The sequence below is a fragment of the Schistocerca americana genome, chromosome 1 (assembly GCF_021461395.2).
Source record: "Schistocerca americana isolate TAMUIC-IGC-003095 chromosome 1, iqSchAmer2.1, whole genome shotgun sequence".
Classification (NCBI taxonomy): Eukaryota; Metazoa; Arthropoda; class Insecta; order Orthoptera; family Acrididae; genus Schistocerca; species Schistocerca americana.
This window is the reverse complement of record NC_060119.1, coordinates 1,218,624,730-1,218,696,818: the sequence shown is the minus strand read 5'-3', so window position 1 is coordinate 1,218,696,818 and position 72,089 is coordinate 1,218,624,730.

The window sequence follows — 72,089 nt, the reverse complement described above, 5'->3', positions numbered from 1 at the left end:
TGTAAAAGAGTTTTGGACGGTGCAGACGTATCTTTTAACCAAGCAGTATGTTATTATATTTCTTATTTACAAAAACCAATGCATATTTTAAAATTCTTTCATGTGAACTTAGCTCTGGCGTCGGTCGTCGTTCGGAAACGTGTAAAAGATGTCATTCGTGAAGTATTTTGTTTGCTGCCTTAATGGAGGAAACTACTACACGTAATTTCCTCCGCTAATTATTCAGGCGTTTCAGGCCACGTGCGTACACCGCGTGGATCCCTGACGGAAATGAACTCATACGTGATCAATTTAGGTACCGTATGCTATCCATTTTTTACCAAGCAACGATTCCTTCACAAGTTCGGATTATTTCTGTGAGACTATTCATCTCTACTACGTGATCATAAATGGACATGATCACAAACTTTTGTAGTGGAATGTTCACAAGAGAAAGCAGCTCACTTTTTTATTGAAAAAATAGTTCAAAATCAATCAAGCTGGTTACGTTCCCCATAGATGACATAAATGATAAACGTTGCGGTATGGAAGGTGTAGGAGCTAAGTTAAATCGTACTTGCATTAGTAAAAAGGATATATTTCATTGAGTACAACTCGGGATCTAAAAGCTTTTGATTAACTAGTTATCCCTCTATAAAAATTACTGTGTGATGTGAAAGAAGTTGTTATGGAGAATGTGGCGTACATTAAAAAACTATAGCAATCTGACATTGTATTTCTGTACGTGTACTGTTAAACAGTTTTGCAGTTACGGATTTGCTTCTTTATACGCTAAAGTCATATTCGCTAGAGGGTAAGACAGACTTTTTTACCTTCTAGTAACATATTACGGAATATCTCTGTTATACTCTAATCGAAACAATCGTAAATAACAGTGAATAAATGTAATGCTATACTGAAATTTTTATTCCCAATTGCTTAAACGACACAAAAATAAGCTAAATAAATAATTATAATTTCTTGCTACACTATAAGACATTTCATGTGGCGTGGTATCCGCAAGTATTGTCTGGTGTGAATTCAGCTAACGAAAAGATGCAAGATATGTTACCATCCTGATTTTTATGTTACTATAATTGAAAACTAGTACCTCATAAATTTGATAATATTCTCATTTGCACTTCACGTTTTCCTCCCCATCATTCTAGTCCACGTTTTCCTCCCGATAATCACCTGAATCCATCTGACTTTTACCATCATATTATTTAATGTTCCTGAGTATTTACAGAAATTGAGACACCTTCACATGATTTTTAGACCTAGAGAAAGCGCTCAACAAATAAAGGACGCAAGACGTTCGAATTTCTCAGAAAAATAACTGCAAGCTGTAGGTATAGACGGGTAATATACTTGTGTGAAGACCAAGAAGAAACAATAAGAATGAAAGACCAAGAACGAAGTACTAGGTTTACAAAGGGTATAAGACAAGGATGCGTCTTTCCATTATCTTTCTGAAGGATAACGTCACGGAGAAATCGTGGTAGAGCCGGCCGCTGTGGCTGAGCGGTTCTAGCCACTTCAGTTCGGAACCGCGCTACCGCTACGGTTGCGGGTTCGAATCCTGCCTCGGGCATGGATGTGTGTGATGTCCTTCGGTTAGTTAGGTTTAAGTACTTGTAAGTTCTAGGGGACTGATTACCTCAGATGTTAAGTCGCATAGTGCTCGGAGCCCTTTGAACCATTTAACATCGTGATAGAGCATAGCCACAGGCGTTAACACGTCATATATTTCGAGGCTCCGTTCCATTATAACAATTATCCGATTCGTATGTTGTTAGCTGCCCAGCTGAAAGAGTATATGGAAAGGTCTCTGCTACTTCTATTAAACTTACGGAGAAAAGGAAACACCAAAAACTAATTAATGTAGAGCAATAGAATTTTCGGAATACATTTTTCAATGAACATGTTTAAGTGATTAATAGTGCAAGATCACAGGTTAACGTAAGCGCGAGATAAGCCACTGCAAGTGAGAAATGCTGATACATCAATAACCAATGTGACCGCCAGAATACTCAATGTAGAGATGCACACGTGCATGCTCTATGTTGTACAGGTGGCAGATAGCTGCTCAAATTGCTGGCGCCAAACCCATGTACCGAACACGATCGTCTTTCCTCTCCGTAGAGCCACGTGGCCGTGTGGAGCCCGCTTTTCTCGTGACCACTGCTGTCAGTTATCACGTACAGTGGCTATTTTCTTGCAAAGTCTATCTGCAATGTCGCAGAAGGAACATTCAATTTTTCATAGCCCTATTACACAAATTCGTACAGACTCGGTGCCGGCCGCGGTGGTCTAGCGGTTCTGGGCGCTCAGTCCGGAACCGCGCGACCGCTACGGTCGCAGGTTCGAATCCTGCTTCGGGCATGGATGTGTGTGATGTCCTTAGGTTAGTTAGGTTTAAGTAGTTCTAAGTTCTAGGGGACTGATGACCACAGATGTTAAGTCCCATAGTGCTCAGAGCCATTTGAACCATTTGAACAGACTCGGTGAGGTGTTGATAATGTGGTCTTTGCCGACACATTCTTGACTAACATTAACTCACAACAACTAATATGAAAGGTAAGCTCAAGTATGTACTGAAAGCAAACCTGATTTGCATCCTCTTGTGCGACTGGCGCGAAATTTGGACAGACACCGTCTTTCAGGTGTAGGAATCCGTCTACCAACATTATTTTATGTCACACAACGCATTCTTGGTGTTGCGATTTTTTTCCCGTCTGTATATTTCAACCACTTGCAAGTTCCACTAGCTCTCGGCAGAGCTCACGTAGGGGACAGGAAATTTTACCAGTCTTTTTGTAATATGGATCAACAGCTTCTACAAAGTTTTGCTAATGATGCCATCTTGCTTCGGCTGTTATTATTTAATTATTTCACCATAGCAGTTTCGACATCGTAACACTTGCAAGCAACCCAAACGTAATAAAACGTAAAAAAAATAAACAGCACTTACAACAAATTTTGTAGTTTCTTGACATTCAAATAGTCACAAGATTTTGACATATTACACGTTTACGTTAGGCAGAGTTAACAACGTAATATGCACAGCAAAGAACAACTAGATGGTGTTGCAATGTGTAGCTACTGACACACTGATCGATGTTTTCGTAAATAATATAGCAAACCAATTCTTTGAAAAATTCACTCACACGAGTACTAAGATTATGTACTTCAATGCCATAACTGCTGAAATCAAAAGAATAATTTCGCGGTTTAACAAAGTACATCCAATTTTTTTTGCTGTAGGCCTACAAAATTAGCAGTCTATTATCTTTTTTTTTTTAGATTTTATGATAAAGAGTTATAATGGTACCCACAACGAATTCTGAATATTTCGGAAATCAATCCATACTGATAGAATAATCCACAACAGTTCGTGCCACACAGAAGTACATTGGTAAGCTAGAACAAAATTACCGAAGAGTTTTGTATATTAAAACATAAAAAAGAAAAAAAAAAAAACGGCTACACTGCTGATATGGTGGACAAAATGCATGATACAAAATTGTGTGTCAAAAGTTGAAACATACATAAAGAAACAACACTAACAAGACAAGTAGAACGAGGAAGATCGAAATACATCCCTATACCTAATTTTGGTACCATATCAGATAGAATGGCCGATAAATTTCTTAAATCTAATATGCGAATCGTGTTCCGCGCATACAACAAGATAGGAACATTATTGAGACACGCCGATCACAAAACAAACCTTTTACACATTTAGGGATTTATAAAAATCAAATATGGTGATTTTGAGAGTTTCCATTTAGGGCGAACAGATGGATGTTTCTCCATCAGAGAGTACACAAATATAAGCAAGAACTGTAAATGTTCATTTATTGTACATCTATGAAATTACAACCATAATACCAGAAACATCGAGGAATCTCTAAATGTTCTGCGTGGGGTACAGAGAAGCAGACTAATGGACACGTTTCTCGGTCGACCCAAACTCCCAACTTGTCATACGTCCATACACTGCATGTATCCATGTACCGCCCCTCGCAAGGTACCTGGCAAGGTGAAACGAAACCTGGGATGTATCCACAGTGAAGGAATGACGTTTGGCCTTCAAGCCTAGAGAAATGCTACATAAATGTGTCTGTGTTCTGTCGGACATGTTCAGAATCACATACACGTAAAGAATGAATACTTCTCACAGCCATATGCACTGATAAGCCAAAAAGTTATGACCACTATCCACCGCAACACTGGATGACGCCTAGTGGCTTTGCAGGCACTTGATGCGGTAGAAAAAGTATGTAACGGACGGGGAATCAGCCTAGCAAAGATGTGGGCTGCTAATGGGTAAATCCATTGAGATAAGCGACTTTGACAAAGGGCAGATTATTATTCTTACACAGACACTGTGAACAAGTACGGCGAAGCTGGACGAATGTCCACATTCTACTGTCTTGAGGTAGAAGGACAGTGAAATTACCATCAGGAGCTAAATGATTTTACGATCACGGCTCTTCACAGAAAGTGCTTTTCGGAGGCTTGTCGGCTCTATTAAGAACGATGGATGATGATCAGTGGCATCTCTCCTGAAGGAGCACAATGCTAGTGCACGAACAAGTGTTTCGTAGCTCACCGGTTATGGTCGGGTGGTGAACATGGAGCTCCGTAGCAGACAGCCCCTAGGTGTTGACCCAACGACATCGTCAATTATGACTACAGTGCGCACACGACCGTTGCATTCGACCTTTGGTCAATGAAAACATGTCAACTCCTCGGGCGAATCACATTTTTGCTACACTAGGTCGATAGTCGTCTCCACAGACGCCGTCATCGAGGTGAAAGGCGCCACGGACGCAGGCTGGTGGGAGCAGAATTATGCTGTGGGAGACATTCCCTGTACATGTATGGGACCTGTGGTAGTAATCGAAGACAGCTGCGTACCACCTGCATACCTTCATGCTTGATGACTCCCCAACGGCTATGTCATCTTGTAGCAGTTAGTAGCCAGAACCGTGTTACAGTGGTTTGAGGAGAATTACAGTGGGAATCACGATATTACCTTGGCGAACAAATTCGCCTGATTTAAATCCTATGGAACCCATTTGGGTAGCTATTGGACGCCATCACCATGTACGCAAATTAGTGGCCCATTATTTAAGCGAATTACATGACCTATGCGTAGACATCTCCTGTCACATAACTCGATAAATCTACCAACAACGAACAAACTAGCAGGTGCCCAACACGCGGAATCAGTGATGTATTTGCTTCCAAAACGGACAAACGAGCTCTTAAGCAGGTGGTCGTAAACTTTTTCCTCGTCGCTCTATATGTAAAGAACGAATACTTCTCCAGTGTATTTTCACGTTAGTCTGCATTGTGTCTACAACGTTTTGGAAGCCACGTTCTCTCCTTTCGTCTTGTGTTGGAGTTCCGGAGTTTCACAGCGAGGTTCCCCTTATAGACAGCCTGAAAATGAAGTGGAGCACTTGGAAGTGGAGGAGAAAATGATACTTTACAGGTTGAGTGGTATGTGATGTTATCACAAATTAGAGTCAACTTTACAAAAAAAAACTTGGCAGTACAAACCCTCTTAGCAGTGTGAATTAGCACGCCGCTCTAAACTGGATTTATACACCAGTTCAGTTGGGAAAGGTCTCACAAAACCGTTGTATTCTCTCCCGAGGAAAGCTTGCACACGACTTCAGCAACTGTTCCTTGATATCTTGGAAATTGGCTCTGGGCCTGAGTTGACATCCTAGCTGGTCCAACAGTTGTTCTGTTTGGGACAGATCTGAGCACCTTGCTGGCCATAGGGGTACTTCACTAACAGTTCACAGAGATACCTGAATTATGAGGAAGACCATTTCCCTGTTGAGAAAGAGCCCCCCGATACCGTTCCATGGAGGGTAACACACAGATTTTATCAAAACTGTGCAAGGAATAATATTTTAAAAGTAATTTACAGGAACGGCAGTCTTGCTGAAATGCGAGATTACTACAATTGTGCGGAAACCAACATACTGGGTTAACAAATTAAGTTATGAACATAAACAATAAACAGAATTAGCAAAGCTGGTGAAATACCAAGTTAAATGCCTTCACATAAATAAGGGAAAATAGCAAAATTAATTTTATTTCACCTTCTGGAATTATTTGACTCACAGCCAGTATTAGGCTTCCACGATGTTATCCACTCTAGAAACATCATATTAACTATAGCTGAATGGTCGACCAACAAAGCCCTCAAAACAACTGCAATTACCCGCCAGACAACACAGAACAGTACAACACATGCTTGAAATAAACACTACACAATCATACTCTACAGAATTAGGATGCAAAACCCGGGGAAGCACACACATTTAGTTGGTACTCGTGATAAGTCTTAATAACTCGACCCCAAGGAAAAAGGTACTACCACAATAGCCGAAATACAGCAATTATTCCGGTGACGCAAGTACAAATGTCTGAGATGCCCAACACCATCAGGTGAACAGCCTCCTCCACCACCTTCGACAACAACATAGAAGGTATAAGGTTCGCAAATTGCTCACTATGCAGTCTTTTCTCAGTGCTACAGAAGTTGACCAACATTCATAAATCCAGTCGGCTCTCCTTTCTGAGAGACAATTCCGTACAACCAGTGCCGCTTGAAAATCAACACCAATGTAGATCCGACTTCGCTTCGCGACCTCACTCTTAATAACCAACCAAGTCAGCTCCCGGTGTTATGTTGTGACCAGCCAACAAAACACGACGAAAACTGCCCGCAGACACCGATGCAGGAAACTTTCCTCTCCTCGCCGGCGAAGCCGCTTAAATCGTCTAACCCGACCATGCTTTCTCTCATCGGGACAGTGAAGTCTGACTTCCATGGGCAAAGATAGGCGAGCGTAATAACTATCGATATGCGCTAACACGGATCGGGATGTATACACGGTCTCCCAGGACAGGTGTGTGTATTCACATATATGGTAGGAACGATCATTCGAAGCAAAAAGGTCTAGTGAACAAGGGCTCTAAAATGCGTTCTTTAAAAGCTATCGCCGGCCGCTGTGGCTGATTGGTTCAGGCGCTGCTGCTACGGTCGCAGGTTCGAATGCTGTCTTGTGCATGGATGTGTGTGATGTCCTTAGGTTAGTTAGGTTTAAGTAGTTGTAAGTCTAGGGGACTGATGACCTCAGATGTTAAGTCCCATAGTGCTTAGAGCCATTTGAATTTAAAAAAAATTAAGAGCTATCAGCACTTCTTCGTCTTCGATACTGTGAAACAAGTATCCTATAATGCAACTTCTTTTCCTTCCATATATTGACAGGTGGCAGTATGGGCCTAAATAATTTTTAAAAATGTCCAGTAAACGTCGCCACTAAAGTGCATACCTTCGAAGACGCAAGTGTGAAACACATCTCTTCTACTCAACAATTTCTCATGGTCACTAGATAGTCTTGCTTCGAATGATACTACCATATCCAGGAATATTGGCCGCTCCTCCTGGGACAACTTGTGTTTCTTAATTTTTTGTAATTTTTTAAGGCAATCTGCAATTCTTCATGTCATGTCATGCCATCTGTGCCTCTAATTACTCACTGTTTACGATCTCATGTAGGTTGTTATGATTCCTTATGTTTTATTATATCAGTTTCTATTGACATGTGATAATTCACTTTTGTTTAAATGTACCTCTCGGTTTCATCATTCAAAACACTTTGAAAAAATTAGTGATGACAAATTAATTTACGGTTAGACCTTTTGCTCATTTATTTAAATGCTGAAAATAATAATAACTGTAAAATTGTCATACATTTATTTTTTTGATTTTACGTTACTGTCGTCTGAAATACAATTTTAAGCCAGCGGTACACTGATGCTAAAGCCAGTCTGACTCACGCAGCATCGTGAATTCGTATTACTTCAGTCACGCATATTTGGATCGAAAACTCATTTGCAAGTAAATTATATAAGATAACCGTGTCCTTCCTGACATCACCTCAAATATTTATAGAAATGAGACGCTCGGAAGCCTTCCTCGCCGCGTTTGCAATTCCGCCTTTTCATCTGCCACATAGCTCATGCATAGGGCTGTTCCCATTCAGCGAGGACGTTGGACCCGGGGCTCCTTTCCGCGTGTGGACGCTGGGAGACCTTTATTCAGTTTTCTGTCTTCTCGTCGCCGCGCGACGCTCCCCGTCCTGTCCCGTCGGGTGGCGCCCTACTTCCAAATTCAATTTAGCAGTTTCATTGTTCACGGGTGACTCGTTACCATAGCAGCACGCCATGCAAGCAACAGACGCGCGCCTACCTGTGGGGTGGGCGTGTCTCACAGGTCCCAGGGGACGACCACGTAAGGAAGTCCCAGGAGCGATCTCGGGGCGCTGTAGTGTAATATAATGCCGCGTGTATCATCTGACATCAGCAACCATACCTGTACAGGGTTTATAAAGGACATGTGTCAGAAAATTTCACAGTCTATTCTTGACACCAAAACGTTCCAAAAATTACAGATCAACATAGGTTTGAAAAGAGTTCATTATGGAGGTATGCAAGGCGTTTCCAGTAGTGACTTCTGGTTGTTAAAATTACCTCAAATGGACATTTTTACTCACTTTCTTGTTTCCGGTTGGTCATCGCATTTGTTTTGCCTTGTCTGATAATCATTTGTTCTTTTTTAGAGTAACTTTCATCACAGCACAACGGCGAATTCACTGTGTGAAATGATGGACATGCACTATAAGCACGGCCTAGCAGATGGGAATGCCGATGCATCACGCGTACTTAATGCTGAACATTATCCTGTTAGGCAGTTACCTTGTGCAATAACGTTTTTGTGACTCCAGCAACGCTTGTGGGGGACAGATTCCCTTGAGAACAAAGTTGCGGAGGCTGGGGGACCATACGAAGTGATAATGCCTGAATGTAATGTATGAAGTTCTATCACCTACATCTACACCCACATACATACTCCTAAAGCTTGGCAGCAGTTACCTCGTACCACTACAGTTACTTCCTTTCCTGTTTGACTAACAAATAGAGTGAGCGCTAATTTCTATTACGTTCGTGGTCCTTAGGTGAAACGTACATTGGCAGCAGTAGAATTGCTCTGCATTCATCTTCAAAAACCGGTTCTCTACATGTTTTCAACAGTGTTATGCGAAAACAACGTTGTTCTCTCTCCAGGGAATCCCACTTTAGTTCACGAAGCATCCTCGTAATATTCGCGAGTTGATTTAAGCTTTGCTAACAAATATAGTAGATCGCCTGTGAATTGCTTCGATGTCTTCCTTTAATCCGACCTGGTGGACATCCCAAACTCACGAGCAATACTAAGAACAGATCTCATTAGTGTTCTATATTCGTCTCGTTTACAGATGAACGACATTTTCCTAAGTTTTTCCTAATAAAGCGAAGTCGACACTTCGCTTTCCCTACTATTATCCTTTTACGCTCGCAGTATTTCATATCGTTTCCAACGTTACCCTCAGATATTTAATCAGCGTCACAGTGTCAACCAGTACATTAGTGATGCAATATTCGAACTTAAACAGATTGTGTTCCCTTTTCATCTGCATTAATTGCATTTTTACACATTTAGAGCTACCTGCCATGTCCACACCATCTATAAGTTTTTCAAGTCATAGTTACTCAAGGACGATACTTGCCATACACCACGGCATCATCAGCAAACAGCTACAGATTGCTGCTTAACCACGTACGTCAGACCATTTTTGTATTTAGAGAATAACTGGTATAAGGAGAAATGAGAGAATGGAAGGAGTTAATAACTATCTGGAACGTTTTGCATTGAAAGCTTCGGTATTGTATCACCTTCAACGGGTGCAAGGGTTAAATGAGGCAGACATTCAGCCCAGAATAACTTCCTGTTGGGTCAGTGTGCTGTGTTTCTGATGTTCTTAACATGTACCTCATTCTCTGATGAGGCTGGCTTTTCTCGTGATGACTTCTTCATGATCGAGGGTTGAATGAAAAGTAATACCTCCAACTTCGATAATTGGGTTGATTTTAATAACCCCAACGCAGAAACAATCTTTGGAATGTGATCTTTATTTACCAATATTCGCTTTCCCACATAATCGCCAGGCAATTGGATTCATTTCCGCCAACAGTGAACAAGCTTTATGAGGCCGTCGCGGAAGAAGTCGACACTCTGTTTGCGCAACCACAGTCTCACAATTCTCACAACGTCTTTATCAGAAGCATAATGATGTCCCCGCAGATCGTCTTTCCTTATCGGGAAAAGATGGAAGTCAGACGGTGCTAAATCTGGACTGTATGGAGGGTGCCGTGCGGTGGAGAGATTCAGTTCCTGAAGTTCTGCCGTGGTGGCACGTGAAGTATGTGGTTTGCCAAGCAAAGCAATAATGTGACCCACACGTTCTTGTAAATGCCAATTGTGCTTGCAGTTTCTCTCTGAGTGATACGACGACCGTCCTCAATCTGTCAACATTTTGCCTGTGAAGCTCGGTGGTTGCCGTCACAGGACGTCCAACTCTTTGTTTGTCACGCAGGTTAGATGTTCCCACCTCAACATCTTTAAACTTACTCGCTCAACGACGCACAGTATTCACATCAACACAACCACCTTAAACGTCTTTCATTATCCGATGAATCTCCTTTGGGGTGACACCTTCTGCTATCAAGAATTCAATGACTGCACTTTGCTTAATTGTATTGAACGAAGTCTGCTCAGATTACATACTTTACACTGTGACAACTCAACCGTTCAATGCTAAGGCTTCGCGCCAACTGGAGCTGTAGAGAAGAGCCTACGAAACAAGCCAGTACCTGCTGCATACCAATGCTGCCAACTGTTGAAGAATTACGAAGGTGGTGGCATTACTTTTCAGTCAATCCTCATAGCAGTCCCATCTAGGTCTATGAAAACCCTCTTAAGGTATGAATAGACTAACATCAACGGAGGCTCAACTTCAACCTATGGTGTGGAATTGTTTATGCTCATAAGACTTTCTGAGACCTGATTTGCTTCATTTACTTTTGACGTACCTCTACACGTCATCCAACGAATGTGGTTTATGCACTATGGTGCTCCATTTCACTTTACAAGGATCGCTCGTCAGTATCTCGATATCCATTTTCCTTACAGATGGATTGGTCGACGGATCCATTGCGTTAACTACACGAATGACAAATGTGAATCAAACTTTTTTTCCTTTGGGGACATATAAAATCCTTAGTGTATTCAGGTCCCACACAAAGTGTGTATGTTCTGAGGGAGTTTATTCAAAAACGTGTTCGACCAAATACGGAACACCTGAACAGTTTTCGCAAAATGCATGGCAAAGTAGGGAATGCAAGATAAGGGGATTTATGGAGGCAGGAGCTGACCTCTTGGAGCCATTGGTGTTCCATCATTTTCGTGCCATGGATGAATAAACCCTTTCACACCTGCCTATCAAACGATTTTCGCACACATGTTCATAGCAAACTTTTGTAATGTTTCCGTGACAAGAATAAATCCCTCTAGTTTCTGACACATGATATATACACTTCGTACGTGCCTTTTACTAAAATTTAATTTTTAATTGCGTTAATGTCATCTTCCATTTTTTCTTCATTACATTAATATTTTTATCTCTATATGTCTCTATGCAACCGAATCGTAAAAGTTGTTGTTGAGTGCTGTTGTGGTCTTCTTTCCGAGGACTGGTTTGATGCAGCTCTGTACGTTTGTCTATCCTTTGCAAGACTCCTCATCTCGGCATAAGTATTACACGCTACACCCATTTGAATCTGTTTACTGTAATCGAGCTTTGGTCTCCCTGTATAATTTTAAAGCCCTCACACTTCCCTAAATCACTAAATTGGCGATTCAATTATGCTTGTGTGTGTTTTGCCACAGTTCGTTTCAGTACCTTCTCCGCAATCTTTAAAAAATAATTCTTTGCATCTGCAAACCTATGTCTGGCGCTGTGTTATTTCTCTCTCTTCAGTTGGTCTCAGATGCAAAGTAATTGTACCAATTTCTCGCAGTAAGAGTCCCACTAAAGAATGTGCTCTTAAAAATTTTATCCGATTGAACAAGACAAAATCTTGTACATTTTTACATCTTAATACATGTACGTGCCATTACCTCTTTTGTTATGACTTAACTGCCGGCCGGAGTGGCCGTGCGGTTCTAGGCGCTACAGGCTGGAGCCCAGCGACCGCTACGGTCGCAGGTTCCAGTCCTGCCTCGGGCATGCATGTGTGTGATGTCCTTAGGTTAGTTAGGTTTAAGTACTTCTAAATTCTAGGGGACTGATGACCTCAGCAGTGAAGTCCCATAGTGCTCAGAGCCATTTATGAAGATGTAAGCTGAACACATGGACTTAACTTGTGTATAGAGACTAAGAGTTTGTGTTGGTGCCAGTTGCAAGTTGTCTTTGGGGAGGGGGGGGGGGGGGTCTGCCTAGTGGGGCTATCTCGTTCATTAGCTCGATGGCTTCGTTATAGTCATCAAGTAAGTGGTATGGTGGACAACTGGCTTTTCATACAGTTACTGAAAAAAAATTATATTTCAGCAGGACGGAGCACCATTGGACAGGCACCCGCATGTGAGAGCATTTATTGATAATGAGCTACCTCAATAATTGATCGGCTGGAAGGGGTCCAAGGATTTCGCACTGAACTACGTGCCTCCAAGATCGCCTCATACAAAAAAAGATGTGTGATTTTTTGTCATGGTTTACAAAACAATATATCTATGCGTTACCCTTTCCAGCAACTTTGGCTGAATTGTAAAGCTGCATAGCAACAACGTGAATGCAGTAACATCAGACGTGGTATCGGAGGTATGAGTCTGACTATCGTCTGGAAGTTTGGTCGTGCGTCCAATTGACGGTACAATGAATATTTGCTAAACATTTTAAAAATTACCGGAGAATTTATTGTGAATATACACGAAAGCTACATCCTTGTGAAGGCTGGTGGTTCTTTTGAAAATGTAAACTTTGAATTTGTACGTGCATGTCGAAATTTATTCCAAGCTTGTCTTAATTCTTGTACAGGAGGAAACCGATAAATATTTTTGAAACGTCCTATACATTCTTTCTTCTCATCAGGATCCTTTGTAACTTTATTTGCTCTCCGATTCATTCAAGGAGCTCTTCAATTTGTCTGTTTATTTACCTACAGGAACTCTAAAATCGATTTTAACTGAAACTATCCGCCAGTATTATTGTAGTGGCGTTCAGTCTCGCAGGTAACAACGTTACATTTTGCCGGTCGAAGACGTTGTCAAGAAGCCCAGTTGGAAAGTCATGGCAAAAATATGGCACAAACATCCGTATCGTTTTCAATTATGGCGTTCCGATGTGTGTAACTGAGCTCTGTGTTGCCCGGTGGGATACTGAAAGAGACGTGAAGCTCGTAAGAGTAGAGCGAGGGTTTTCATACTTTTTAACTAAATTTCCTCTTATGTGTGTGGCTTAAGATACTGTCTTGTGGATAATCTTAGGTACCTGTATTACAGAAGTGTCTTCGGTTACAGTCTGGAGCCGCACTTTTTTTACCGGTTACTCGCTTTTATTATGCGCTGATCGTACTCAGATATGTTACAAATAAACAACTAAAAGCTTGAGATGCGTGAGGATAGTTACTACTGTCGTCACTACTCGTAGTAAGATGATAACATAGCGTTCGTAAGATACTTGTAAATCCTGTAACCGGTTAGAATGAGTCACTTAGGTGACGGATTTTATAGAAGAAGGGAAGAATACACATTATAAAGAAATTTGTCAATATAAAGAAATTTGTGTCATCCTCCACGTGTCTTACATCAAGTCTTCAATATGTATTATTTTACCGTGAATGACCGAAATTGGAGAATGTCGACTTTCACCGGTGAATGTCAACAGATACTAAATATGTCGGTGAAAGATCGAACATTTCATTACATTGTTGTACATTCGGAGCCTCTCTGGTGTGTGTCGACAATGACAGATATGCTCTGGTGGAGGTCCAAAACAGAAGAGTCAAAAAACAAGCGACAGGCTTTCTCCTGCCAAATCATTTGTTCTGATCGGAGTCAATCAGCTTTGTCAGTCTTATGCAAGCTATGATAACGCGAGAAAGGTTTTCTTAATTTTTTTCCGATACCCTACTTCATACTAAATTGCTACTGCAGTGAATCGTGATATTTTTCATGAAAAGTTAATTGCATTAATTGCGGGTAAACGAGAAGACAATTGTTTTTATTTTTCTCAAGAAAAGTATTCTAAAATACTTTCTGAAGTGATTGCTGCTAAAATTAAATGCAACACGCCTTTGCATTACAGACGATTAAAATGTTTTGATTTTTTAAAAATTAATGATGAAGAGAAGTTAATTGTACCATTAAAACAGGGGAAGATAACATACAGTATTATGTTACCAATGTACAGTATACTATATGAAACTCACATCAGAATAGGCCACGGAGGAAGAACACGTATGTTTAAAGAGTTACAAGTTAAATACAAAAATATTACATGTGAAGTTGTAATGTTGTATTTAAATTTATGCAAACAGCGTCAAATGCACACAGTGCACCTAAGAAAGGTATTGTTGTGAAGCCAATGGTTAGTTCTGAATTAAACTCAAGATGTCAGGTTGATCTGATAGATCTGCAGTCAAACAGAGATGGCGAATATAAGTTCATAATGGTGTATCAGGATCATTTAACTATATTTGTCCAGCTACGACCTTTTAAAACTTAAAGAGCTGAAGAAGTAGAGCACCACGTTATTTCAATATTTTTAACATTTGGTTCACCAGCAATATTGCAATCAGATAATGGTAGAGAATTTAGTAATCAAGTCATATCCGAAGTATGCGCTATGTGGAAAGATGTTAAAAAGGTTCATGGAAAGCCTCGTCACAGTCAAACACAAGGCTCAGTTGAAAGGGCCAGTCAGGATATACAGAATATGCGAACTGCATGGATGAACGATAACGATACAAATAAAAGGTCAGATGGTTTATCCTTTGTTCAATTTGCCAAGAACACTACATACCACGAAGGAATACGCCAAAGTCCCTACGAAGCCATGTTTGCCGTTAAAGCAAATAGAGGCATATCATCGTCTTTTTTGCCTGGCGAACAAATCGCAAATATTGAAACTGAAGAACAACTCGAAGGAACCGCCAATACTTCTGAAACCGAAGAACAGCTTCAAGAATCTGTTAATGCTTATAAAAGCAATTTGAGAGGTGGTCATACCGAAAACCTTATTCCAAAGAAAAGTATTGAAGAGGACCTACAGCCTACAACGTCTTCACATCAAATTCTGTCTGCAAAACACGAGTTGACTTCTACAAAAAGAGCGGCCGCGAAAGATAATCTTATATTGTAAGCAACAAAGATGTTACGAACCTCACAAAAACAATTTCCTCCTGCTCAAATTGGTGCTAATGTAGGAATACAAGTCCCTGATGTCGACCGTGATCGTACAGATAGAAGAAATGTGTTAGCGGTTGTTGTTGGAATAGAAGACTCCAACTTCTAAAAAATGGCAAATAAAAATGGTACACTCAAGCAGCCTTACATACGTAATCAGTTCGTAATTTGGAAAGAAAAGTTACTTTCCATAGATGAGATTTCTTTTCAAGAAATGTCGCTGAGAGAAGCAGCTGCAACTAATTCGAGAAGCGGGGCAAAAGGCAAAACACGCTGTCATCGCAAAAGGAAGTGTTCCACAAATGAATGAAGTTGTAAAAGCTAGTGACTCTTGTGCAATTCAAAGTGTCATAATAGTTTAAGTTGTTGGAATGATTAAGATTTGAATCAAATAACTAAGTAATTTTTATAACTATTATTTTCTTTTCTCATGTAGAATGTATTGTGTATTTTAAATTCTTGGTCATTTCTTTCAGAATGAGAGGCGATAAAGTAACGTTACCCTTGCGACGTTTTATAGCAACTGAATTACGGAGAAGAAAATGTAAATCTCCAACATGGCTACGAAGCCTTTCGCGACGTATCTCTTGAATAAGAGAGATTTTTATTCAATCTCCAACATGTTCAACGTTCACTATTAGTGCATAGTGAATGTCAACATTTACCGGTGCAAGTCAGAAGTAAGGGTATTTGGCAAATACACTCCTGGAAATTGAAATAAGAACACCGTGAATTCATTGTCCCAGGAAGGGGAAACTTTATTGACACATTCCTGGGGTCAGATACATCACATGATCACACTGACAGAACCACAGGCACATAGACACAGGCAACAGAGCATGCACAATGTCGGCACTAGTACAGTGTATATCCACCTTCCGCAGCAATGCAGGCTGCTATTCTCCCATGGAGACGATCGTAGAGATGCTGGATGTAGTCCTGTGGAACGGCTTGCCGTGCCATTTCCACCTGGCGCCTCAGTTGGACCAGCGTTCGTGCTGGACGTGCAGACCGCGTGAGACGACGCTTCATCCTGTCCCAAACATGCTCAATGGTGGACAGATCCGGAGATCTTGCTGGCCAGGGTAGTTGACTTACACCTTCTAGAGCACGTTGGGTGGCACGGGATACATGCTGACGTGCATTGTCCTGTTGGAACAGCAAGTTCCCTTGCCGGTCTAGGAATGGTAGAACGATGGGTTCGATGACGGTTTGGATGTACCGTGCACTATTCAGTGTCCCCTCGACGATCACCAGTGGTGTACGGCCAGTGTAGGAGATCGCTCCCCACACCATGATGCCGGGTGTTGGCCCTGTGTGCCTCGGTCGTATGCAGTCCTGATTGTGGCGCTCACCTGCACGGCGCCAAACACGCATACGACCATCATTGGCACCAAGGCAGAAGCGACTCTCATCGCTGAAGACGACACGTCTCCATTCGTCCCTCCATTCACGCCTGTCGCGACACCACTGGAGGCGGGCTGCACGATGTTGGGGCGTGAGCGGAAGACGGCCTAACGGTGTGCGGGACCGTAGCCCAGCTTCATGGAGACGGTTGCGAATGGTCCTCGCCGATACCCCAGGAGCAACAGTGTCCCTAATTTGCTGGGAAGTGGCGGTGCGGTCCCCTACGGCACTGCGTAGGATCCTACGGTCGTGGCGTGCATCCGTGCGTCGCTGCGGTCCGGTCCCAGGTCGACGGGCACGTGCACCTTCCGCCGACCCCTGCGACAACATCGATGTACTGTGGAGACCTCACGCCCCACGTGTTGAGCAATTCGGCGGTACGTCCACCCGGCCTCCCGCATGCCCACTATACGCCCTCGCTCCAAGTCCGTCAACTGCACATACGGTTCACGTCCACGCTGTCGCGGCATGCTACCAGTGTTAATGACTGCGATGGAGCTCCGTATGCCACGGCAAACTGGCTGACACTGACGGCGGCGGTGCACAAATGCTGCGCAGCTAGCGCCATTCGACGGCCAACACCGCGGTTCCTGGTGTGTCCGCTGTGCCGTGCGCGTGATCATTGCTTGTACAGCCCTCTCGCAGTGTCCGGAGCAAGTATGGTGCGTCTGACACATCGGTGTCAATGTGTTCTTTTTTCCATTTCCAGGAGTGTATTTCGGACATACACTAAGCTACTATGTGAATGTTGACATTCACCGGTGAAAGTCGACATTCTCCAGATTTCGGTGTTTCACTGTAACATATATAACGAAACGTAGTAGTTATGAAGATGAAATTTCTAACAGCGTACTAATCTGTACAGCCTGTGAGGGGAAGCTTCCATTTCACGTACTGATAATAGTTCACACTTCATTTCTCCATATAAAATGCGCTCCTTAATACCAGTAGTCTATCAGAGTTTTCGTCTTCCATAGATCGCGGGGCGAGTCACGGCGACCATGTCCTGTCGTAAGGCTGGCGTAATCCTCGCAGCGGCATTACACACCTACTGCCGATCCCTTGGTGTATGTTGCGGTATGATGAACAGATTGTGCATTTCAGTGCCTCACAGCGTATTGCATCCATGGTTTAGGGATAGCGTCTTTGATTAGTAATCAGAACGTCCTCCAACCAGGGTTCGAAACCCGCACTGCTTAAATTCTGATAACAGATAGCATTGGCGGCCGAACACTTTTGGCATTAGGGGCCACCCTCATTCTACCAACGGCCTTGTCAAAGAGAGTGGAGGAACGGACAGAGGTTCTGGCCATTTTCTTGTCCTTGGGGTGGGAAACCAAAGGCGGTAGATCATTAATGATCAACGCCACGAAGATACAGAAGGCAATGGAAACCACTGCATTAAAGACACACAACGTGTATCCGCAGGACATGTGGCAGGTAATTAAAAGGTGTCATGATGACCTCTCCATGGTAAAAGATTCCGGAGTAGTCCCCCATTCGGTCTGCGGGAGAGGACTGCAAAAGGGGAGGTGACCATGAGGAAAAGATTGAATAACCAGCAACAGGATAACGTTCTACGAATCGTGGCGTGGAGTGTGAGAAGCTTGAGCATTGTGGGTAAGCTAGAAAATCTGAAAAGGGTTAATAGAAGGCTCAATATGATGTAATAGGGGCCAGTGAAGTAAAATGGGAAGAAAACAAGTGTTTCTGGTCAAATGCGTATAGGGTAATATCAGCAGCAGCAGAAGACGATATAACGGGAGTAGGATTCATTATGAATAGGAAGTTAGGGCAGAGAGTATGTTACTGTGAGTAGTTCAGTGATGGAGTTGTTGTTATCAAAATCGACAGAAAACCAACACCGACAACGGTAGTTCAGGTGCACATGTCGACGTCACACGCTGAAATGAAGAGATGGAGAAAGTACATGCAGATAGTGGAAGGGTAATACAGTACATAAAGGCAGATGAAAATCTCATAGCCGTGGAATCTAGGTGTAGAGGAAGGAGTAAAAGAAAAGGCTGCTGGAGAATATGGGTTTGCGACAAGGAATGAGAGAAGAAGAAGACTAAAAATTTTAATTCTGTAATCAATTTTCAGCTAATAATAGCGAATATTCTCTTCAAGAGCCATAAGAGGAGATGTAATACTAGGAAAAAGTCGGCTGACACGGGACGATATCCGTTAGGTTACGTCATGGTCAGACATACATTCCCAAGTCAAATGGTTCAAATGGCTCTGAGCACTATGGAACTTAACTTCTGAAGTCATCAGTCCCCTAGAACGTAGAACTACTTAAACATAACTAACCTAAGGACATCACACACATCCATGCCCGAGGAGGATTCGAACCTGCGACCACAGCGGTCGCGCGTTTCCAGACTGTAGCACCTAGAACCGCTCGGCCACTTCGGCCGGCCATTCTGAAGTCAGATATTGGACTGTAAGGCTTACCCAGGAGCAGACTTATATCATTATATAGTAGTGATGAAGAGCAGGCTGAAGTTTAAGGGACTATTCAGGAAGAATCAATATGCAAAGAAGTGGGAAACAGAAGTACTAAGGAATGACGAGATATGCTTGAAGTTCTCTAAGTCTATAGACAGAACAATAAGGAGTAGCTCTGTAGGCAGTAGATTTGAAGAGGAATTGACAGTCTAGAAAGGGCAGTCTCAGAACTTAAAAAGAAAAACATAGGTACAAAAAAGATAACTGCAAAGAAGCATAGGGAATATAAGAAATACTTCATCGATGAGAGATGAAAGTACAAAAGTGTTCAGGGAAAATCTGCATAAAGAAATACAAGTCACTGAGGAATGAAATAAATGTGAAGTTTAACTAAGCTAAGACGAATGGCTCATGAAATGTGTGAAGAAATCAGTAAAGAAAAGTTCGTCGGAAGGGCTGACTCTGCTCATGGGAAAATCAAAACAACCTTCGGTGAAATTAAAAGAAAACGTGGTTACATTAAGAGTGCAATGGGAATTCCACTGTTAAATGCAGAGCAGAGAGCGGATAGGTGGAGAGAGTACGTTTAAGACCTCTATGATGTGATAAAAGAAGAAACAGAGTCGATTCAGAAGAGAGGTGGGCTCCAATATTAGAATCGGGACCTAAGAGAGCTTTGCAGTCCTTAAGATCAAATAAGGCAGAAGGAATAGATAACATTCCATCACAAATTCTAAAATCATTGGGGGAAGTGGCAACAAAATGATTATTCACATTAGTATTTAGTGCATGACTCTGGCGACGTACCATTTGACTTTCGAAAAAATATCATCCATACAATGCCGAGGAGTGTAAGAGCTGACAAATGAGAGAATTATCGCACAATCACCTGAACAGCTTTTGCATCAATGTTGCTTACAAGAATAATACCCCGAAGAATGGAACAAATAATCGAAGAGTTGTCAGATGTCGATCACCTTGGCTTTAGGATTGGTAAAAGCACCACAGGCGTTGCTGTGGATAATGGAAGCAAGACTTATGAAGAACCAAGACACATTCATAAGAACTGTCGACCTAGAAAACGAGTTCGATGATACAAAACGGTGCAAGATGTTCGAAATTCTGAGAAAAGTAGGGGTAAGCTATAGGGAAGACGGATAATATACAGTATGGACAAGAGCAAGAGTGGTCTACCAAGAAGAAAAGGGTGTGAGAAAGGGATGTAGTCTTTCGCTTCTACTCTAAAATCTGTCCATCCGTGAAGCAATGATGGAAATAAAAGAAAGGCTCAGAAGGGGGATTAAAATTCAGGGTGAAAGGGTGTCAATGATAAGATTCGCTGGTGACATTGCTATCGCGAGTGAAAGTGAAGGAGAATCACATGATCAGCTAAATGGAATGAATAGTGTAATGAGTACAGAATACGGATTGAGAGTAAACCGAAGAACGACGGAGGTAATGAGAAGTGGCAGAAACGAGAACAGTTAGAAACTTAACGTCACGAAGTTATGGAATTCTGTTTCTTAGGCAGAAAAATAACAAGTGACGGATGGAGCAAGGAAGACGTCAAAAGCAGACTAGCATTAGAAGAAAGGGCACTGCTGGCCATTAGCAGTCTACTAGTACCAAGCATAGGCCTTAATTTGAGGAAGAAATTTCTGAGAATGTACGTTTGGAGCACAGCGTTGTATGGTAGTGAAACATGGACTGTGGGAAAACTAAAATTGAAGAGAATCGAAGCATTTGAAATGGGGTGCTACAGGCGAATGTTGAAAATGTGGTCTGATAGGGTAAGGAACGAGGTGGTTCTGCGCAGAATTGGAGAGGAAAGAAGTGTGTGGAAAACACTGATGAGACGGGACAGGATGACAGGACATCTGTTAAGACATGAAGGAATGACCTCCAGGGTACTAGAGGGAGCTGTTGAGGACAAAAACTGTAGAAGAAGACCGAGATTGGAATACATCCAGCAAAGAATTAAGGACGTAGCTTGCAAGTGCTACTCTGAGATGAAGAGTTTGGCACAGAAGGGGAATTCGTGGCGGGCCGCATCAAACCAGTTAGAACACTGATGACTCAAAAAAGGAAGGAAGTTCATTGGTCCACCCTCGGAACGAAATACAACACCGACTCTCAGTGACATGGATTCGACAAGTCTCTGGTATATTTTCGGAGGTACGCAGCACCAGACGCCTAGGCACAGCACACGCAAATACCGAATCTTAAAGGCAAGAGGTTTCTGGTCGCTGAGCTGGCTACCATGTAGCGTCTCTGATAGGAGCCATCGGGTTCAATTCACGTGATTTCGGGAACGAAGACCTCAACGTGAGTTCACCGTCATGCTTCTGAAACCACTGCAGCACGATTCGGGCCTTCTGACATGGACAACTATCCTGCAGAAGGATATAATCGCTGTCTGAATAGACACAAGCATCAAGAGGTGCAGGTAATTTGCAATAATTTTCAGGTATTCCAAAGGCTGTCTTCAGTTACGATTCCAGTTCTCATGGAACTTCAATGTTCCCATTGAATAATAGTGATTCTTCAGGCGTCAGTGGTCTGGAGCATGTTTAAAGCAGCTGCTCGTCTGGATGACAGCATATCCGGACACGTAAGAAGAGGCGTGATTTGTTCGACCTGTGACACCTTTGATTCATAGTCCGATTGCAATGATCGCGTGCCCTCTGCAATGATAACTGACGTCGCTTCGTCGACATGTGTATACGTAGGTGTCGCCTTCTACTGCTCAGGACAGTATCCGACCAGCTACGCCGTTTCTGACATGCTCCTTGCCAGGCGCTGGGCCATAACAAACTGCCCTTTGCCAGAGTCACTTGTGTTCCAGGACCTCTCCCACTGCGGTCCGCTCGTTGACTGCAATGATTCCCCATTCGTTTCTCCAGACATTCTTTCCTTATTGCGTCACGAGCCATAAAAGCAAGAAGACAGCTTTCAGTCTCGCCGGTAGCTCACCAGTGTATGTGTCTACACTGCTGGCCTTTAACTTTGAAACTTCGGGGAGGAAAGCAGACAACGAAATTTTGAACAGTATAGCACTAAAAGGACATGATTAAATTTATAGGTGGTATGGGGGTTGTACAGGGAGCGGAATTTAGAACGCAAATCTAAAACTTCCTCTACACTACTGGCCATTAAAATTGCTACACCAAGAAGAAATGCAGATGATTAACGGGTAGTCATTGGACACATATATTATACTAGAACTGACATGTCATTACATTTTCACGCAGTTTGGGGGATAGATTCTAGGAAATCAGTACCCAGAACAACTACCTCTGGCCGTAATAACGGCCTTGATACGCCTGGGCAATGGGTCAAATACAGTTTGTATGGCGTATACAGGTACAGCTGCCCATGCAACTTCAACACGATACCACAGTTCATCGAGAGTAGTGACTGGCGTATTGTGACGAGCCAGTTGCTCGGCCACCATTGACCAGACGTTTTCAATTGGTGAGAGATCTGGAGAATGTGCTGACCAGGGCAGCAGTCGATCATTTTCTGTATCCAGAAAGTCCCGTACAGGACCTCCAACATGCGGTCGTGCATTATCCTGCTGAAATGTAGGGTTTTGCAGGGATCGAATGAAGGGTAAAGCCACGGGTCGAAACACATCTGAAATGAAACGTCCACTGTTCAAAGTGGCGTCAATGCGAACAAGAGGTTACCGATACGTGTAACCAAATGGCACCCCATACCATCATGCCGGGTGATACGCCAGTATGGCGATGGCGAATTCACGTTTCCAAGTGCGTTCACCGTCATGTCGTCAAACACGGCTGCGACGATCATGATGCTGTAAACAGAACCTGGATTCATCCGAAGAAATGACGTTTTGCACCCAGGTTCGTCGTTGACTTCACCATCGCAGGCGCTCCTGTCCGTCATGCAGCGTCAAGGGTAACCGCAGCCATGGTCTCCGAGCTAATAGTCCATGGTGCTGCAAACGTCGTCGAACTGTTCGTGCATATGGTTGTTATCTTGCAAACGTCCCCATCTGTTGACTCAGGGGTCGAGACGTGGCTTCACCGAGCGAGGTGGCGCAGTGGTTAGCACACTGGACTCGCATTCGGGAGGACGACGGTTCAATCCCGTCTCCGGCCATCCTGATTTAGGTTTTCCGTGATGTCCCTAAATCGCTTCAGGCAAATGCGGGGATGGTTCCCTTGAAATGGCACGGCCGATTTCCTTCCCCATCCTTCCCTCACCCGAGCTTGCGCTCCGTCTCTAATGACCTCGTTGTCGACGGGACGTTAAACACTAATCTCCTCCTCCTCCTCCTCCTCCTCCTCCTCCACGTGGCTTCACGATCCGTTACAGTCAGCCGATAAGACGCCTGTCATCTCGACTGCTAGTGATACGAGGCCGTTGTGATCCAGCACGGCGTTCCGTATTACCCTCCTGAACCCACCGATTCCATATTCTGCTAACAGTCATTGGATCTCGACCAACGCTAACAGCAATGTCACGATACGATAAACCGCAATCACAATACCTTACAATCCGACCTTCATCAAAGACGGAAACGTGATGGTACGCATTTCTCCTTACACGAGGCATCACAACAAGGTTTCACCAGCAACGCCGGTCTACTGCCGTTTGTGTATGAGAAATCGGTTGGAAACTTTCCTCGTGTCAGCACGTTGTAGGTGTCGCCACAGGTGCCAACCTTATGTGAATGCTCTGAAAAGCTAATCATTAGCATATCACAGCATCTTCTTCCTGTCGGTTAAATTTCGCGTCTTTAGCACGTCATCTTCGCGATGTAGCAATTTTAATGGCCAGTAGTGTATAATCCTACTGTGCTTTCAGCTCAAATATGAAAGGACGAAGCATGAAACGGGCGTCGTTTCATGGAGTTTCAACTTGATAAGAGAATTCAACCTCTGTGGATGAAATATATTCACGAGTCAGCCTTTCTGCAATCCAAACGTTTTGAGTGGGTGCGAGATGTGGAGACAGTACTAGCAATAACAACAGTCGAACAACCTTCAAAAAATGTCTCTGAGCACTATGGGGCTTAACTTCTCAGGTCATCAGTCCCCTAAAACTTAGAAATACTTAAACCTAATTAAACTAAGGACATCACACACATCCACACCCGAGGCAGGATTCGAATCTGCGACCGTAGCGGTCGCGCGGTTCCCGACTGTAGCGCCTATAACCGCTCGGTCAGCCCGGCCGGCGAACAACCTCCGTGTCGAGATATATCATGATACCACAGGTAGCAAGTAGTCTTGCCTTATCTTGGTCAAATTAAACCCCACAGGGGCCTCTATAACAGGGCAAAGAGACAGGCTACACATTTTGGAAATGTAGCGAGTGCTGCGCTAGTAGAGGATATCCACATCATCACGTCACCTGCTGGGTGAGGGGCAGACTGAAATGAAGAATGCAATCAGGCAACATTCGTTCTCGTCTGATTTTCTATATATGGACACAACCGTTGCGATGCTGTAGGCAGAATGGGGACTCGTCTGACAAAACGACCATGTGCCCCTTTCACGTCCAGTAGTGATGATGGACTCACAAAAAGCGGTGGTCGACCGCTTTCTGCTTGCTCGTCAAGGGAAGCCACAGTAATTTTGGCCACGCTGGCAATCTGTGGTGGTCCAGTCGTCAGACTGTCTCAGTAGATAACTAGAATGATACAAACAAATCCTTTCCCACGTTCACTATGTGTGACGTAGCTGTACTATCGTGCATGGTCAACGCAAAATTCATGTATGCCTCTCATCTTGGGCGCCAGGCGCGTGAAGCCACCTAGTTCCTGTATGGGGTTGACTATGGCCCTCCAGAAGCCATCGATTCCATATTAATTGACAGTTCTGGGATTCCAACCTGCGTGACAGGAAGCTGTTCTTACAGGAGGTATACAGAGTTCTCTAACAAACAACCAATAGTTAAACGTTATTTTTGAGTGATAAAACCGTTGTGAAAGCTTACCTTCTTTGCTTTAGTCAGTTTTGTTTCGTTGAACGCGTATCCACAAGTAATGAAACTGCACTTAGTAAACATCTCAACCAGATTTAAGTGGATATGGGATCCAAACTTTGACTTTTTGACACATATGAACTGGACTTGCTTTCTGTTAACATCTGGTAATCATATTACGTCTCACAGCTGTAGGAATGGTCTATCCTCTACTGTAAACACTGCAAAGAAATTTGTTGAGAAAAAAGGAACTATAAAACAAAGATGTGGCAGAAATAAATGAGGATCTCAACGTTTTCGTTGTACCAGATACTCCTACCAAAAGAAAGGCTATTATGGTTTAAATGAATTTTATCCATAATGGATGCTATTGAGCTCCGTGACTGTTCCTTTATAGGTTTTAGAAAAATTTCCGCTACCAGTCACAATAAAAGGTTATTTATCTGTCACACCACCGGTTTCGGGCTTGCGTCCATCCTCAATAGTTTATACATTCATCTACATTTTTATATTGCTGGAGATCACTGTATAAATACAAAATAAATTATTAGCTGGTGACTAACGAGATACAGGTGAGACAATTGTAAGTGGCTAGGCAGCATTTGTCGAAAATATATCTGTACTCACATAAAGATGAAGCATCATTATTATAGTTACGCTGTGGCGACAGTTGTTCCACTTAGTTACGCACTTATTATCATTTTCTCCTCCATATTTCAGTTTATGAAGAGTAGCTGCATAGTTCACTATTACAATGTGCACTCATGAAATACACTGTGTTTCGATGTAAACGTGTGGGCTGTGGTCAAAGAACGTAGACGTAGCGGGTGTAAAGTTGTCGCTCATACAGAAACATGTAGGTTATGGTCAGAGAACGTAGCCACAGAAAGTGCAAGTGTGTTGAACATATAGAAATTGAAAGAGCTATTATAGACTACGAAGTTTTTTGATACACATTATGAAATTTTTTGATCCACTTTTTTGTCGGAGAACTTAGATCTAGGAAGTACAATGACTGGGTGTTACGGCCAAACCTTCAGGAAACATTCCTCATACACAAAGAAAGAAAATATGTTATGTGGACATGTGTCCGGAAACGCTTACTTTCCATGTTAGAGCTCATTTTATTACTTCTATTCAAATCACATTAATCATGGAATGGAAACACACAGCAACAGAACGTACCAGGGTGACTTCAAACACTTTGTTACAGGAAATGTTCAAAATGTCCTCCGTTAGCGAGGATACATGCAGCCACCCACCGTCGCATGGATGCGCTGATGCAGCCATGGAGAATGGCGTATTGCATCACACCCGTCCACAATACGAGCACGAAGAGTCGCTACATTTGGTACCGGGGTTGCGTAGACAAGAGCTTTCAAATGCCCCCATAAATGAAAGTCAAGAGGGTTGAGGGCAGGAGAGCGTAGAGGCCATGGAATTGGTCCGCCTCTACCAATCCATCGGTCACCGAATCTGTTGTTGAGAAGCGTACGAACACTTCGACTGAAATATGCAGCAGCTCCATCGTGCATGAACCACATGTTGTGTCGTACTTGTAAAGGCACATGTTCTAGCAGCACAGGTACAGTATCCCGTATGAAATCACGGCGGTGAATCGAGGAAGTACAGTACATACTGACGAACCTAAAATGAGCTCTAACATGGAAATTAAGCATTTCCGGACACATGTCCACATTACATCTTTTCTTCATTTGTGTGTGAGGAATGTTTCCTGAAAGTTTGGCCGTACCTTTTTGTAACACCCTGTATATATGAAATTACTACAAGCTATTACAAATTAAAAAATTAAAAAATGACAGCTAGAACTGTTTTGAGCCACTTTTCTGTCAGAGATCTTAGATGTATGAAGTACAATGATGTTACACACATGAAATTTTTAAAGCTATTACCAATTATACAATGACAGTCGCAACTTGTGTTTACAATGTGACTATTACAAATTACGATAATGACACTTGAACTGTTGTATGACTGTCACATCGAATTTCCATAGAATATTACTCTGTTATTATATCAGAGGATGAATGTGTAATTACCTGAGGATGGGCGCAAGTCCGAAACCGGTCGGGTGACAAATAAATAACCTTTGATTGTGAGTGGTAGCGGAAATTTTTCTACAACCTACTATGGTTTAGTTGACAAAGAATCTTTATAGTGATCCTCTGACGATTGTGAAATAATGAGAAATTATGAAAGGACAGGGAAATAGCTACGGCGTAATTGTAACTAAACTTTCATTTCTTGAGAGGGCCCCCATGGAAAACGAGTGATCATAGGACAAAGTGAAGACGTTTGTAAGGGCGTACGGAAGACAAATAACAATAAGCCATTGAAAGAAAAGTTTTAGTTTCCGCATGAGAGGGTTCAATCTGGTGATCGTTGTGGTTGCTCTCTTTGGAGCGATCCATCAATGATTCCAAATCTGTTAAGGAGTAATCGAGTGACTCCATGAGCACTGTGAGATGGCGCTTCATTTTGCATCAAAACAGTTGAGTCCAAAGACGTTTGTAAGGGCGTACGGAAGACAAATAACAATAAGCCATTGAAAGAAAAGTTTTAGTTTCCGCATGAGAGGGTTCAATCTGGCGATCGTTGTGGTTGCTCTCTTTGGAGCGATCCATCAATGATTCCAAATCTGTTAAGGAGTAATCGAGTGACTCCATGAGCACTGTGAGATGGCGCTTCATTGTGCATCAAAACAGTTGAGTCCAAAGCACCTCTCGCCTTTAGAACGGGGACCACACGTTGCTGAGGCAGATGAAAGTAACATTATCTGTTGACGCTGCATGTTCTTGGTCCTTTGGGTCTGAGTTCCTCAAATATGAATGGATCATTAATGAACTGTGCCGTGGCGCCACACCAAACAATGACACTTTCGCTATGTGGGGGAACTCCATGAACGGTGACGACAACCAAACGCGGCAATTGTGAGTGTTCACTGTCCCAGTGAGCGTACTGTGTGCTTTATTACTCTGCAACAGTTTCCAACCCCACTCGTCGTTAACTTCAACCCTTGGAAGCATAGGAACAAAATCTTCTCGAATTTCTCCGTCACGTGGTAAAAATTGGTGAGTAATTTAAAGTTTGTACGGATGTAATTTTACAATTGTTCTCAGCTTTTTGCGAACGGTTGACCATGGGGTTTTCACTCTACTGACGCAGCTCGTTCACTGATAGAAGGTATCATATTGCGTCCAGCATTCTGCGCCATGCCGGTAGTAACTGCTTCAACAATTTCTGGAGCAACCAGCCGTGGGAAAACTAAATCGTTGGCCGGTCTTCTAAGCTGCGGAACCACTAATGTCACCATATTTGAACCCTCCCATGGGAAAATTAAAATGTGGTTTATTCGACATTTTTCTTCCGCATAGTACGGCGGTGATGAGAACATGGGGTGATAACGAAACTGATACACCGCTTAAGGGGGTAGGACGTCAAACGGGCCGACTTGGAGCAGAAGGGGCACCACAGGACATTTTAATTTCCACTATCTTTACCTTTACAAGTAAATTCTTAAAACTTTGTCAACATGACCAGGAAGGATTCAGGATTCACACTCATAACAGCGGACGTTCAAAACCATAACAAAACAAATTTTTTTAAGTGTGAAATTTCATCATTTTTTCACTTACTATTGGCTGAATTTGTTGCTATAGGTATACTTTTCTTCATAACTAAGATTGTTCGATGAATTTTGCACAGTATACAAACCATACTTACAGGTGTCTGAAACACTAGAATTTATTTAATTTATGAAAAAATGAATGAGCTCTTAAATTTTAAGCTTTGTGTTTAGAAGGGAAATAAAATTTTGTAGTTAATTATCTCAATTTTTACCATAGTTTTAAATAGATTTGGAAAATTCTAGAGTTTCATACACCTGTAAGTACGGTTTGTATGCTGTGCAAAATTCATCAAAGAATCTCTCTTACGTGTGAAGAAAAATGTACCTATAGCAACTAATGCAGTCAATTGTAAGTGAAAAATGATGAAATTTCACATGCAAAAAAAAAATTATTTTGCTATGCTTTTGAACTTCCACGGCTATTGAGTGTGAATCCTGAATCCTTCCTGGTCATGCTGACAAAGTTTTATCAATTTATCTGTAAAGGTATAGGCACTGTAAATTAAAATCTCCTGTGGTGCCTCTCCTGCTCCAAGCCGGCTCGTTTGACGTCCTACCCCCCTTAAGTAACTATTCAGATCGACAGAAGGATACGGATCAGAGGAATGAGCAAAATAGACCAATATGAAGTTACTGCATAGGCGTCAGCGGACAAAGCCAATTAACATAAACATTTCCAGGCTATGGTGCCGCGTTGTATTCTACAATAAATATCGCTGTTTAAAGCCGACGTTTCGGACACAGTTACAGTAGCTCGAACCTTGAAAACTAATGGTTAGTGTGATGAAGAACCGAAACTAATTTTTGATGAAAAATCGATACTACTTTTCTGCTGACATAAAAAATGGTCGAAACGACGTTATCGTTAGTCGCAAATTGAGGAGCACTCATGGCATGATCTTACACTGGGAGCAGAAAAGCAAGCAGAAGATTGAAATGGCCTTTTCCTGCGCATTCTTTCAGCAGCGGGAACGCAATTAAGCAGAGACGTCCTGTGACAGGACACGCCTTATTTTTCTCCAGAGGTAGTAAGTCACGTAATGAATTTACGAGCGACAGAGAGAAAAGAGGAGTAATGGCCTTTTTTCTTGCTTGACTCTCCTAATTTAGAATGCCTTAAAAGGAAAAGTGGACGCGAACTTACATGAGATACATTCTATTACAAAAAGCAATGCCAATATCTTATCCACGATCAGCAAATTCGCCACTAATTTCGAGAAACTTAAACAAAATATTATTTCCTTGCAAAAATGAACGGATCATTCCTATGTGAGATTGGAATATTTAGTAATCTCAAAACTGAAATGAACTGTAAGCCAGTCAAATGCTGATACATTTCACGAGACTAGTTATAATAATCCCACCTAGTACGTACTGTAACTTTTTACCCTTGTTGCTTACTTTTAAATACTACTAATCTAATAAGATGTTTCATGAAGAACATAAAATGTTGAAAATATTATATTCAAAGTATCTTATATGACGTAAAATTTGAGCGAATGGTTTTGCAGTCAGATTATGGAAAAAGTAACCTTAATTAGAGAATGGAGAAGTAATGATGTTTGATGAAAAAACAAAAATATGTATCATCTAAAATGAAAGACGTTAACTTATAGCTATTTCGTTTATGTCTGCTGGTCATGCCTAATGTCATTGACAACAGCTTAAAGTTTCTGCATTCGTTTTCTGGAACTGTGGTGCTATTAATTTCCTTATACGTAGCATGAGAAAGTTACTCTTTGCTGTATTTCTTCAAGAAATGTCATCAACGATACTTGGTATTCACTTAGCAATTATGACATCAAGCAGCCCATCTCTGTCATTGCTACACCAACCACACGTTTCGACCACTTTCCCAGCCGAAATTATGTACATAAATAATCTTAGTGTATATATTCTAATTTTATAACATTTATACTTCATTTGCTGCAATTTTTACATACATAATATTCAAAACACTATTAACTTACCTGTTTAAACTATCCTAGGTTGTATGGTCATGAAACCAAAACCCAAAATAAAAAATAACAGTGATAATTTATCTATTCTCATCACAACACTTTGCATTTCTCCACTTCTGATTGATTACGTTCCTTGTTTTAGCGCTTTGTCTGCATAGTTACAGTATCGAGCAACAGAGGGAAAGATACAGATAGAGACAGAGAGAGATTTCCCCAACTCTACCTCAAGGACATACTGAATGCACCAAGGCGGCGTACGGACATGGAAAGCATTCCACAACTATATAATACAGAATGTCCGAATTTTTATAATTAAATAATTTGTTCATACAATAGTGTAGAATGATGTAGATGTAAGAAATGAATGCTTCGTTTGAGAAAAATTTAGTGTGAAGTTTCCATAAATATCGATGTTTATAGTAATGTTTGCTGGTAGCAGGGAAAAGAGAAATCCTGAAGTTAAGTGAGTAGATGCATCTTGAGATGTAGAGGGTTTGATGAAATTTTCCTTAACGCTTCTCGAGATTTTGAAATAAGGATAAATTTTGACTTAAAAAATGTAGTAAATTGTAATGTAGTTAGTTGTCCGCCAGAGTGAACAGATCAACGAAGAACCTGAACGGCTGTCATCTGACAAATTCACCGAACAGACTAGAACAAAATGAAATGAGAAATAAAAAGTGGTCAGCGCGGCAGAATGTCAATCCTAAGGGCCCGGATTCGATTCCCTGCTGGGTCGTACATTTTCTCCGCTCAGGGACTGGTTGTTGTGTTGTCCTAATCATCATCATTTCATTCCCATCGACGCGCAAGTCACCGAAGTGGCATCAAATCGAAAGACTTGCACCAGGTGAACGGTGTACCTGGCGGGAGGAACCAGTCACGCGACATTTACATTTTTTTATGTAGTTAGATAAAAGACAGACTCGGGGATATACAGAACTATATTCAGTATTATAATTAATGACGATGTACTAAATCACAGTGCTGTCACGCACTTTTCAAAGATCCAGCCATAGTGTAAGAAACAAACAACTGAGAGGCTGGAGATGGCTCAAAATTATATGGAGGAAGCCTTAACACTTATAATAAGACACAAACGTAAATTTAAGGAAAGGTGTTTTTCTGATATAGATTTATGATATTCCCACTCGCTTGCCGAATGTGACTGATCACCAATCGTGATATATTAAGCACTTTTATTTAAAATTTCACTTCTTGTGAAGGTTATTCTACGCATTTTCAAGAACCGTCGATCATCCTCAACCTAATGCATTTCCCATCGAGTATCTCACAAAATAAACGCCAAAGAAATACAATGCCACCAACCTGCGTTATGAATAGTGTGTCATTGACACCAACTGTTTCGTAGCGTGACGAAATCTGACTGCCATAATTTAGAGCAATAAAGTTTGATTAAGAAAAGTGAACTCGTGAGATTTTCTGTCAGATTTAACGGTTATTGAGACGTTTTATAATTTAAAAAATAAGATCTTAGATGATCAGTTTCAAACCCAACAGGATATGACTCAATATCCTTCAATATTAACCATTCCTTCTCGAACACCCTGTATACAGTACTGTTTGGAAGCAGTCAAACACCAAGACCGAGAGATGTGATAACAATGAAATTTTTTCAAACGATTAAGGACTTGACACTACACAAATCATTCTACATCGACATCTACATCCATACTCCGCAAGCCACCTGACAGTGTGTGGCGGAAGGTACCTTTAGTACCTCTATCTGTTCTCCCTTCTATTCCAGTCTCGTATAGTTCGTGGAAAGAAGGATTGTCGGCATGCCTCTGTGTGGGCTCTAATCTCTCTGATTTTATCCGCATGGTCTCTTCGCGAGATATACGCAGGAGGGAGCAATATACTGCTTGACTTCTCGGTGAAGGTATGTTCTCGAAACTTCAACAAAAGCACGTACAGAGCTACTGAGCGTCTCTCCTGCAGGGTCTTCCACGGGAGTTTATCTATCATCTCCGTAACGCTTTGCGATTACTAAAAGATTCTGTAACTAAGCGCGCTGCTCTCCATTGGATCTTCTCTATCTCTTCTATCAACCCTATTTGGTAGGGATCCCACACTGCTGAGCAGTATTCAAGCATTGGGCGAACAAGCGTACTGTAACCTATTTCCTTTGTTTTCGGATTGCATTTCCTTAGGATTCTTCCAATGAATCTCAGTCTGGCATCCGCCTTACCGACGATCAATCCTATATGACCATTCCATTTTAAATTACTCCTAATGCGCACTCCCAGATAATTTATGGAATTAACTGCTTCCAGTTGCTGACCTGCTATATGGTAGCTAAATGACAAGGGATCTTTCTTTCTATGTATTCGCAGCATATTACACTTGTTTACATTGAGATTCAATTGCCATTCCCTGCACCATGCGTCAATTCGCTGCAGATCCTCCTGCATTTAAGAACAATTTTCCATTGTTACAACCTCTCGATATACCACAGCATCATCCGCAAAAAGCTTCAGGGAACTTCCGATGTCATCCACAAAGTCATTTATGTATATTGTGAATAACAACGGTCCTACGACACTCCCCTGCTGCACACCTGACATCAGTCTTACTACGGAAGACTTCTCTCCATTGAGAATGACATGCTGCGTTCTGTTATCTAGGAACTCTTCAATCCAATCACACAATTGGTCTGATAGTCCATATGCTCTTACTTTGTTCATTAAACGACCTGTGGGGAACTGTATTGAACGCCTTGCGGAAGTCAAGAAACATGAGATCTACCTGGGAACCCGTGTTACAGACCTGTAGATGTACTGTGACTTTGCAATTTTCGTATGGAGTAGCACCACGACGTGGTTCAATGACAGCTGGCATTAAATCAAAGTGGCCTGAATGTGTTGCTGGGCAGTACTCTGCCCCATGGTTTGTTGCGACGTCCACAAAGCATCAGTCATGGCTGCAGGAGGATCTGAACGAGCAAGCTACTGACCAACGATATCCGAGACATATTTTCCTGGTGACACGTCAGGGCAACGGGCAGGCTAGGGGAGCGGTGGTACCCATGATTCTTCGAAGAAGACTTGCACTTTCTTCGCTACATGCTCCTGGACATTGTCCAGCTGAAATATGTCATGTGGAAAGGCCTGTAGGAGGGCAATGCCTGAAGTGGCGGTAGCTGTTCATATTGTCTCCTATGTTGGTCAACAATACAGTCTGCCTGACTGTGTTCATCACAGAGGTGTCGAGCGCATGTGCGGCCATCACTGTAAGACAAGTTGAAGCGAGACTCTTCCGAAAACACTACATTTTGTCACTCAGGATTCCAGTGTCGGCGTTCACGTACCAATTGCCGTCTGCCGGCCGCGGTGGTCTTGCGGTTCTAGGCGCTGCAGTCCGGAACCGCGGGACTGCTACGGTCGCAGGTTCGAATCCTGCCTCGGGCATGGATGTGTGTGATGTCCTTATGTTAGTTAGGTTTAAGTAGTTCTAAGTTCTAGGGGACTGATGACCTAAGATGTTAAGTCCCATAGTGCTCAGAGCCAGCCAGCCACCAATTGCCGTCTGCGGCGATGGTGTCTTCTGGTAAACGAAACCCAACAGAATAGCATGGATGCACCAGTCCAACCCGCAGGACACGCCGTCGGAACGTCGACGCGGACGTGCCCACGCCAACTGCAGTGCACTTACGTCTCGCCAACTCTGTGGACGAGGCTTTTCTCTTCGTTATGGCCAAGCTGGAAAGATGGACGTCATCTCGTACTGTGATCAGCCTGTACCGTCCAGTATCCTGTCGGTGCTGAGTACAGTCCTCTTCTCTCCAGTGATGATGATGTTCCTTTTGTGGGGCGCCCAACTGCGCTCTCATCAGCGCCTGTACAAATTACCAATTTTTACGCAGTCCAATTTTTAAACAGTCCACTCAGGCCACTGTCACGAATGATGATGGTGATGGGGATGAGACGATGAGGACAACACAAACACCCAGTGCCCAGGCAGAAAAATTCCCCAACTCGGCCGGGAATCGAACCCGAGACTCCGTCATCCAGAGGCAGCAAAGCTAGCCGCTAGACCACGAGCTGCGAACTTCCCTCCAGTGAATCCACATATACTCCATTTTGTTGAAGCAGTGTGCCACGTACAAGGCACATTGTCACGGAATGACACATTCGCCTCCCGGGGACAAATCATTCAGACCCGTTCGAACGCTCTCACATGCTGATATTCCACTCTGTAATGGAGGGGTATAGTAGCAGCACTTCGTTATACGTTTCCAGTTGGTATGATGGTTCTGCACCGACTGAGCATTGTGTGTCACTGACCTGTCTGGTCACGCAAAAAAAGTCGCTATTAGGCCTACGTGCACGCTCCTTTCTGCCGTTTAAATCACATCTTATAGTTGTGCTGTTCTACACGTCCTCTTATTGTGATGCGTTGCAAACCATTGCTTCTGAGTGTTTCACTTTTTACAAACTATGGTCAGTTATTTTAATTTGTCATACCTTAACATGTACACACATATCAGTGTGTTTTCTGCCTGGTTGTACTGTTGGAGTATGCCCGCCGGTTTAATCTAACCATTTTGCGTCCACACGACAAAACTTTGATCTAATCTATCGCCAGCAGATGCTGCATCCTATTGAAGGTACTAACCAGCCTATGAACATAGGACTTGTAACGATTATAATTAGTACTATGCAAATGACATACATACTGATGTAATGTTGCTCAGGACACCGACCTCAGTGAACAACAGAAATATGTGCACTTACACTTGCCACGAGAGGTATAATTCCAGATATTTGTAGCGATAACTGAGGACAGTGTCCTGGACAAAACTGCGTCAGTATTTACTTCATTTCCAGACTACTTACAATAGTTACTGCGAGTACTGTTGTTACTGTTTTGTTTTAAGTTGCTTAATATCTCCATGTCTGCATGGCACAAGCAAGTCATTGAGCTTATTATGCCTTGGCAGCTCGTGCGATTTTGACTTTGTGTCATTATAAACCACATGTTTGATATCGATTTACGCATCTCAAATTTTACGTTGTGTACATATCCGATTCATCTTACGTTTGCGTGTGTGTGTGTGTGTGTGTGTGTGTGTGTGTGTGTGTGTGTGTGTGTGCGTGTGTCTAAAATGAATCAGATTTGTACAGAATGTAAAACTTGAGATACAGAGATTGATATCAAACATTCACTTTACAGTGAAACATATTTGAAATTAGCTAATCGCACGAATAAAATAAAGAACATTAACATACAGTCCACAACAGACAATGGTTTCTTTTGTAAAAACTTATAGGTTTTTCCCTGTACTACTCTCTTTAGTAACACTGATATTACTGTCTTACATGTCGAGCCACAGCACTCTGCAGGACAGATAATGGAGTATGTTTAGCCACAATCACCATCCAAAATGTTGGAGTCACAGTTGCTGGTGTCTTGTCTCTATCCATGAAGACTGAACAGGTCTGTCTTTATATTCTCCACCCAACTTGATCCTATACTAGTTGTCATTTAAAGGCACAGTGCGACAGGGAATATAAGGCCATGTAAGACAATGGCAGTGCACAGCTAATACAGTAGATCGCTTCAGTTCATTATTTTTAAAGCACGAAGAGTAACCAGAAACTGGAATCCTGTTTGAGGAATTAGTGCGGCTTGTCAGGAAAAGATCATTTTCGTAAATTGGGCGAAGGCTTTCTATATCTAAATATATCCCAGGACACTAAAACAAAAAACAGTTTGGAAATTACCATATGTTTTTTAATGACATCTTCATGCAATCATCTGCTGTGTTAAGGAGAAAAATGTTTGGTGAGTAGAGGTACTGAACGATAATAGTGGCAAGATGTGAAAATACATATGGTTTATGGATCCGGCAAGTGTATGTGAGCACATTTTTAACTGCTGTTTTCTGTGTGAACATCTGTTCTTATGTTGTAAGATACATAGCGTATTATTGAGTATGAGAAATGTGTAATTGTAGATGAAACCTGAACTTCTGTTTTCTGTCAGAAATATCATGCAACACGTCGCAAATCGTATGAGTCACGTTTTAGTTCACAGTTTGCACTTGTGTATAATACCACTTTTAATGAGTTGTAAGTCTTCAAGTGATTTTAGTTCTCTGATGGTATCACTTCTCCCTATAATATCCAGTACCTCTTTAGCAGTCAACGATTTTCCTGGTTGAGGTTTCATCTTTCCTGTTATCGCGCTTGCAAAATTAATATCTCCATACTCCGTTTAACCATTTAATCCAGTTTTCATTTTTATTTGTGTACTAGTTTCAAGTATGATTTCTTCATGGTTCACGCCATAGACACTGTGTCTGAACAAATGCTTGATCAAAACTAGACTGTGATCACCATCTGCAAATGGACTCATTTATCCATGGCTACATTTACCTTATTTTTATTCACGGCTTGAAACCATTCTGTATTATCCAGTGTCTCACCGACTGCAGATAAAAAAACCATTAGAGTGTTTTTATATGACGGCCTTCAGATTATGCATCAATGTCGCTGTTACGTGTTGCCTAGCGCCATCTATCCACCATCCATCAAAGGCCCACGTAAACGAGTGAGCCTGTGTGTCAAATTCCACCTTATGTAGCCGAATTTTTCGAACAAGTCCCTACACATGCAAACGAAGTTTTTTTGTTTAACCTCACTTTGAAGTACACGCTCTTCATGTTCGTGAGTATTTTAACAATAGTGATAATGGCCACACATACAGACAAAGCGGTCTAGTAATTGACTTTGGCCCTTTGTTTGAGCCGGCCGGAGTGGCCGAGCGGTTCTAGGCGCTACGGTCTGGAACAGCGCGACCGCTACGGTCGCAGGTTCGAACCCTGCCTCGGGCATGGATGTGTGTGGTGTCCTTAGGTTAGTTAGGTTTAAGTAGTTCTACGTTCTAGGAGACTGATGACCTCGGAAGTTAAGTCCCATAGTGCTCAGAGCCATTGGAACCTTTATTTGAAGAAGAAATGGAAGGAAACAAGACACTGGTCCAAAGAATGCCTTGAAATGAGAGGCATATATGCTCACTAAAATATGCCAAACGAAATATTACTCTCAGAACCCGATGGTTACATCAGTTACCTTAGAACTGACAATGCACCTTTTAATTACTTGTCATGGCTTTCGTAAAACAGCAAACTTGTCTGTCTTCTCTAAATTGGCAACACTGACCGACAACGTGAGACTTCAGTCAGTTGTTGCTTCCATAGCGATGGCGTCGCCTGTAATCTCAAAGATCTCTGCCAGATTTATTGGTTACAGCAGGTAAAGAGAAGTTTTTTTCAGATTAAGTAATCTTAAAGTTGTATGTCACAAACAATAAGCGCTTTCTATGTATGTGCTACAAAGTAAAATTACTCGTATTTGCTAGGAGAATCACTGTGAGGAACAAACCATGGCCGGAAAACAGCAGAACCGAACAGTGACTGCTATTTGCGATTTTTTTTTTTAATGTGCGGTGCATCATTTAAGAATACGCTTTAAGATAGCGGGAAATGCTACGCGCTCACTCGCTACCCTCACCCCACTCCCTCCCCTCTTTGTTCCTAACGGTTACTAACCCAGGAAGACCGGTGTGAGTGCTTTGTTTTGAGCTGCATATTCTACAATAGCCGCAATCCAAACAACTGAGAAATGCTCCTAGTCAACGGGAATATTACGGTTCAAGACTTTGCTCGGTCAGAAATGACTTAGAGGGCTGAACTTTCAACATCTGAAGAAGGCACTTGAGATCGACAGGATCCCACTGAAAAATGCTTCTCCTCTGTGACAGATGGTTTTTCTGTGCAGTCATTACGAAGAAACCAAGAACGTGACGCAAATGAAGTTCGGAGTGCTGATGTCCGAACAGGTGTAGACCTATCCAGTATTTATCCTCTACCCAAGAGAAATCGACCCACATGAAAGAAGAAAACGTTAAAAAAGTCCGAGACTCCGTCAGGTTCTCCATACAAAATGCACTGTTAGAAAAACAAGCTGAACCAAGAAGAGATAAAATATCGCTAATCAACAACATAGAATCTGTAGATCTAATATGGACTAAACAGTGCCATCGTTTTCAGGAACAATCTGATCAAAATCCAAAAGGGATCTGATATTTGGAATTGTCCAGGCTGTGGTGAAATATGGTTCAAATGGCTCTGAGCACTATGGAACTTAAAATATGAGGTCATCAGTCCCCTAGAACTTAGAACTACTTAAAGCTAAGGACATCACACATATCCACGCCCGATGCAGGATTCGAACCTGCAACCGTAGCCGTCGCGCGGTTCCAGACTGAAGCGCCTAGAACCGCTCGGCTGTGGTGAAGTATACAAGGAGCCTGTCACGCAAGACTGGATTAAGTGTGATAATTGCTCCTAACGGTAACATGAAGAAAGCACAGTTTGTGAAAAACATGGTGAATTCTGTTGCGATTTGTGTTAGTGCTTACTCTTCGACTACATATCTCGTACTCCTAAATAAACCAGTAATAATTTGGTGTAAGAGAAGTTTGTTTTAACCTTCTCATCTAACAGATACGAGCGGCTTAATATTAAGTGCATACTCTTTCTCGACTTTCCCCTACCAACTAAGCTTGATGATTTAACCTTAAGTTTGAAGCACACGCTTTTTCGTTTTTGCTGTATTCTGGAACCAGCGGGAATGGCAGATAAGGCATTTCTATCATTGATTCTGGCATCGATTTTAAACAACAAGAAGAACACAGGACGATGGTCCTGGGAATGGTATAAGATGAGGAAGAAAGATGCACATGAAAAGTTCTCAATGGAAATGTTATACTCAGAACTTGCTGATTACATCAGCTTTCTGTGGATGGAGAGTGAAACTTTTAATAACGTGTTTGGAGTTATTTCAACCTCACATAGAAAAAGAACAAACGAATATGTGAAACTTTGATTTATTTTAGTTGGTCCTCTAACTGCAGTTCACTAAAATACCACAACAGGGGGACAAATGTATGCGGAAAACCGGAGAAATTACACTTCTTTTGTTTCAGTGCACTCCCGCTTTTAAGTTGTGCGTGGCATATTTATGTTGGTTATAACCGCTTCCTCCGTAATATTTGCCTCTCTATCAGTTTTTAAGTAACACCTCTCTTTGTTTCTATCCTTGGCAGTGGTTTCCACAGTTGTGGAAACTCACGATACAGTGAGATAAATTATAGGCTCTGAGCACTATGCGACTTAACTTCTAAGGTCATCAGTCGCCTAGAACTTAGAACTAATTAAACCTAACTAACCTAAGGACATCACACACATCCATGCCCGAGGCAGGATTCGAACCTGCGACCGTAACGGTCGCTCGGTTCCAGACTGTAGCGCCTAGAACCGCTCGGCCACTCTGGCCGGCGATGAATTACAGTAAAACTATTTTTCACTAAACATATGTTGCAAAACATAGACACAAAAAACGTCCGCCATCTTGTCAAAATTTCCTTCAATCAAATTTTTCAACGTACACGTCAAACAAGATCTATACTTAACAAACACGTCAAACAGAACTGTACACCGTGAAATGTTTGGCAAACATGGTAAAGTTGAGCAAATTGTTTGATCGTATAATCGACATCGAGGTACCCACTTTATCTATACTTATCGGTAAGTGTCTAGCATGGAAATTCGTTGCTATGTGCATGTCCCTCCCTTCTGTAGTCCTTTTCACTTATATTTATAATTATGTCTTCCAGTTCAGTTGTCTGTGCCATTTTTTTTTCCTTTTCGTTTCGTTCTAGTTATTCCTGTCATGCGTCTCCACTGCTCACTAGCGAACCGGCAGTATTGTTTCCTATCGGATCTGTCAAAACTCGTAGCACAAGCTGATTGCAAACCTCCCCTTTTGTACATATCGGAAGTTTAGTGTACAGCCGAAGCAGACATCTCTGCTTTATTACAGTGTAAGATTTTACTTGCATTTTACACCAAAATATTAATTCTTTTCACAAATTCACCATGAGTTTTCTCGTTAAAAATGGAAATTGCTATTAGGATTACTATGTACTACAAAAGAACCTACTCACTGTCTTTTGAATACCTTTTTGGACCAGTGAAGAGTTCTCGCCCTGTGGTTTGAAGACAGCAATGCATTAAGCCATTAGGGGTTAGAAAACAAAACTGTGTGATATAAATACATTTGCCAATGAGTGATGAAAAGAATTATAGGGGTTCTTTAACGTCGGCTGCTCAGGATATGTTAAATTTACTACTCGTGTTCTTCCTAAATTTGAGACTAATGATACAACCAGTAATTACTTTCGATATCATATGGATATCGGCTACTGTACAAAACTGAATTCATGTAGTGTGTATAATATTCTCAACAGTACGCTCTTATTCAACAAGATATATTTCTCTCGCTAATCAGAATGCATATCGCACTTCTTAAACACTCTGTGAGATTACTATGCCTCAAAGGTTCCATTGTTGCTACATACTGCAGTCTAGTCAGTGAGGCTATTCCTGTGAAGAAGCCAACTTGTAATGACTCATCAGCTAGGATCAATGAAAAATGATCTCAACCAGAGTAAGCGCTTCTTTTCTCGAATGAGAATCAGATATCGCATAAGGAAGATACCAGTGCAAATACTGATTATAAGTTTACATCTTAATACATGTACGTGCCATTACCTCTTTTGTTATGAACTTTTCCCTAACAATTATCAAATGGTTCAAACGGCTATAAGCACTATGGGACTTAATATCTGAGGTCATCAGTCCTCCAGACTTAGAACTACTTAAACGTAATTAACCTATGGACATCACACACATTCATGCCAGAGGCAGGATAAAAACCTGTGACCGCATCGGCTCCGCGGTTCCGGACTGAAGCGCCTAGAACCGCTCGGCCATGACAGTTATAATTGTGCTCTACGTAGAATAATAACCTCTTGGAAAATTGTCGGAAAGAGAGGAGGGGGAAGACACAGTGTTAAGATGCAAGACCACATCTGAGGTAAAACTGCTAGGATGAACATCAACTACAAAGGCAACCAGCCCACTCGACGGAACGGAGTGTTACATGCCTGTGTAGCAGCTTATAGTCAAGAGAACCCTTGGGTCACATGCAAAAGAAAAATGTAGCCACTATATACGTGGAAAGTGATGATCATAACTAGATATTACTAAGACCCACGTGTTTCTTTGCCCTTGTGAAGTCTTGCAGTGTTACAACCGCCTTTTGTGGAAAGAGCTACAAGACCATACAGGGAAGTGCCAATACGTCAGAAAGGGGCTCTGCAAAATTCGCGACGTGCTGTATTGGCTCCAGCGTCCTGTTTGACAAGGGCAATTTTTCACCCGTATCTCCCTCACCCTATGGCGCTTACGCCACGGAAATATGTCGATGCTGCCTCGTGTCACTTTGCCACTAAAATTATTACCTCGTAAAATTATTAACTATCGTAACAAATTTTACGATTAGGAGTGCGAGCACACTGTGCCGAAAAAATAGAAGTTGCCGAACAGTCATTACTATCGGGAAATGGATGGTACACGTTTCCCCTACATCACGCATCCGTTAAAAGTAGTAGTGCATTTGTGGACAGAATAAATCCTGGAATTAAATTTACACCTCATGAACTAAATTTTGCAAATTATGTACATTTTCCCCATTCCAATAATAAATCTAAAGTACATTATACAGTGAAATATAGAGAAATGATACGTCGATATAGTACGGATTTTTAGGAAAGTTTCAAAAAATGAACTAAATTTACACGACATGCATTTTATTCCCCACACCAATTACGTTTGTATTTCCCATTTCACATGAAAGTCATGCTAAGATGGTAAATGTAGTCCGGCACTGGGACTACTAGTGCGGGTGGAGTGTTGTATATAGGAACAGGTCTCAGAATTTTGCCTATAGCCAGCTCAATAAGGAATTTTCTTATTCCAATTTCAAATGACATTTACTTTGTATGTGCTGCAGTCTTTTTCTGAATTTACAAAAATTACTCTGAAAGGTTAAGATTTTTTCAAATGTGGAAATATATTCGCATGTAAAATATGGTCAGGTTCCTAGTAACAATTATTCCATTGAACTTTAAAGCTGTTGCAGTCGAAATAATCTAGTCAACACTCTATTTCGTAATCAACCTATTACATTGTTACTCTCCTACACACTGATAATAAATAAGTGATATCGGATTAAGCAAGAGTATTATCCATAACCGGTTGCAAACTAAATACGAGGGATGGATCTTAAATAGTGGCAACTACTAATTCACAACCGATACAGAAGAGTTTGCAGCTTTTACTGTCCTTCAGAGTAGTCACCAGCGTTGTGTAGAACTCGTTGCCAGCAATGTGGAAGGTGTAGCATACCGTCAGCAGAGCCTGTTCTGTTGCAGCTACGAATGGAGCGCTCTACTGCCTGTCGAATCTCTGGAACAGGTCTGAAGCGAATGCCTCGAAGTGGTTTTTTCATCTTCGGAATCAAATCAAAGTCACAAGGTCTTAAGTCACCTGCGACCAGCTTTGCGAAAGAAGCGGCAACACTTTCTACGCAACCCACCCATCATTTAGCACGGCAATGCGATGGTGCATACAGCGCAAGCTGTGGCTGCTCTGTTCAGTCGATGGGACTGGGAAGTACTGTACCATCCACCATACTCCCCAGACTTAAGCCATTCTGACTTTGATTTGACTCCGAAGATGAAGGAGCCATTTCTTGGCATTCGCTTCATAACTGTTCCAGAGATTCGACAGGCAGTAGACGGCTCTATTTGCACCATTACCAGAACAGGCTCTGCTAACGGTATACTACGCCTTCCACATATCTGGCAACGGGTTCTACACAACTCTGGTGACTAATTTGAAGGACAGTGACAGGTGCAAATACGTAACTCTTGTGTATCGGTTGTGAATAAATTGTTGTCACTTTTTAAGTTCCTGCCCTCGTACATTTTGAAACTGAAGCTATTGGAAACTACGGCAAATTTTCACTTTCAAGACAGAAAAAGAATTACGTGATTAACGAAACTCACGTAATTTGCATGTAAGGTTATGTGGGGCTAAATTAACTAATTCATTGTTTTGCCCCAAAGGGGTAGTAAATATTTATTCGCATGTTAAATTGTAATGATATAGATCACAGTAGCTCTGTGATAAAGGTACAGTATAACAGAGAAATTAAAAAAGGTGTGGGTCTATTTGAATCGTAAATAAGGCTACGTGAACCATTGTAAGCTATCATACAATTATACACAATATAGAAGAACGTTTAGTTTCTGAAGAGGGGCAGCGGTCATTTCAATAGTAGCAGGGGCAACAGTCTGCATGATTGACTAATCTGATCTCGTAACATCAACCTAGTAGGAATCCTCGGATAACAGAAGAGATGTTGAATTTGACTGATGAAAGTTGACAATTTCAAATGCACTAAATAAAGCAGGAGAAACGGAATACAAACGTTTAAAACTGAGATTGGCAAAAATTGCAAAATTGATAAGCAGGTATTACTAGAGGACAAATGTAAGGTTTTAAAAGCATGTTTGACCATGCGAAAGAGAGATACCGCCTACAGGGAAATTAAGGTGTCCTTTGAGGAAAAGAAAGCAGCTGTACGAATACCAAAAGCTAATATGGTAAACAAGTAGTACGCAATGAAGGGAAAGCTGAAAGTTGGAAAGAGTACATATGGAGTCCATACAATGAAGATGAACTTAAATGCAATAGTATAGAAATGGAAGTGAACGTAGATGAAGATGAGATGGGAGACATGATACTGCGTGAAAAACGTTCACACTGAAGACCACAGCAAAATCATGGAAGTTTACATTTTTAACGGTTCCAGTAACTGTTACATGCATTTCCCACAACGTAACTCGTTACGACAGGCAGTGACCATACAAATTTCGTGAAACCACACGTTGTACTTACCACAGTTGATTCCCCTTCCTTCACAGATCTAGTTTCATATTATTTGATGCTGCGGAAACGACAAGGTCTGTTTTATTCTTGGTCTCTGCTTCGGTGACGATGAAGATGAGACCCCTTCTGGATCTGCAGCTTTTTCTTCAACACCCGGTGCATTTCTACAAACCTTAACGTTCTTTCTTTGGGTGTTTTCAGAATGTGATTGCTCTTCCCTCTCGTAAGATTGAGACGAAGTACTGAGATCAGACGTTAAGCTGAATTATTCTGTCTACTCGCGAATGTGGTGCGGGTAGTTTTTGCTCGTTTTGGCAAAAGAGAAAAAAATGTTGGTGATGATGTTGCTGAGCACTGACTTTCCGAATGACTTGGAGGATTAGAAGGAGAACAGGGCCTGACATTACTTCTGACTGCAGAGCGGGTCTCCTCGTTCAGGAGTGTGAACAAATGAAGGAAATGGTGTGATGGTATATTGTTGGGATGGAAGAGGGGATTTCCTGATGACTCAAATCCCTCCACAACATCTCTTGCGTTAGCTCCACGTCTCTCTTTCACATAGAAAGATTTATAAAAAAAGAAATTGTAATGGAGGCTTAGTGATTGTATAATTAGGCTCCATAAATACTTAAATAAATTATAAATGTCATATTCCTATTCAGAAAGCCGCAAGAAGACAGATTCTCATAGCCACATTCCCTTGCCTTTTTAAAATTTAAACTGTTGCTCAAATATATGACACAGTAAGCTAGTTGTTCTGTTGACCGGCCTGGTGGATGCTGTATAATTGGTAGCGGAAAGATTTATAACTAGCAAATATGCATTTCAACAACTGATCTTATTAGAAACAGACCTCACATAGCCTGGCGGAATGTTATAAACGATACTATCTAAAATCTCCCATTTCCTTCTGGAAGACTGCTGTCTGGATCCTTGCCGCTTGTGCACAACTTGCGCAGCAACGAACCTGTAACATACAGGGTGTTTCAAAAATGACCGGTATATTTGAAACGGCAATAAAAACTAAACGAGCAGCGATAGAAATACACCGTTTGTTGCAATATGCTTGGGACAACAGTACATTTTCAGGCAGACAAACTTTCGAAATTACAGTAGCTACAATTTTCAACAACAGATGGCGCTACGGTCTGGGAAACTCTATAGTACGATATTTTCCACATATCCACCATGCGTAGCAATAATATGGCGTAGTCTCTTTAATGAAATTACCTGAAACCTTTGACAATGTGTCTGGCAGAATGGCTTCACATGCAGATGAGATGTACTGCTTCAGCTGTTCAATTGATTCTGGATTCTGGCGGTACACCTGGTCTTTCAAGAGTCCCCACAGAAAGAAGTCACAGGGGTTCATGTCTGGCGAATAGGGAGGCCAATCCACGCCGCCTCCTGTATATTTCGGATAGCCCAAAGCAATCACACGATCATCGAAATATTCATTCAGGAAATTAAAGACGTCGGCCGTGCGATGTGGCCGGGCACCATCTTGCATAAACCACGAGGTGTTCGCAGTGTCGTCTAAGGCAGTTTGTACCGCCACAAATTCACGAAGGATGTCCAGATAGCGTGATGCAGTAATCGTTTCGGATCTGAAAAATGGGCCAATGATTCCTTTGGAAGAAATGGCGGCCCAGACCAGTACTTTTTGAGGATGCAGGGACGATGGGACTGCAACATGGGGCTTTTCGGTTCCCTATATGCGCCAGTTCTGTTTATTGACGAAGCCGTCCAGGTAAAAATAAGCTTCGTCAGTAAACCAAATGCTGCCCACATGCATATCGCCGTCATCAATCCTGTGCACTATATCGTTAGCGAATGTCTCTCGTGCAGCAATGGTAGCGGCGCTGAGGGGTTGCCGCGTTTGAATTTTGTATGGATAGAGGTGTAAACTCTGGCGCATGAGACGATACGTGGACGTTGGCGTCATTTGGACCGCAGCTGCAACACTGCGAACGGAAACCCGAGGCCGCTGTTGGATCACCTGCTGCACTAGCTGCGCGTTGCCCTCTGTGGTTGCCGTACGCGGTCACCCTACCTTTCCAGCACGTTCATCCGTCACGTTCCCAGTCCGTTGAAATTTTTCAAACAGATCCTTTATTGTATCGCTTTTCGGTCCTTTGGTTACATTAAACCTCCGTTGAAAACTTCGTCTTGTTGCAACAACACTGTGTTCTAGGCGGTGGAATTCCAACACCAGAAAAATCCTCTGTTCTAAGGAATAAACCATGTTGTCTACAGCACACTTGCACGTTATGAACAGCACACGCTTACAGCAGAAAGATGACGTACAGAATGGCGCACTCACAGACTGCGTTGTCTTCTATATCTTTCACATCACTTGCAGCGCCATCTGTTGTTGAAAATTGAAACTACTGTAATTTCGAAAGTTTGTCCGCCTGAAAATGTACTGTTGTCCCAAGCGTATTGCAACAAACGGTGTATTTCTATCGCTGCTCGTTTAATTTTTATTGCCGTTTCAAATATACCGGTCATTTTTGAAACACCCTGTAAAAGCGCAAGACCTGCGCACATGGGATGAGCTGTAAAATATTTTCTTATTTCTCTCCGCATATTCCTATGATTCAAAAGCCCCAGCCTACCGTACGCGAAATGGTGTAACAACTTGCCATTGCACACGCCATATGTGATTGTGTGGCGTGAATTTACAAGCACATTAGTCTCAGTCCGTTGTTCCTTTTTTAAGTCAGTACAACTGTATGGCGTGTCACGTGTAACGTGACATCTGCACGTTATCGAGAGCTCATTGTACAGTGTGTAATTCCTGCTTTGGAAGAGCGCAGTTGCGTGATACTCGTTGCTTTCATGCGAGATGGTGAATAATAAAAACGACGTCAGTCCTTTCTCACTTGTCTGATCTTTTCTATCCAAGTCCGGTTTCTAATCAAATGGCTCCAAGCACTATGAGACTTAACATCTGAGGTCATCAGTCCCCTAGACTTAGAACTACTTAAACAGCCGGCCGTTGTGGCAGTGCGGTACTAGGCGCTTCAGTCGGGAAGCGCGTGGCCACTACGGTCGCAGGTTCGAATCCTGCCTCGGGCATGGATGTGTGTGATGTCCTTAGGTTAGTTAGGTTTAAGCAGTTCTAAGTTCTAGGGGACTGATGATCAGAGATGTTAAGTCCCATAGCGCTCAGACCCATCTGAACCATTTGAACTACTTAAACCCAACTAACTTAAGGACGTCAAACACACATCCATGCACGAGGCAGGATTCGAACCCGCGACCCTAGCAGCAGCGCGGTTCCGGACTGAAGCGCCTAGAACCGCCCGGCCACAGCGGCCGGCCCCATTTCCGATCCATTGCATGAAGAAACATTTCTATGTGTCTTTCATACACTGACAGCGCCGTATTTGCACTTACAGGGAGAGGCCGCCAATTGTGAAATTCGGATTCGATTCATACTCCGCATAATAAAAGCTCATGGCCAGAGGTGTAATGTTGCAAAGCACCAAGATGCACTTCTCAGCCGTTGTCGAGAAAATCGACAGTTAAAAGAAACCGTTGCGGTGAAATACTCTCTACGATTAATTATTTTCTACAGCGTCGTGGCGCAGCAGTAAGCGCTCGGGTTCGTAATCCGAAGGTCGCCGGATCGAATCTCGCTCCGTGCAACCTTTTTTTTAGTTTTTTAGTATTTGTTTTTTGTAATTGAAATGTATACACACACACACACACACACACACACACACACACACACACACATATATATATATATATATATATATATATATATATATATATATATATATATATATAAAATTCCCGGCAATCTGTTGCAACTATTATGCATGTAATAAGTTGTTGAAAGTCGTTTGTCGTGGAAAAATAATACTTGAAATAAAACACAATATCACAAATAATATTCAAGTGTATACAATCTATTGAAAAGTTCGGTATGCATTGGCACATAATTAACAATTAGTGACCAGAAGTAGCTGGAGTATCGCACGAACCAGAGTGATAGTTATCATAGAAACATGGAAAGCAGAAAACAGCACGACATCGATCACATCTGATAAACGATACGTTTTTACAAGAACAATTGTTTTTTAAATTATCTGTTGGGAAACACACCTGATTGACATTCTGAAAAATTGTTCTATCGCTCGTCAGATTTGATGCATACCAAGCGTATCGTATCATATCGGCAAAAATCGGAGAAGACAATTGGTGGTGGACGATGGATCGGATTTTTATGCAATCGTCTCTGGAGTTGATGTCACAGTTTCGTTCGATTGAAAAACCACAATTTTGAAGGCGCTTGATCAAATATTTTACCTGCCGGTAAAAATACACGTCACACGGTTGGACGAGAGGAGTGCACTTTGGAGGAATGACTTTTATAGTGCACGTTGGTAACTTCTTATCGTCCTGGAACATCTCATCGTATAACGCCGGGTTCTTTTGCCCACTCCAAGAGTCAATCAGAAGGAGAAATTCTTCTTTTGTACGTATGGTTGCAAAGCATTACGCAAGAAGTCCAAGAACGAACCCGTTGTTAGTTTACCGGATTTGGTGATGTGATAACAACGTTGGTATACTTCTTGGCGTACTCGTCGACTGTCTTCTGTGCTCTGGGTCCAAACGTACCTGTGGACTCTTGGAAGCATACGAAAACAAGAGGCAAGACTCGTCCCGACATCGTGATTTAATATTGTGCCGTATACGAATGCGTCACCTTGTTCAAGTCGTGTCGGGTTACCGGGACGCCGGCCGGTGTGGCCGTGCGGCTCTAAGCGCTTCAGTTTGGAACCGCGTGACCGCTATGGTCGCAGGTTCGAATCCTGCCTCGGCATGGATGTGTGTGATGTCCTTAGGTTAGTTAGGTTTAAGTAGTTCTAAGTTCTAGGGGACTGATGACCTCAGAAGTTGAGTCCCATAGTGCTCAGAGCCGTTTGAACCATTTTCGTTACAAGGACAGCCTTTGACCATTTTTCGGCGGGAGTTCTGTTGAATGAGGACTGGTATTGGCAACTTGACAAACAAAATATAAAAATATCGTTTATATAAGAAATATACGTAATCTGTGTTGTCTGTCATATATGAGATTATCGTATCCTATCATCATGTCATATGACATTTGTGAACAGCTCTTTACGTACCTGTTTGATCAGTATTAATTATGAAATCTTTGTCGAAGTTAGTTATCAACGTTACCGTCTGGATCCGAAATGTGTCCGCTGCGGCCAAAATTTCGTCTTGGGTAGCTGTCTCTTTCCGGGAAACAAATTTTGTGACTTTCCGTTGCCGAATCCCATGCTTCTTTTTAAATTCGGTGACCTATGTTTTTGAAGCTTTGAAGTTGAGATCTGGGAACTGACTTGCAGCGCCGAAGGCCCACTGCTGCAGGTTTCTGGTAGTAACTTATTGGAAGTTTTGTCGAGCTTCTACGAAGCGATCATGCACCCATGAATCGATGGTAAAATATTTATCAAATTTGCTATCGCCACGTTTGATTTGCTCTTCCCACCTGGATAAATAGCCCATATTTGTCAAACGAGAGCACCCCTTTTCTTGTAGAGTTTTGAGACTCTAGCCTGGATGTTCTTTGGCCAGATTGAAAGCTCTAATTTTGTAATCCAGAGAAATATAGTAGTATCCTTTTTTTCTCCTCGTCCGGCTCGTATTCGTCTAATGATTCATTGGCAATGGGACTCGTTTCAACGTATTCGCAGGCATTATTATCGTCGATTTCATTAATGTATCATTTCCTCATCATGAACGAGGATTTTTTCGGCGAGCATTTGCAGCGTATTCTGGAACATTTCTTCCCCAATTACCATGGCTTATTCGTTGATTGATGATGACGATTTTGCTGTGATGCGATTACTGTTACGAAGGAGGCTTTCAAAATACACCAACGCATCTTTCAATTGGTGTTTCGCCACTTTACTGTGTATAGAATCTTCTTCGATCACATAACTTTCATGCGAAGGGCCCGGATCGCTCTCCAATTGTTCCGTCTCCAGTTTTCCGTTTGTTTAACTGTCACGTACGCACTGATTTTCGACGATGTTATTAGTTGCGCTAGGGACCGCATCTACCTTCTGTCGAAGTTAGCAGGCAACTACGCTCTTATGCGGCGGCTCGTTTCTGCCCATTCAACATCTGTCCTTCAAGTGTAACGAGCGAGTAACAGAGTTTATGTTTCATACCTGCCACAAAAAATTAGGGTTCGTGGTTTCTCTATTCTAGTTCGAACGTTAGACTTACACTATACGTATTCGTTTCGGAATATCGTTTCTACGTCTTCCGTTAACTATACGTGGTAAACATTTTGAAGACAATTAATCACATTTGTGAAATACAACTTTGTTTGCGGAAAACATAATGGCGTTCGAAGTCGCCAGTTTTTCCACGACAAACGACTTTCAACAACTTATTATATGCATAATTGTTGCAATTGATTGCCGGGAATTTTATATATATATATATATATATATATATATATATATATATATATGCGTGTGTGTGTGTGTGTGTGTGTGTATATATACATTTGAATTACAAGAAACAAATTCTAAGAAAAAAAGGTTGCATGGCGCGAGATTCGATCTGGTGACCTTCAGATTACGAACCGCTGCGCCACGACGCTGTAGAAAATCATTAATCGTAGAGAGTATTTCACCGCAACGGTTTCTTTTAACTGTCGATTTTCTCGACAACGGCTGAGAAGTGCATCTTGGTGCTTTGCCACATTACACCTCTGGCCATGAGCTTTTATTAAGCGCAGTATGAATCGAATCTGAATTTCACAATTGGCGGCCTCCCCTGGTTAATTGCCAAAATAGAAACTAAATTTTCTTCCAGCGTAAATCGGTTTCGTGTTAACGCATTAACATATCTACAAAGTTTCTATGCTATCCGACAATTAAAGACCATATTAGGCCTTCATGAGAAGCTCCATGTGTTTATACACTGTTGGGCCAGAACACTATGACCGCCTGCTTAACAGCTTGTTTGCCTGTCTTCGGAACGAAATACATCAGGATTCAGCGTATCAAGGATCCGGCAATTCGTTGGTAGGTTTTCGGACGTATGTGCCATTAGATGTTTACGCACAGGTCATGTAATTCACGTAAATAACGGGCCGCAGATTTCTGTATGAGGTTATGGCGCCCCCATGGCGACCCAGAAGGGTGGATTTATATCAGGTGAATTTCCTCGCCGAGACATCAACGTGAGTTCACTATAATGATGCTCAAACGACTGTGGTTCGGTTCTGTATCCGAGACATGGACAATTATACCGCTGAAAGATGACATCGCCATCAAGGAAGACATAAAGCATGAAGGATGTAGGTGGTTTACATCTGTTAGCATGTCTTCGATTACTATCAGAGGTCCCAGGCAAGCGCAGGAGAATGTAACCCACACCATAATATTGCTCACACCAGCTTGAGTCCGTGGAATGCTGCATGTTACGAGCGAACTTTCACCTCGATGACAACGTTTGTCGAGACCATCGACCTAGTGTAGCAAAAATATGATTCACACGAAGAGCTGACACTTTTTTATACGGGGTGTTACAAAAAGGTAAGGCCAAACTTTCAGGAAACATTCCTCACACACAAAGAAAGAAAATATGTTATGTGGACATGTGTCCGGAAACGCTTACTTTCCATGTTAGAGCTCATTTTATTACTTCTCTTCAAATCACATTAATCGTGGAATGGAAACACACAGCAACAAAACGTACCAGCGCAACTTCAAACACTTTGTTACAGGAAATGTTCAAAATGTCCTCCGTTAGCGAGGATACATGTATTCACCCTCCGTCGGTTGCGTAGACAAGAGCTTAAAAATGCCCCCATAAATGAAAGTCAAAAGGGTTGAGGTCAGCAGAGCGTGGAGGCCACGGAATTGGTCCGCCTCTACCAATCCATCGGTCACCGAATCTGTTGTTGAAAAGCGTAGGAACACTTCGACTGAAATGTGCAGGATCTCCATCGTGCATGAACCACATGTTGTGTCGTAGTTGTAAAGGCACATGTTCTAGCAGCACAGGTAGAGTATCCCGTATGAAATCATGATAACGTGCCCCATTGAGCGTAGGTGGAAGATCATAGGGCCCAATCAAGACATTACCAACAATTCTTGCCCAAATGTTCACAGAAAATCTGTGTTGATGACGTGATTGCACAACTGCGTGCGGATTCTCGTCAGCCCACACATGTTGATTGTGAAAATTTACAATTTGATCTCGTTGGAATGAAGCCTCATCCGTAAGGAGATCATTTGCACTGAAATGAGGATTGACACATTGTTGGATGAACCATTCGCAGAAGTGTACCCGTGGAGGCCAATCAGCTGCTGATAGTGCCTGCACACGCTGTACATGGTACGGAAACAACTGGTTCTCCCTTAGCACTCTCCATACAGTGAAGTGGTCAACGTTACCTTGTACAGCACTAACTTCTCTGACGCTGATATTAGGGTTATCGTCAATTGCACGAAGAATTGCCTCTTCCATTGCAGGTGACCTCATCGTTCTAGGTCTTCCCCAGTCGCGAGTCATAGGCTGGAATCTTCCGTGCTCCCTAAGACGCCGATCAATTGCTTCGAACGTCTTCCTGTCTGGAAATCTGTCTCGATACAAACGTACCGCACCACGGCTACTGCCCCGTGCTAATCCATACATCAAATGGGTATCTGCCAACTCCGCATTTGTAAACATTGCACTGACTGCAAAACCACGTTCGTGATGAACACTAACCTGTTGATGCTACGTACTGATGTGCTTGATGCTAGTACTGTAGAGCAATGAGTCGCATGTCAACAAAAGCACCGAAGTCAACATTACCTTCCTTCAATTGTGCCAACTGGCGGTGAATCGAGGAAGTACAGTACATACTGACGAAACTAAAATGAGCTCTAACATGGAAAGTAAGCGTTTCCGGACACATGTCCACATAACATCTTTTCTTCATTTGTGTGTGAGGAATGTTTCCTGAAAGTTTGTCCGTACCTTTTTGCAACACCCTGTAGATCTACGGACGGATCCTGATGATTCCGTGCCCACTGCAATTGTAAATGACAGTGTCGTTGGATCGACATGTGAACAGTTAGGGGCGGTCTGTGGTGGAGCTCCATGTTCAACAATTCCACTACGAACGGAGTGCTCTGAAACACTTGCATGTGCTCTAGCATTGTGCTATTCCGTCAGAGATGCCACAGATCACCATCTATCGCACGTTGCAGAGCAAACAAGCCTCGGAATCCCACGTTCTGTGAAGGGTCGAGGACGTCCTATAATGTAGGGCCTAGTGATAGTTTAACTGTTCTTCTACCTCTTTCATTATATAAAGGGTTGTCAATATTGAGGGACACGACCGGAACGATCATTCGAAGCAACAGTTTGTGAGCTGTGACCACATCTTCATTTGCGATACTGAGAAGCAAATCCCTTCTTCTGTAAGCTCTTTGTTTTCATTCTTAGTTTGAGAGGGGGTAGGGAAAATTTGTCTGGTAAGCATAGGTTCTAAAACTCATGCGTCAAGAGGTATGATCCCCTTGTTCAGCAGACGAAATGTGTTCCACAGCAGCCAAGATGAACAAGTGCTCACATCTCTTGAGGTATGCACTTTAGAGACCATGTTTACTAGACTCATTTTTGTTGTTTTGTGGAAACTACCACATCTGAAAACATGGAAGGAAAATTTAGAAATTTGTCGTAAGTTCCTATGGGACCAAACTGCCGAGGTCAACGGTCCCTGGGCTTACACACTACTTCATCTAACTTCAAGTAACTTACGTTAAAGACAACACACCCACATCCATGCCTGAGGGAGGACTCGAACCTCCGACAGGGAAAGCCGCGCGAACCGTGACAAGGCGCCTGAGACCGAGGTTACCCCGCAAGCCAAACATGGAAACCAAACCGATTGCATCACAGTATCGAAGAAGTGTTGATAACTATTAAGGTATGCAATTTGGAGCCCACGTTTACTAGAATTTTGTGTCTCGAATAATCGTTCCTTTCGTATCCTTGATTCCTGACCATTCCTCCTGAGACACACAGTGTAACTAAACATAAAATTTAAAAATGTGTAGAACTTCACTTAAAGGAATACAGGGTTTGATACGGCAAGGTTGATAGATAGTTTTAAACCCAGGCATAGTACTGACGTGAGAGTAGGAAATGAATAGAAAGACGTAATCTGCATTTCCTGACCTACCCTTTTATCATGATAAACTGGACACTGATATTTCATCAAATGAAAGTAGCATGAAATGACTAGTAGCAAGTACCGTTTATATCTAAAATAACTATGCACGAACATTTAGAGCGTACTTTTCTGTAACCCTGTAACACCATAGCTCTAATACTCTACTGATTTATTTTGCCTTTTGCTTTGGTTTAATGTTATAACATTGAGTATCTGTAAATGTGTTTGAATCGATAGCATAAAATTGTATACTCCTTTCTTTGTTAAAACTTTGATGTCGTGGTTTGATTCTGTGCAATTTAGTATATATGTCATTTGAATTCTTTGTCCCATTTGGAGGGAACAAAACTTACTGTATATAATTGTAATTTCTGTGTGAATAATTTTTTGTAGAAATACTAATATGTGCAAATGTTCTATTTTATTTAATGTGTTTGGTTGCTGTTATGTAAACTGCTGATCCTCACTTAGGGTTCTTAGTTATATGTATGTAAAATGTGTGGAGGTTCTCCTCGGGAACGGAACTGAGTAGTGCGCGCAAGTTGTGGTTGGCCTAGGTAGAAAAGTGGAACCAAGAGTCAGTCGGGGACGAGCTACCAAACTGTGCACTGCTCATGTAAAATTTGTATATTGTGCTGATTCCGAGAGAGGCTTTTCCTGACGCTTAGGCCGGCCGAAGTGGCCGTGCGGTTAAAGGCGCTGCAGTCTGGAACCGCAAGATCGCTACGGTCGCAGGTTCGAATCCTGCCTCGGGCATGGATGTTTGTGATGTCCTTAGGTTAGTTAGATTTAACTAGTTCTAAGTTCTAGGGGACTAATGACCTCAGAAGTTGAGTCCGATAGTGCTCAGAGCCATTTGAACCATTTAGCCTGACGCTTACCAATGCCTCGGATGGATGGATAAATAGCTGGAACGATTCTGGAATTGGTATCTATCATCGTTACCAAGAAGGGACAGAGTCCAGCTATTCTGCCTACAAATCCACGTACTAATATACAATTGCCACCACATTGCGCAATCACTGTAACGGAATACTGTAATAATGTACAGTGAAGGATCAGCTTATTGGATGTTTTAGTGTGCACAAATATAAGGTAACTTATAACTGAATTTATGTACCTACCTTGATTTTTTCCCTTTCACAACACCTCTCAGGCTCCTCTCTATTTAAACTACGATTACCTAGTGTCCTAGTTTGTGGAAAAATTGAAAGCCTCAATCTTTGATAAGAAGGAAATATCCATATTTACTGTGGATTAAGTGAAATTGTGGGAGGTAGTAAATGTAGTTTTGTGAAGTTTTAAAGTCACCTATTTAATCATGTACTTGATAATAGACGACTGTGGTAATAAAGACAATTTGCTGTCTCTTTTAAAGATTAAAAGTTCTTAAAACTGAGGTTTATAAAGTTTTGCTTCGTTAATTATCATAGTGCTGCCTGTGGTAAATCATAAAAGGTGAGTCAGTTTCTTGTAAATCTGTCAACATTGTGTGTCACTGTAGTAAAAGCCGTGAACTGCATTTATGGAAAGTTATATACTCATGTTTGCTAAGTGTTTGTCTCTCTTGTGTATTGGGAGTGCATATTAACAGTATTACATGATCTGCAGTTTGTCTATAGAAGTAATCTTTTCATGAATTCCATTTAACTTTTATTCTTAATAGATAAGTATTTAGTTGAGAGAGACTTGACCTGTGATCAGTTCATTAATTTGCGGTGAACTAGATTTACGATTTTATGTCAGCTAGAAAAATGTGTGAAAAGTAATAGTGTGTAATGTTATCTGTTATATTTATGCAAATAGTCTGTTCTGCTCTGTCAGTTTCCGATCTGAACCGTGAACATATGCAGGTATCAGAGTTCCTTTCACTCGCGTGTGGCAAAATATAGGTTGTGTTTGTCCGTTAAAGTTACTCAAATGGCTCTGAGCACAATGGGACTCAACTGCTGAGGTCATTAGTCCCCTAGAACTTAGAACTAGTTAAACCTAACTAGCCTAAGGACATCACAAACATCCATGCCCGAGGCAGGATTCGAACCTGCGACCGTAGCGGTCTTGCGGTTCCAGACTGCAGCGCCTTTAACCGCACGGCCACTTCGGCTGGCTAAAGTTACTCATACCTCCTTTCTTAAACAAGAATGTTAATGTTTCTCTCGCCTAATTAGGGTGGCGACCGTTTCCCTTATTGTTTAAACAGTGTAGCTATGTAAAACATTATTTGTTACTGTTTGAATATTTACGTAATTCTGACTTTCACTTCCGATAAGCCACCTCTGTTAGGTACAACACGGTCAACGTAACAAAATTCTTCTCTGAGGATAACACTGCTCTGCTTCTTCATACTATAAATACTAGAATAAGAATAATTTCTTTATACGAACTGCCTTCGGCTTTGAGGTTATGGTATAGCAGTAGCAGACGGAAGTGTTATACGTGGCTTTTCCGTGACAGGACTATTTGTTCTGTTGGAGCATAGTACGTAATAAGCCAAACTTGGTATCTGATTGTACAAGCTACGTAAATCCAGTTGCAGTGTTATAACCCATGTTGTTTCAAATTCCTTTCTTCCTACGGAATGAGATGGATGTAATTCTTTTCTTAACTTCTCCTTGTAATAAGATTCCGGGCGGATGGCGTATTTCATGAACCGTGCCACGTCTCCTTGTAATTACTACAGAATCCTGTGGGACGCGCATCACGGATAATATTCCGGACGTAACTGCAAAACAGGCGACGCAAGCTGGTGCCCCGCGAGAATGCGGCTCCGGTGACCGACATCGGGGGCGGTCGCGGGGTGCAAAATCAGATTCTACGCACGGCTATTCATGAATCCACGGCACGCAGTTTAGTTAATTTCCAGTCGGTAATTAACGTACCTCGCATACTCGGCGTCGGATAGCGGCACTTAATAAGAGTGGCTACGACTGCTGGCCGAGTGCCGCGAACATCGGCGTAATTAGAGTGTGCGCCGTTGAGTTCCATGTCAAATGCCGCGCCCAACTGTGAAGGGAGCCTCCCGCCCTCGTGGAGAATTTGTTTCTGATGGCGCTAGGAGCAAAGTGGCGCACATAAGTGTACGACTTTGCGAAAAAAGGCTTCCTGCGACAATAATCTTTGAAAAGAACACTTTATGTAGTTGAGGTTTCGTAAGAGGTTTCCTTCTAGTATCTGTCTCAGATATGACAACAAGCAGATAGATGCGGTGGAGCGTTTTAAATTCTCGTCATTACAACGTGGTAAGAAATTAATCTGCGAGGAGCATAGCACAGAACTTCTTAAGCCCATAAACGAATACATATATGTCAATGGATGATGGCACGATTATGTGATAGAAAGCTAAAAGCGCTACCATACTGAAAGGATCCTTCCATCCTCGTGGAGAAATTATTTCTATTAGAGCCAGGGACAAAGTCACGTATAAAACTGCACGACCTGAGGTTCAAGGAATGGAAATATTGACTACTGTATCCTGATACATTTGTTCCTTAATCAAATAAATCTGAAATAATAAATATCATTTTCAACCCTAGTGTTCAGTTCATCTGATCGATACTAGAAAAAGAATAATCTTCATTAACGTTTAAAGATACGTCCTTTGGTCCATAATGGCATCCATTATTCAGGAACCTGGTTTTACCAGTAGCCCAAAGTTTTTATTGGCTGTAGCTTCTCCTACACCAATGAAGAATTTTTTTAGTAGAATGGACTGATGTATATATCATACACAAATCCAAATGTCCTGAGTGCCACGTAAAATTGCACTGCTGCACATCTTCAGTGATGTTACGGATCTGAATCTACGTCCACATCCGCACCCGTATTTCACAAGTCACCGTGCGGTGCATGGCGGTAGGTACCCTGTACCTCTATTAGTCATTTTCCTTCCCGTTACACTCGCAAGTACCGCGAGGAACAAAGGAAAGTCTACCTGCCTCTCTACGAGCCCTAATTTCCCTAATCTTATCTTGATGTTCTTTACATGAAATGTACGTTGGCAGTAGCGGAATCGTTCTGCAGTCAGACTCAAGCCCCGGTTCCCGAAAGTTTTTCAAGACTACTGCTCGAAAAGCAAATCGCCTTTCCCCGGTGATTCCCATTTGAGTTACCGAATAATCAATGTAATACTAGCGTGTTATTCGAACCTACCGGTAACAAGTATAGCTGCTCGCATTTAAATTGCTTCGAAATCTTCCTTTAATCCGACCTGGCACGGATCTCAAACACACGAACAGTACTCAACAATGGGTTGCATTAGTGCCCACTACGCTGTCTCTTATACAGATGAAGCAGACATTCCTAAACTTCTCCCAATAAACCGAAGTTGACCATTCGCCTTACCTTCTACAGCCCATACATTCTGATTACACTTTGCAGTACTTTGCGACGTAATTCATAGCCGTGACTGTTTCAAGCAGCACACTACTAACACTGTACATTAAAATTTGAGATTTCTGTTTTCCTCTTCATCTGCATTAACTTACATTTTTCTACGTTTTGAGCTAAATGCCATTTATCACACCAACAAGACAATTTATCTATGTATCCTCCTACAATCACTCAACGACGACACCTTCTCCAACACAAGAGCATCATCAGCAAACAGACGCAGACTGTTACCAAGCATTTCAGCCAGATATTATTTATTTATTTACCTATTAATTTATTCTGAGTCATCGACACAGTCGTCTGAGTGGTTTGGTGCGGCCCGCCAAGAATTCCTCTCCTGTACCAACCCTTCCATATCACAGTAGCACTTGTAACCTTTCTCCTCAGTTATTTGCTGGATGTATTCCAATCTCTGTCTTCATCTACAGCTTTTACCCTCTACTGCTCCCTCTAATAACATCTAACCCCGATAACAGGTGTTCTATCATTATATCCCTTCTTCTTGTCAGAGATTTCCATAGATTCCTTTCCATGTCGATTCTACAGAAAACCTCCTCATTCCCTACTTTTCGATCCCATCTACTTTTAAATATTCATCTGTAGCATCATATCTCAATTGCTTCTATTTTCTTGTGTTAGAGTTTTCCCAGAGTTCATGTCTCACTAGGATAAAATGCTGTACTCCAAACGCACATTGTGAGAAGCGTCTTTCTCAGTTTCAGGTCTATGTTTGATACTAGTAGACCTCTCTTGCCCACGAATGCCCTTTTTGTCAGTGCTAGTCTGCTTTTTAATAATCCGCCAGGTGTTATTTCGCTACCCATGTAGCATAAATCCTTAAGTTCGTGTACTTCGTGATCACCGATTATGTTAAGTTTCTCACTGTTCTCTTTTCTTGCTACTTTTCATTACTTTCAAATTACTTCGATCTATTCTCAGTCCAATTTCTGTACTCATTAGACTGTTCATTGCATTATATAGATACTGTAATTCTTTTTCACGTTCTCTGAGGTGATCAGTGTCATCGGAGAATCTTAACTCTGCTATCCTTTCAGCTTAAATTTCAATCCCATTCTTGTACCTTTCTTTTATTCCGTAGTTTTTTCTTCGGCCTATAGATTTAACCATAAGGGAGGAAGACTACATCCCGATGTTACACCTATTTTTTATGTGTATAGAAAATAACAGCGGTCCTACCACACTTCCGTGGTGCGTGTGAGCCTGCTAGACCTGTGTGAACTGAACTTAATCACAGCTAAATCAGTACTTGACTAATGAAATCAAGCAATGAAATTAAATTTAATGCATTTTGATATTAAAGTTTCCCTAGCATTGAATTCCAGGTATCAGCATTTCCGTATTTTTTATGCTGATGAAAGTAATGAGAACGATCTACTGATTATATGGTCAAGACAAATCCTAATTTTTGAAAAGTTATTGTGTGTGCACAGATTACTAGAAAAACATCACATCATTTAACTCCCAGCTTCAAGAACATTTAACTGTTACACGAAATCTATTGTAATGGTAAGAACACTATTGGTCTGTAACACCCACAGTGCCGGAAGCATGGCACCTGCTACCGACATACAACTTTTTTCTGAATTGTATGTAAATATTTGTAGTTTAAATGCTTTCTTTCAATAAGTAAGGACATTTCTTCACTGTACGTGTAAATTTTGGTAAACGTCTGTTGACGTTTCATTGTATTTATCTGTGTCTTACAGTGAAACTTATAAGATCTGGGAAAAAGCCAAAGTAATTGTTATTTGCATCGACTAGCAACGATAATAGCAGTGCTTGTGCGTTGTAAAACCTTTGTGTAGCGAGTTGGGGCGCGGAGCTCGCCGAGATAGAGAGAGGGGCGGGTTTCAGCGCTTGTAGTGCGTAGAAGTGTGGTGTTAACGCTCTCGCACTAAAGAGTACCATTTTCGGTGGCATCATGTACGCGTGCCGGCCAGATGTCTAGAGCAGGAGTACGGACAGTGGACGGGCGGAAGAGGCTGTGTCAATTGCGATTTCCCGTTCCTGTAATTATCTGCGGCTCCACAATATGGTACCGTCTTCAACAACAGCAGCAGTTCCAGCAACATAGTTTCGTCGTCGGCTGCGAGTTTCGTCGTATGCACAGCAGTGAAGTAAGAGTGTTCATTGGTAGCACAACCGAATGTAATTTGATTGATAAAACTTATTTATATAATAATCAGTTAAACTCAGGCGATTGTGTCCTCATTGCCTCCAGACATTGTTACCAAGCAGCGTCCTTGTTCCCTTTTTTCCTTTTATGCTAACTGAGTATAATAAGAAACAAATTGAATAGTTACAGCCAGTTTATTAATGAATAATTTCTCTTTTGAGAATTTTAGCTTCACTCTACTTTCAATTAACTGTTGTACAACAGAGGTTTCAGTATATGACTAATGTAAAGCAATTTCCTTTTTCAAGTATGAGAATCTATTACAGGAAAAAATCCAAATCTAAATAAATGCACAAATTAAGAGTGTGGAAGTTTTATTTATTTTACATATAGCTTGGAGGACATGGCTGTTTGGTTTGGTGCGTATTCTAGCGTTTAATTCTTTTCAAGTCAGTAAAAGAAAGGCTCAGTTTTTCAGACAATAATATGAAATCTAATTTGCAAAATAAGTAATGGCTACCTAAAAAGTGTTTGATTTTTTTTCTAAATTTCCGTGGTGACGTTATGTTGAGGTAACTGAAACTCATTGTTCCCATAACGATGTTCAGTGCTAACACACAATATAATTACATAGTTTCAAATCATTACTCGATTCTTTTTCAAAATTTAATGCCACAACGTAAGAGCGACTTCTAAGTTTTCTTTATCATCAGATACTCACTTAAAATTAGTGTCAAAAAATGTGACAACCTTCAGTTGCCATGTCAGTTTTTAATAACACACCTTTTGTCTCCATCATCTTGTACAGGATTTTGGATGTAAGTTGCTCTAGTGGGCTGGCAACCGTTAATTATTTCCTTTTCGTTCATTAGTGTAATTTTTGGAGTCATGATCAATGGTACCCCTTTTCTGTCCAGTGTTTTTCGTGAGTGAATGCACAAAACAACTTTCATTTTCCAATTTATAGCCCTGTTCAGTTTAATAACTTTTTATTTTTAGAAGACTTTCCATCAGAAAGGTCGGTTGTACACTTTCCTCTTACTTATCGCTATCACTTCTTCGGGACAGATTACCTTATCCAACTAGAAAAAGTCCATTAGGCGCACACGCGATCCACGGTCATATTTTATATCGCAAGCAGGATAGGCCGAATACTAAGAGGGAGGTTACAGGTCGCGGAAAGCTAACAGATTCATTAAACATAATGGAGCCGCGAGAATACAGTGATGACGTCATCGCGAGAAAGAAGAGGAACTAAACGGGCATTATGCCTGTGAACTCAGTCATGCTGAACCTGCGTCAATTTACTTGAGTGTTTGATCTTACCGTAATTGTGAGCGGACGTGATGAAGTGTAGTTTGAAGTCACAAAAATTCAAACTGTTACAAGTCTAGATGTATATACCGCCTTTGGCTTTCTCCATCTCTAAGTCCATGATCTTCCTGAGTAGGAAGTGAAGTGAACACTGCGATTCCTCCGCCTCTGTCGTGTACTGCATCAGAAAGTTAAGTATACACTGTGTCCCCAGCGTCAGCACTGTGCACGATTTCGCGTTAAAAGCGTTTCTTCCAATACTATTTTTGTTTGTTTGCGGTAGCGCTCAACACTTGGTGTCTCTAAAGAGCTAGTTGTTTTTCGCAAGTACAATGTTTTCAAAATCCGCGTTGACTGTATGTCAATAGATCATTCTCTTCAAGGTAATTCATAATGTTCTAACACAATATATGTTCCAGAAAATAGATTAAGGAAAGGCAAACCTACATTTCTAGCATTTGTAGACTTAGAGAAAGCTTTTGACAATGTTGACTGGAATACTCTGTTTCAAATTCTGAAGGTGGCAGGGGTAAAATACAGGGAGCGAAAGGCTATTTACAATTTGTACAGAAACCAGATGGCAGTTATAAGAGTAGAGGGGCATGAAAGGGAAGCACTGGTTGGGAAGGGAGTGAGACAGCGTTGTAGCCTATCCCCGATGTTATTCAATCTGTATATTGAGCAAGCAGTAAAGGAAACAAAAGAAAAAATTGTGGTAAGATGACATGGTTATTCCGTCAGAGACAGCAAAGGACCTAGAAGAGCAGCTGAATATAAGATGAACATCAACAAAAGCAAAACGAGGATAATGGAATGTAGTCGAGTTAACTTGGGTGATGCTGAGAGAATTAGATTGGGAAGTGAGACACTTAAAGTAGTAAACGAGTTTTGCTATTTGGGGAGCAAAATAACTGATGATGTTCGAAATAGAGAGGATATAAAATGTAGACTGGCAATGGCAAGGAAAGTGTTTCTGAAGATAAGAAATTTGTTAAAATCGAGTATAGATTTAAGTGTCAGGAAGTCGTTTCTGAAAGCATTTGTATGGAATGTAGCCTTGTATGGAAGTGAAACGTCGACGATAAATAGTTTAGACAAAAAGATAATAGAAGCTTTCGAAAAGTGCTGCTACGGAAAAATGCTGAAGGTTAGATGGGTAGATCACATAACTAATGAGGAGATATTTAATAGAATTGGAGAGAAGAGAAATTTGTGGCACAACTTGACTTGAAGAAGGGATCGGTTGGTAGGACATATTCCGAGGCATCAAGGGATCACCAATTTAGTATTTGAGAGCAGCGCGGAGGGTAAAAATCGTAGAGGGAGACCAAGAGATGAATACACTAAACGGATTCAGGAGGATGTAGGTTGCAGTAGGTACTCGGAGATGAAGAAGCTTCCACAGGATAGAGTAGCATGGAGAGCTGCATCAAACCAGTCTCTGGACTGAAGACCACAACAACAACAACAACGTATGTTCCAGAATCCTGCTGCATGTCGACGTTAACGATATGGGCCTGTAATTTCGTGGATTATTGCTATCACGTTTCTTGACTATTGGTGTGACCTGTGCAGCTTTCCAGTGGTTGTCTGCCGAACATCGTCGAGTGATCGGTTGTAAATGATTGTTAAGTATGGAGCTAATGCATCAGCATATTCTGAAAGGAACCTAACCGTTACACAGTCTGGACCGCCAGACTTGCTTTGTTGATAGTTTTAACTTGCTTCACTAATCCGAGAATATCTACTTCTAAGTTACTCATAGTGCCAACTCTTCTCGATCCGAATTCTGGAATATTTACTTCGTCTTCTTTAGTGAAGAAATTTCGGAAGACTGTGTTAGTAAGTTTGCTTTGGCAGCACTGTCGTCGATAGATTCACATTGCTCTCGCGCAAAAAGGCATTCATTGTGTCTGGCCGCTGGCATACTTTTCGTAAGACCAGAATCTCTTTGGATTTTCTGCAAGGTTTCGAGACAAAGTTTCGCTGTGGAAACAATTATACGCATCTCGCGTTGATTTCCGCGCTAAATTTCGGGTTTCTGTAAAAGATCGCCAATTTTGAAGATTTTGCGTTAGTTTGGATTAGCATGCTTTTTTCGTTGTCTCTGCAACAGTGTTGCGAACCGTTTTCTATACCAAGGAGGACAAACTCAGTCGTTATTTACTTGGTATAAATCTCTCAAATTCCTTCGATACAATGTCTTTGATTTCACGCCACGTCTGGTTTACAATTAAATTTTTAATTTGGAAGGAGTGGAGATTCTCTTTTATTAGCACGCTGAGTGAATTTGTATCCGCTGTTTTGAATAGGTGGTATTATTTCATTACTTTAGGAGGATTTGCACAAAACACACCTTCGAATACACAGTCTGCCGTCATGCTCTATCCTGAGAATTCTGTGCCTTGGGCTTCCGTCATAAACGCTTCTTTTTTGGTAGGCCAAAGACCAAGCATTTAAATTCTCAGAAAACTGGAGAACGATACTACGTGTTTCGAGAGTTCTCAGGGCGCTTCTTTCTGTCTGTGGGCGGCGAAAGTCCCCCCATCCCATCGTCGCGCTAGACAGTCGCCCCTGCACCTGCTGGAGTAGAAACGAGAAACGCGTCAGAGAGTTTTATTTTCTTTCACACCCTGTGGAAAGACTGATATTCGTAGAAATGAGTCCCTCTACTCCCATTTTCCGCGAATTCACCGAACATAGAATAATGCACATATGACAGGCTGTGTTTTCGTAGAAGCGCAAAACAGTAAACATGGTCGCTGCCCTGCTGGGATGATTCGCTGTGGTGCAGTATTAATTGAAGGTTGATTCAGCAAGAATTGTTATTTAGATGGCGAAAGCTGGCCCAAGCCGTACTTTGACGCAACACCGGAATACATTTGGTGGGCACCCGCATGCTTTTTGAGGCGGTCACTGGTCTCTGTACTTTCTCGTATCACCGTCCAGCTGTGCGTCCTCCACACGGTGGGTCCGCACGCCGGGGTTGAACCGGTCCGCCATCCACGCTCCGTTCTCACAACTCCACCAAAATTGTATTTCCCGAGCGAAATACAACTTCTACGTAAACCAATATTTTTAATCAGCGAAGAAGAAAGTCATGTAACGTTACAACCGCTGCTACTAATCTGTTGTTAAACCAGAGAAAGATTCGATATGATTAAGATTTGCTAAATTATGAATGAGATCTCCATATTTAAAAAAATCGTCCTTTAGTCTCATTTAAGATGCACCTTATTCATAGCTATACTTTTATTTGTTGGCAGCAAGTTATTGGTAATGTGTGTATCTGAGTAATGGACACATTTTTTAATCAAATTCAGTGACATTAATTCTTTATGCTTATGGAGCGTATTGCTACTATTGATTCAGTTTGAGTTGTTGGTCTACAAGAGATATTACATAAGAAGAATGAAGTTATTTCGAAATATCGCTAAATTCCGTTGAGTTTTGTTATTTAGCTTAATGAACAATTGAATCTAGGAATGCTTTTTCTTGCCTAGCTCTTCAAAGAGGCTACAAACACACTAGGTAATTCAGAATTTCACTACAGAAACATTTTTTAAATCGTCAGGGGCAGAAGGTTTTTCATGGCATTTTTTCGATCTGAACAGCACACAGAAAATTTACTCGGATAAGAACCACATAAATTTGAGAACTCTGTTCAGTAATAAGCATTTTGCTAACAGCATTCCATTTTATAATCTGATTTTAATCTCGTCACGGCCATTTTCAAAATATTTTTTTTTCGTATGTAAGGTTAACTGTTCAGTTTATGGGCTTCAAAATAACCTTATATTACAAATTCATGGTTTCTTTTTTCGTCAGACCCATTCAGGTCTTTCAAGTCATTCATCCATTTACTAAATACGCAGAACTACTTTCATGACAAATATTAAAAATCATTCTTTGTATTTGGAATAATCCATCTGCAGTTTGAAACGTCCTGGCAAATTAAAACTGTGTGCCCGACCAAGACTCGAACTCGGGACATTTGCTTTTCGCGGGCAAATGCTGTACCATCTGAGCTACCGAAGCACGACTCGCGCATGATCCTCACAGCTTTACTTCTGCCAGTATCTCGTCTCCTACCTTCCAAACTTTACAGAAGCTCTCCTGCGAACCATAAAGAACTATCTTTCTTTCAGCAGTGCTAGTTCTGCATGTTTCGCAGGAGAGCTTCTGTAAAGTTTGGAAGGTAGGAGACGAGATATTGGCAGAAGTAAAGCTGTGAGGACTGGGTTTCGGTAGCTCAGATGATGCCGGCACGGTAGCGCAGTGTGTTCCGTCAGAGGGTTTAGCTACCCTCTGTAATAAAAAAAACTGAGTTAATTGATCAACAACGAACTGAAACGGGTGTCTTTCGACGTCCGCCCAGAGCCGATACAACGAGCGAAAACGAACAAAATGAGATTAAAAAAAAAAAAGAAAAAAGATGGTAGAGCACTTGAGCGCGAAAGGCAAAGGTTCCGAGTTCGAATCTCTGTCGGGCACACAGTTTTAATCTGCCAGGAAGTTTCATATCAGTGCACACTCCGCTGCAGAGTGAAAACCTCATTCTGGCATCTGCAGTTTGTTTCCTCACAACATTATCGACTTCCGCACTTTCAGGTACATCATATTACGTAAAAAATTTAACTTGACACAGTTTGTACTCTTTTTTTAAAGGTTCACTGTGATTGGCTGGTGTTAGAGGAAGGGGGACGAGGAAGGCCTGACACTTCTGACAGTATTACGTTTAGTGTAAATAAAAATACGAAACTGGATTTCTTTTTGATGATATATGGCTTCAATAGCCGAAGAATTATCCTGCGATACTCAACATTTGTACATTTACTTGCTTTGTGATAAGGTATTAATTTCCTTGAATTTTGTTGGTGAGCATTGCTACATTTTCTGTGTCACTGAGAGTCGCTGCCATTCGAAAAGAGAGGTGAAAAGCACCAAACTTCTCTTATAGTCCCACAAATCCACAAATTGCTATGATACCTGTCTGCGCCAGCTGGCCTTTAAAAATTTCTTCAGAAGTTGGTATGAATCCATTAGTGTTGACAAACCACGCTATTTTTTCGTAGTTAAAAGCAAGGAGGAGACTATTTCTCTTTATAGGTTTAAACTTTATATACAAGAAGCATGTGTCTGTAATTTATTTCAGGCGGTAATTAACAGAAACTGTCAACAGGCGCAGATCCAGGGGTGGAGAAATGCCATGGATGAAATGAGCCCTCGCGCTAAAGAAAAATTCACTAGAATCGTTTATATTGAAGTAAAATCTCCTCAGGTTTCTTGCACCGTCAAGCAATAGTGCGCCTGCGACGATACGGGAGACATGTTTCCGACTGCATCTTTTTCTGAAATATCGTGAGAAGATTTTGTCTCATTATAGTGTGTATTTCGGCATATATTAATGCCTGAAGCTATCAGTCAGTTTTCGGAGAATATAGTAGTACGGAAACCTCAAGAGTCCTAGAAATTCTAGACAATTACAAACTTCAATTACACACTTCAAAAAAAGTTTCGCATCATCCCGTTTCCCAGAATTCCTGAAGACAGACGTTGACTGTGGATATTGTATCACAGTCACTTTGACTGTTCAGAGATGTCACTAACCCCCCCTAAAGATGTAAACAATCATGCATGAGCAGTGCATATTAGACGGAGGGCACACGACAGCCGATCAGTTCGTCATTCCACCTTGGAAGGGGTACGCGGCTCGTGTTGTTTGTAGTTCTGCCGTGCCTAAACGGTCAATACTGTGGTTCGACCGCGGTCGCATTGATAATTTGTGCCAGGAACGGCTCTCAGCAAGGGAAGTGTCCAGGCGTCTCGGAGTGAAGCAAAGCAATGTTGTTCGGACATGGAGGAAATACAGAGAGACGGGAAATGTCGATGACATGCCGCGCTCAGGCCGCCCAAAGGCTACTACTGCAGTGTATGACCGCTACCTACGGATTATGGCTCGCATTAACCCTGACCGTAACGCCTCCAATTTGAATAATGCTCTTCGTGCAGCCACAGAACATTGTGTTACGACTCAAACTGTGCGCAATAGGCGGCATGATGCACAAATTCACTCCCGACGTCTATGGCGATATCCACTTTCGCAACCGTGACACCATGCAGCGCGATACAGATGGGCCGAACAACATGCCGAATGGACTACTCAGGATTCTTTTCACCAATGACTGTCGCATGTGCCTTCAACAAGACAATCGTCGGAGACGTTTTTATAGGCAACCCGGTCAGGCTGAATGCCTTAGACACTCTGTCCAGCTAGTGCAGCAAGGTGGAGGTCCCCTGCTGTTTTGGGGTGGCATTATGTGGGGCCGACGTACACCGCTGGTGGTCATGGAAGGCGCCGTAACGGCTGCATGATACGTGAATGCCGTTCTCCGATCGACAGTGTAACCATATTGGCAGCATATTGGAGAGGCATTCGTCTTAATGGACCTCAATGGGAGCTCCCATCGTACACATCTTGTGAATGACTTCCTTCAGGATTACAACAATCCTCGACTAGAGTGGCCAGGATGTTCTCCAGACATGAAACGTATCGAACATACCTGGGATGGATTGAAAAGGGCTGTTTATGGATGACGTGACCCACCAACCACTCTGAGGGATCCTCGCTGAATCGCCGTTAGGTGTGGGGCAACCTGGTCCAACAGTGACTTGATGAACTTGTGGGTAGTATGCCACGACGTATACAGGTATGCATCAACGCAAGAGGACGTGCTACTGGGTATTAGAGGTACAGGTGTGTACAGCAGTCTGGACCACCACCTCTGAAGGTCTCACTGTATGATGGTAAAACATGAGATTTGTGGTTATCATGAGCAATAAAAATAGCGGAAATGATGTTTATGTTGATCTCTGTTCCAGTTTTCTGTACAGGTTCCAGAACTCTCGGAACCGAAGTGATGTAGAACTTTTTTTGATGTGTGTTGTGGTGTCACCGCCAGACACCACACTTGCTAGGTGGTAGCTTTAAATCGGCCGCGGTCCATTAGTACATGTCGGACCCGCGTGTCGCCACTGTGTGATCGCAGACCGAGCGCCACCACAAGGCAGGTCTCGAGATACGGACTAGCACTCGCCCCAGTTGTACGGACGACGTAGCTAGCGACTACACTGACGAAGCCTCGCTCAATTGCAGAGCAGATAGAATAGCCTTCAGCTAAGTCAATGGCTACGACCTAGCAAGGCGCCATTAGTAACATTGCATGTATCTAAAGAGTCTCACTTGTATCGCCACAATCTCCAGATGTACCAAAAGGATGGATTAAAGTTAAGTATTACAGAAGCTACGTACTTTTCTTTATAGCATTCATTACGTATCCTGTTTCAGACCTCACGCCATCCAGCTTTAGCTCTGCGCGTGCCTTTCGGCTTCCTCTCATTGTGTCTAGGCTGTCTTGTCTAGACACAACATGTGTAATATAGGATGTTATTTTATTGATAGCTAAGTATGCATGGCTTTTCTTACCACCAGAACAGGCACAGAAAACATAGCGTTCAGGACATGGTAGCTGTCCACAAAATGATTGTACCTGAAGCTTACAACAAATCTGTCCCCGTTCGCGGTTCCACAGGCGAAACTGCGGAACGACAGTAGTTTGAGAAACGCTAGCCACAACAGGAACTCACTTAACTAAGAAAAAAAGAAACTAGAAAAACCGTGTATCCGAACGTATTCTGAAACGATCGAAAGAAAAGGAATAGCCACTCGCCCCCTCCCTTCCCCTTTCTTCCACCGTCGGATGGCCATTATTCCAGACCTGCCGTTCACAGTCTTGCCAAAATAAATATCGTATATTGACTTTATATCTTCTTGTCGCGCGTGTACTACAGTTGCCGCTGCATCAGGTATCTCTGTCACCAAACGTGTCGATTTCGTCATTCTTGCTCGTCCTCTGCTATCTCTACTTTCCATCGCTTCTTGGATACCACTCAGGTACGCTTTTCATAGTCTTCCTCCTCTTCTATTTCCAGGAGGTTTCCATTAAATACTATCATTGGGTACCTGTCTTCTTGGATTCTTTTGACATGCCCTAATCATGCCTAGCTGTCTTTCTTCGGTTTTATCTGCAATATTTATTTGTTTATTTATGCATTTATTTTACCTGGCAATAGGTCGGCGTCCTCCACTTCGTCATCAAACCGTGTAACTTTACATGTTCTTCTGAAGTGCTTCGTTTCTGAGTCTCTTTTTGTTACTTGCCCCCATAATCTGTTATTGTCTCTGCTGTGGATATCTACAATCAAATTTTAACCTTCATTCTCAGTTTTGAGGACAAAGTACAGGAGCAAATTTTTGGAATGTGGCACCTCCCTATCTGAGCCGTTGTTGGATATCGCTGTCACATCTTCATCATGTCGTAGGCCTCTACCCAGGTACCGAAACTCTGTACACACTAATTTAACGTCCTCTAATGTCCGAGTTACTTACTTCCTCTCCGCAGCATAGACATTCCGCTTCCTCAAAATTAATTTTCGAACGCCACACTTTGTGTTCAGTAACGTCCTGAACATTAAGTATATATCCGCTTCATCGTTTGCTGCAACGACGTGAGAGGCAGCATTGGAAAGTGTGTATATACACTGGTTCCCTACTTCAGTCTCCATGGCCATGAAATATCTATACATGAGATACAGTGCCTCCGGCAGATACATCCTAAAGAGTGCGGAAGACAGACAGCATTCTCTTTTCAATCCTCCAGTTACTCTGAAGCCTCTCTAGAGATTTCTTTTCCCATTTTGATGACACATTCTGCAGACTTGTAAGCATTATGCTAATTCTTCCATAAAAACTGATTTTACAGAATAGAATTTATGAGTTTGTCAAAGTTCTTAGAACTCGACAAATGCTTTGAAATCATCGGTTTCTATAAAGTGCAATTTCATTGTACTTACACTAAATTTAAAAGTTTTATCAATTTAAATAAGTAATGTGACTAAACAAGAGATGATGAATAGAACTGGGGAGAAAGAAATTTGTGTGCCAACCTGACTAGAAGAAGCGATCGGCTAATAGTACACGTTCAGAGACATCAAGCAATTTAGTAATGGAGGAAAGATTGGAGTGCAAAATACGTAGAGGAAGGCCAAGAGATGAAGGTAGTAATTTGATTCAGAAAGATGCAGGCTGCCGCTTGGTTAGAGGCGCCATGACACTAATTGCGCAGCCCCTCCCGCCGGAGGTTAGAATCCTCCCTCGGGCATGAGTGTGTATGTGTTGTTCTTAGCATAAGTTAGTGTAAGTTAGTTTACGTAGTGTGTAAGTCTAGGGACCAATGACCTCAGCAGTTTGGACCCTTAGGAATTCACATACATTTGAACATTTTGGATGCCGTCTCTAGTTGTTATTCGC